Source organism: Tarenaya hassleriana, unplaced genomic scaffold (assembly GCF_000463585.1).
Source record: "Tarenaya hassleriana unplaced genomic scaffold, ASM46358v1 Cleome9, whole genome shotgun sequence".
NCBI lineage: Eukaryota > Viridiplantae > Streptophyta > Magnoliopsida > Brassicales > Cleomaceae > Tarenaya > Tarenaya hassleriana.
In genome coordinates, this window is record NW_010971389.1 from 1,093,697 (window position 1) to 1,164,303 (window position 70,607).

At 33.8% G+C, this 70,607-nt stretch overlaps 6 protein-coding genes across 10 annotated transcripts in view; 3 read left to right on the forward strand and 3 right to left on the reverse strand.

Annotated features, from left to right (window-relative positions):
• The first annotated feature begins 4,382 nt into the window (after positions 1-4,382).
• LOC104803705 (F-box/LRR-repeat protein 15) lies at positions 4,383-11,609 on the forward strand. Its single transcript, XM_010527724.1, has 18 exons — positions 4,383-4,603; positions 4,743-5,192; positions 5,567-5,810; positions 5,902-6,034; positions 7,206-7,305; positions 7,401-7,598; positions 7,694-7,964; positions 8,079-8,177; positions 8,272-8,360; positions 8,491-8,590; positions 8,691-8,861; positions 9,075-9,227; positions 9,344-9,504; positions 9,590-9,788; positions 9,963-10,429; positions 10,515-10,578; positions 10,981-11,067; positions 11,151-11,609. Exons 2-18 carry the CDS (start codon positions 4,777-4,779, stop codon positions 11,235-11,237), a joined length of 3,039 nt encoding a protein of 1,012 aa, XP_010526026.1. The 5' UTR covers positions 4,383-4,603; positions 4,743-4,776; the 3' UTR covers positions 11,238-11,609.
• A 14,798-nt stretch (positions 11,610-26,407) lies between these two features.
• LOC104803706 (LRR receptor-like serine/threonine-protein kinase ERECTA) lies at positions 26,408-33,617 on the forward strand. Its single transcript, XM_010527725.2, has 27 exons — positions 26,408-27,015; positions 27,427-27,565; positions 27,687-27,758; positions 27,897-27,968; positions 28,064-28,135; positions 28,223-28,294; positions 28,381-28,452; positions 28,548-28,619; positions 28,725-28,796; positions 28,886-28,954; positions 29,051-29,122; positions 29,219-29,290; positions 29,463-29,534; positions 29,610-29,681; positions 29,768-29,839; positions 29,956-30,027; positions 30,156-30,227; positions 30,310-30,381; positions 30,468-30,539; positions 30,633-30,704; positions 31,093-31,161; positions 31,245-31,316; positions 31,422-31,495; positions 31,603-31,731; positions 31,814-32,161; positions 32,291-32,661; positions 33,069-33,617. The coding sequence occupies exons 1-27, from the start codon at positions 26,913-26,915 to the stop codon at positions 33,417-33,419; spliced, it is 2,949 nt and encodes a 982-aa protein (XP_010526027.1). The 5' UTR covers positions 26,408-26,912; the 3' UTR covers positions 33,420-33,617.
• Positions 33,618-38,612: 4,995 nt separating this feature from the next.
• LOC104803707 (myosin-15) lies at positions 38,613-52,127 on the forward strand. The gene is made up of 38 exons (XM_010527727.2): positions 38,613-38,936; positions 39,022-39,168; positions 40,685-40,830; positions 40,925-41,081; positions 41,309-41,367; positions 41,796-41,952; positions 42,098-42,247; positions 42,342-42,478; positions 42,584-42,730; positions 42,821-42,922; positions 43,083-43,140; positions 43,224-43,325; positions 44,015-44,052; positions 44,137-44,263; positions 44,345-44,518; positions 44,692-44,823; positions 45,082-45,191; positions 45,496-45,556; positions 45,670-45,847; positions 46,219-46,424; positions 46,594-46,713; positions 46,807-46,905; positions 46,982-47,203; positions 47,317-47,456; positions 47,545-47,656; positions 47,920-47,970; positions 48,074-48,163; positions 48,344-48,514; positions 48,758-48,910; positions 49,095-49,271; positions 49,713-49,850; positions 50,243-50,313; positions 50,386-50,485; positions 50,568-50,624; positions 50,711-50,767; positions 50,867-50,947; positions 51,051-51,133; positions 51,609-52,127. The coding sequence occupies exons 1-38, from the start codon at positions 38,793-38,795 to the stop codon at positions 51,733-51,735; spliced, it is 4,581 nt and encodes a 1,526-aa protein (XP_010526029.1). The 5' UTR covers positions 38,613-38,792; the 3' UTR covers positions 51,736-52,127.
• A 684-nt stretch (positions 52,128-52,811) lies between these two features.
• Positions 52,812-56,332, reverse strand: LOC104803709 (fatty-acid-binding protein 2). Of its 4 annotated transcripts, none has more exons than XM_010527732.2 (11): positions 56,120-56,332; positions 55,149-55,592; positions 54,713-54,794; positions 54,475-54,550; positions 54,277-54,379; positions 54,021-54,089; positions 53,885-53,921; positions 53,723-53,797; positions 53,547-53,598; positions 53,322-53,366; positions 52,812-53,196 (listed from the first exon to the last, which is right to left on the reverse strand). In XM_010527732.2, the coding sequence occupies exons 2-11, from the start codon at positions 55,505-55,507 to the stop codon at positions 53,099-53,101; spliced, it is 996 nt and encodes a 331-aa protein (XP_010526034.1). In that variant the 5' UTR covers positions 55,508-55,592; positions 56,120-56,332; the 3' UTR covers positions 52,812-53,098. The 4 variants fall into 4 exon arrangements, with proteins under 4 accessions (XP_010526034.1, XP_010526033.1, XP_010526032.1 ...); XM_010527731.2 differs by having other exon boundaries at positions 55,053-55,592; XM_010527730.2 differs by having other exon boundaries at positions 54,713-54,920; positions 55,053-55,592.
• A 1,379-nt stretch (positions 56,333-57,711) lies between these two features.
• LOC104803708 (guanine nucleotide-binding protein alpha-1 subunit) lies at positions 57,712-61,781 on the reverse strand. 2 transcript variants are annotated; one of them, XM_010527729.2, is made up of 14 exons: positions 61,427-61,781; positions 60,318-60,488; positions 60,160-60,232; positions 60,032-60,069; positions 59,846-59,935; positions 59,604-59,681; positions 59,425-59,529; positions 59,206-59,307; positions 59,037-59,092; positions 58,660-58,794; positions 58,488-58,581; positions 58,342-58,401; positions 58,172-58,251; positions 57,712-58,086 (listed from the first exon to the last, which is right to left on the reverse strand). In XM_010527729.2, exons 2-14 carry the CDS (start codon positions 60,375-60,377, stop codon positions 57,909-57,911), a joined length of 1,149 nt encoding a protein of 382 aa, XP_010526031.1. In that variant the 5' UTR covers positions 60,378-60,488; positions 61,427-61,781; the 3' UTR covers positions 57,712-57,908. The 2 variants fall into 2 exon arrangements, with proteins under 2 accessions (XP_010526031.1, XP_010526030.1); XM_010527728.2 differs by having other exon boundaries at positions 59,425-59,532.
• A 2,195-nt stretch (positions 61,782-63,976) lies between these two features.
• The window catches only part of LOC104803710 (2-hydroxy-6-oxononadienedioate/2-hydroxy-6-oxononatrienedioate hydrolase), an 8,629-nt gene continuing 1,998 nt past the window's right edge, over positions 63,977-70,607 (reverse strand). The window contains exons 2-5 of the mRNA XM_010527733.2: positions 66,281-66,598; positions 65,908-66,003; positions 65,268-65,335; positions 63,977-64,275 (exon numbers count right to left, since the gene is read on the reverse strand). Coding sequence (XP_010526035.1) covers positions 64,158-64,275; positions 65,268-65,335; positions 65,908-66,003; positions 66,281-66,598 — 600 coding nt within the window. The 3' untranslated portion in view covers positions 63,977-64,157. The remainder of the gene's footprint in view (positions 64,276-65,267; positions 65,336-65,907; positions 66,004-66,280; positions 66,599-70,607) is intronic.

Consider the following 70,607-nt stretch of genomic DNA (forward strand, 5'->3'; position numbering starts at 1 on the left):
ATATAATGCCCAGTAATGGTGATTTTAATGCTAAATTCCTCTTTATATATTCTTAATTTCATCTTTATCTAAACTATCTTTATTTTTAATCTTTCATCAATATATATTTTTTAATCTTTTTATCTATTCGGTTACAATAATCATAATTATAAACTCTAACACGGAGAGAATTCAATAAATATTATACCCCTAATGTGTAATTTACATCTCCTAATGTGTAACTTACATCTTGAAGTATTCATTAAAAATACATATAGGACAAAAAAAAGGTTAAATATTAAAAACTTTGTAATAAGTAATGGTTGTTTTATACTAGATTCCTCTTTATCTTTATTAATTTCATCTTTATCTCGTTCTATCCTTATTTTAATATTTTGTCTATATATTTTTGTATTTTAGCTATTTTTAATATATTTTAATCTTTACCTCTAAGGCCACAACAACAATAATATACCATAAACTCTAACATTAATAATGATTAATAACACATTATACCATATATGTAACTTACATTTTGTAATAATTTAAAAATGTATATGGAACAAAAAAGGTAAAAATAAATAAAACCTTGTAATAGAAAATAGTATATTAGATTCGTCTTTATCTACTCTTATTTTCATATTTATCTCGATATATCTTGATATTTTATTTAATATCTTTTACTCTTTTAGATCAAATCAGTATATTTTTATGTTTATCTACAAAACTAAAATAACCATAATATTTATAAAACTATAATACTAATATAAAAATTATATTCCTAATGTGTAATTTACTCTTATAGTACTCAAATGAATAAATATATATAGACCAAAAAGGTAAATTAATATCTTTTACTCTTTTAGATCAAATCAGTATATTTTTATGTTTATCTACAAAACTAAAATAACCATAATATTTATAATTTTATAAAAAAAACCATAATATTTATAAAACTATAATACTAATATAAATATTATATTCCTAATGTGTAATTTACTCTTATAATACTCAAATGAATAAATATATATAGTCAAAAAAGGTAAATAAAAATTAAAAGGTTTTTATACTAGATTCATTGTTTCAATTTAGTCCATCTAAATCTATATAGGTATAATTGAATCTTATATATCGAAAATCCATGAAATAAGTATTTGTTATTCAATATCTTCAAATATAATATTTATTAAGTTATAAGGTATAATTGAATCTTATGTATCGATATAAAGAACACAAATATTCAAATTTAATTTCACCAAACACAAATCAAATTGTCTCTCACATCATAAAACCAAAACCTTTTTAAGCACCGACTGAATCACAAAAGGGTCAACGAGGAGTCTGAAGAGTAATGACGTGGGCCATTTTGGTCTTTCACACAGCCCAACAAACGGACCATGTTTTTGCCATGGGACATTCTGGACCGTTAAGATCCTCTCATCACTTCATTTGTGACCGTAGGATTAATCTTTTGGACCCCACACTGTTTCCTCATTTAGGCCACAGAACAAATGGTTTCCTTAATGGGGAAATTCTTTGTCATGCTTAATTAATTAGTGCTAAAGACAAAGATTAACTAAGACATGACAAACATTTATTAACATGTTTCGTGAATGCTTGTATGTAACGTATATAGACCGTATTTGTTTACATTTTAGCTCAAAAACATTCCCATATAGTAATTAAAAGAAGAAAGAAAAACATAAAGATTGCGTTACAATGCATTCCGAGGACCATCTTGTCTTTGCATGGCTGGGTCCCATCGAGATCGATGCTCATTGCTCATTTGTTCATAACTTGTGACATCATCATCACCCATCTGATCAAATTTTATTTTTCCAATCGTATATTTTCTAAAAATATATAAACCGTTATTTAGTGCTATTATATTCTCTTATATATATAATATACTTCAAAATCCATGGATTGCAAGTACTAGAATCCGTTTTTTTATATAGAAAAATAAAGGATACTTTCATAATATTTAATAAATACTACATGTATGATGTATTTTTGTATTTTTTTTTATAAATATCAAGAATAATTTCGTAAATTTTTTTGGTGAAGAATAATCCAAAACAGGGCTCAAGTTTGAATGAGAGAGCACTTTGTTCTTTAACTTTACCGTTTTGACACCACAATTGCTAATTTCATAATTTTTAAAAGTATCAATAATAATTTCATAATTTTAATAAATATTAAAGTTTTTTTTGTCGAAGATTCGACATTTGGGAATGGAAAATCTGACCTCGTATCAAAACTCATGAATATTGCATGTGGATTATTGATGTAGAATGATAAAATACACAAATAAGAAAGAAATAACTAAAGAAAAAAATGGAATTATTTTATTAGTACATATATTTTTTTTCTTATATTACAATGAAAATGACTCACATACTTATAGAAAAATTAACAAATAAAATAAAAAATAAGATATAACGAAAATAAATATCACACACAATATTTAACATAATATTCTTTTCATTATTATTTTCAATAATATCTTAATATCTATATTTTCCTCCAATCATATATATTTATTTTTTCATTTTAACATTTTCTCTCAATATTAACTTAAAAATAATAGAAAAGTTGATCTTGAAAAGATAATGCAATAAAAAATCCGTAGATATTTTTATCGTCTTTAGAAAAATATATAAACACCAAATTTGTTTTTTAGAGAATATTATCCATTTTCAAATCATTTTGTTTGACTTTGAAATTCTATCTTTTAACTATTTTTTTTATCATAACACATCGTTTGATCTTAGAATTTTTAGATTTGATTTCTTTTTGTCACAACACACTCGCTTGATTTTGGATTTTTACTTCTCTTTAAATGATTTGAATATATAAACATCCAAAAAAAATGAAAAATAAAAAATGTAGAGTAGATCGAACCAAACTTTGATACTATATAGAAAAATAAAATAAGAAAATAAATAAGAAAGAAAGAACAAATGAGAAAAAGAACAGAATTATTTTATTACTACATCTCTTCTTCTTCTTGCATTACAATAAAAATGACTGACATATTTATAGAAAAATAACAAATAAAATAAAAATATAAATATAATGGAAACAAATATTATACACAATAACATGATATTGTGTTCATCATTATTTTTTAAAATATCTCAAAATCTATATTTTTCTCCAATCACATATTTATTTTACTATTTCAGCAGTTGATACTCAATTTGTCTTACTGGAATTTTTAATTTTAGATAAATTTTCTATCAGAACATGAATCTTTCACCGTGCATAATAATATAACATATCTCATACGATATGACGTACGAAAGTTCGTGTATATTAACACAAGTTTCGTTAGAACGATCAAAACCCAATTACAAAAGTCGAAAATATAATCTTACTATCTAGATGTTCTCTCATAAATAAATACGATCCAAGTGTTCTCTCGTATACGTCTATTTCAATCTATTTTTTTATTTTATTTTTTTAAACTTATCTTTATTTATAACACCTGCGTTCATGTTTTCGATCCATATGTTGTCTTTATTTCAGTACATACATTCACTAGGCTTTGTGTCAACGTTTTATTTCACAATTCGTATTCCTATCTTTAGGACCATGCATGGTCAGGTACGTACGAGATTCAAACATGCTAAAATCCATGATTATGTTTTCGTTTTATTATGAGTAATTATAAGATGTCTTGTACAATATATAATGAGATATCAAAACCATGAATGACAATGAAGATTCTACAATATTATAATAATCAGCTTTCACGGAAAGTTGTTGTGATACTATATAATATTTATGATGAAAATATTAGTTATCCTTTTTTTTTTGTCTCGAAGGAAATCATTCATCTTTACGCTATAATTATTGGTAAAGGAGAAAATCCGTTTTGATTTCGAACTTAATTAATACGAAAGCCAAAACCATAAATAAATAAAATAAGTTTATACTTATAATTAATTGAGTAATTTTAATACGGAGAGTCTATCGAGAAAAAACTAAATTATATTATATCTTTATAAAAAAAACTAAATTGTATATTTAAACTCATTCAATTCTACTAGAAAACTATTAACCTAAAGTATATCTATAAGATATGATCAAAATATAACCATGTATTTTCTTAATAAAATTCTTTCCCAAAAAATAATAATAATCTTTTAAATTTGGAAATTTATTGATTGTATTATTAGCGAATGTGTGTGTATACGCGCGTGTGTATATATATATATATATGTATGTGCCTATAAATGTGTGTGTGTTTGGTGGCCCATTCATGTTGACACCGTACTTCATTGGTTCTAGCGACATGGGAAACGACATCGTTTTGGTGTCATTCCACGAAGAACCAACGAAACGTATGACATGAAAAAAAAAAAGATTTTTTTCCCCAAAACCTATTATTTACTTCAAAATTTTTGGTCGCTTTCTTTTTATTTTCCCTCAAAATTTTCCTCTTCGTTTCCCATTCCCAAGTAGGAGTCGCCGGATTATATCGTCATCGATCTTGTCTCAGAACTTCATCTCAACAGGAAATCCATATCAAAAACTCATCTTTCACTTCCTGTTTCGCGAGATTTGATCCGATGACTGTATCTTTTTCTCGCTGTTCAAGAACCCTAATCTGATCCAGGTTAGCTGTGTATCCCCTTGTCTCAGCCCAATTTCGTTTATCTTGCTGTAATTTTTCGAATTTATTTCTGGGTTTCTCCGATTTGGGATTTTCCGAACCGAATTCTTGTTTTTTCATCCGAGTTTCATAAATGTGCTAGATCGAGGCTTGGGATTTCGTTGCCGGGGCGTTGCATGAAGATTTGGTGTTTTCTCTGCTTCACCGAGGACGAGGGAGACGACGGAGACGGCGTGAAACTGGCACAATCGTCAGCGACGTTCATGGAGAACGACAACAACCACAACAACGAGGGTAACGATTTCGTAAATGACGGTGACAACAAAGGCGACGCAGGACAGGCCGCTGAGGGTTTGAATTCGATCGAAGACGACGAGGACGCACGTCTGTGGTTGAGCGGGGAGTTGATGGCGATGGAGGGCGGTGAGACCATAGCGGCGGAGATGGAGCGTCGGTGGACTTCTGGGGTTCGCTTGTTTCCATTGTTGGAGGGAGAGAGCAGCAGCTCCGCCGTCGCGAACGGTGCGGCAGAGATGGAGGATATCGACCATGATTCGTACCATAAGCGTGCCAGAGTGTATTCTGGGTTTGCGTGAGTTCGCTATCCCCTTTGTCTGGTTAGGGCTTCTTGTGAAATTGCATGGGTAGGTAGTGGATCTTGATGGGAAACGGGTGGAATTTGGGTTCTTTACTGTGATCTGGTCGTAAGTTCAACAGTTTCAGGATTTTGAACCAAGTTCAGCTTTTTTTAGTGGATTCTCTGGGTTCTTATGTGTTAAACATGGGTCGTGGAGTTTTTTTTGGGGATTTCTAGCATTCGGGCTGATAATTGCTCAGAGCAATTACGTAAAATTCCAGTGAGATATTGTGTTATTAACATTAGGGTTTATTGTGTTTCTTTCATATCGGTGTGAAATATTTTTAGGTATGTTTTCATGCGTTTCTTACGCTAAAGTTTCCTTGCAGCGAGGGTCAATTTACTTCGAGGATGCCTTCAGATGTTGGAAATTCTGGTCCACCAGTGGAGACAGGCTTTAGTTTTGGTAATTCGTCTTCTGCTCGTTCTGACAGTGAGATGTTCTGCCAGAACTTTATCATAAATAATGGTAGGAATGAGGCGAAGAAAGACCATGGAGATGGTGACGACGATTCTTCAGAAACAGATGACTTTGAAGTTCATATTGACTTGACAGATGACCTTTTGCATATGGTGTGTATAGCTTTCGAGATCTGTACTGTATGTTTAAACAAGATTATAGATTTTTGTATTTTATGTTTTGATTTCTTTTGTCCCTTTTCAGGTTTTCTCTTTCTTGAACCATGCTGACCTCTGTCGAGCTGCTAGGGTTTGTCGGCAGTGGAGAGCATCTAGTGCTCATGAAGATTTCTGGAGGCACTTGAATTTTGAAAATACGAGAATATCTCTAGAACAATGTAAGTTATACATGATTCCTTTCTATTTCTTTGTTTTGCAAAGATATAAACAGTAGTTAAGTTGTCGTAGAAACCATTGTAAAAATCAATTAGGAAACTATCTGTTGACTTTGTCATCTGGAAATATATCTGAAACCTCCGAGAAATTAGAGGTATGACAACGGAGTCATTGATTCTTGCATGTACGCTGCATGTTCTCTCGAGTATCACACAATTGTCAAATTGATAATTTGTGTGTGCATTCGTTCTACATTTATGATGATCGGAGATTTTCCATGTAAAACAAGTTCCAGAAATTAGAGGGTTGTTTTATTTTCATTTTAAGGGGCAATACCCTCGACTCCTTATGGTATCGAGGCATTACTGTGAGCCGTGAAAGGGAAAATCCCTCGACTCCTTATGGTATCGAGGCATTACTGTGAGCCGTGAAAGGGAAAATCGGGCGATGGGACCAACGTTTAAATTAGGCATTATTTATGATTTGTCCATCTTACCCTTCTTTTTTTGGTAGTGGTGTATTTCTTTTAGCCGTAAAAGGGAAAATCTTGCTTTAGGACCAAAATTCACAATAGGGCATAAGTTCAAATTAGGCATTTTGGATTATGATTTGACCCTAACCTTCATATTTTCCCCAAATTCACAAAATCTTTGGTTGAAAATGAGAAGGAAAAAATGGAAACATGGAATCGAGAGATATTAGTTATCTGATTTTCACCCATGTGTCATGTTTGAAAATATGTAATGGTGGTAACTACCACTATTTTCTACCTATGATATGGCAACATTATGATTATAAGCACAATCAATGACATCCATAGTAATCAACGTCACGTTGCATGTGGAGAAAAACGATAAAACCAACATGTTGATGTTGATGATGTTCCCTTAAATAAGTTGATTATAGATTATTATGGATTGTAGAAACAAATCATATAACATTTTTTAGCGATATCATTTTTCATGCATTCATAAACAAACATGTAATGCATTAAAACTAATATTTCTATAGTAAGTTTGCCTTTAATTTGATGAACAGCCCTATGTATTATAATCGATTAATTGCTTTGTTATGGGTTGTTTTTGTTATACTAATCCACATTCCTAGAGAGATTAGTATTATGCCGGTGAATAAGATAGAAAATAAACTTCGTGTTGATTGTTTTTTGTGTAGTTGAGAACATGTGCCGTCGCTATCCAAACGCCATTGAAGTAAATATTTATGGTGTTCCTGCAGTCAACACCCTGGCCATGAAAGCCGTTACTACCTTGAGGTATCTAGCTTCTCTTCTTACCTTAAGTAAGTTTCCTTCCCAGGAAATCTGGTTTGAAGCTATTCGTGCTAATGCATTTCTCATGTTGGTTTCAGGAATCTCGAGGTCTTAACTGTGGGAAAAGGTCATATAGGAGATACTTTTTTCCATGCATTGGAAGATTGTACTATGTTAAGAAGTGTGACTCTTAGTGATGCTATTCTGGGCAATGGTGCTCAGGAAATACACCTGAGCCATGATCGGTTGCATGATCTTAAGATTACAAAATGCCGTGTAATGCGTTTGTCTATCAGGTGAAATGATTTTTCCTCTAATTTATGTCCATTCTCATGTCTCGTTCATCTTGAGAAGTAATTCTCTAAAATTTATCATGCTTCCACCTTTTCAGGTGTCCACAGTTAAGGACATTGTCCTTAAAGAGGAGTAATATGTCACAAGCTCAGCTTAATTGTCCACTCCTCAATCTTCTCGATATAGCCTCATGTCACAAGCTTCTGGATGCTGCAATCCGCTCAGCGGCAACTTCATGTCCTCAATTAGAATCTCTGGATGTCTCGAACTGTTCCTGCGTCAGTGATGAAACACTGCGTGAAATAGCCCAGACTTGTGCTAACCTTCATGCCCTTAATGCTTCATACTGCCCCAATATCTCTCTCGAAGTGAGTTGGTCCGATTATTATAGTTAAATTTTGATGTTTCTTCCTTTTTTGCCCCATTATCATTGTCTCATTCTGGTTTTTTTTGGGACATGTGTACCCTTTTCCTCTTGGAAGTCGGTACGCCTTCCGATGTTAACAGTTCTCAAGCTTCATAGCTGTGAGGGTATAACATCAGCTTCAATGAATGCCATTGGTGATAGTCCTATGCTAGAGGTCTGTGACCACTTGCTTCGACATTCTTGTTCTATTATTTTGTGCCTTTTAAGTCTGACCAATATTCCATTTGAATATACCATATCTGTTGCAGGTTTTGGAACTGGATAATTGCAATCTATTGACATCTGTATCATTGCATCTTCCCCGTTTGCAGAGCATAAGTCTAGTCCATTGCCGCAAGTATGTTTCTCATTTTTTGGTTTCTTTACATCTAAGATAACGTTGCACTTATGATATTCGTGACTTCCCTTTTTTATCTGTTTTTTCTTTCACATGTTCTCTCGAAAATACCTTTTTCTTTCTACTGCAGATTTGTAGATTTGAACTTGCAAAGCACCATGCTCTCATCGGTAGCTGTGTCAAACTGTCCATCACTTCGTCGCATTACCATTGCTTCAAGTTCCCTTCAGGTATGTATCTAAGTTTCTTGATATCTCTTTTGTAATTGTCTTGCTTGGAGTGATGCATCTGAATTCCCTGTGATTTTTTTCCTCCCTGGTTGAATTGCAGAGATTGGCACTGCAAAAACAAGAGAATTTGACAACATTAGTTCTGCAATGCCAATCATTGCAGGAAGTGGACCTCTCTGATTGTGAATCATTATCTAATTCCGTTTGTGAAATATTCAATGATGACGGTGGATGCCCGATGCTGAAATCTTTAGTCCTCGACAATTGTGAGGTTTGTGATACAAGTTCAGTTCCTCAGTTTTCAACCTGCAAGTGTTGGACTTGCGTACAGCTAAATTGTACTGAGGAAGGATGTTCAAATGAATTTTGCTCGCATATAATTTGTTGCAATGCTAATCTTTTGTGTTCTTTTTTCCTCTGCTACTTTTGGATTTCGAGTCATTGATATTTTAACTGACTATTTGTTTTCCTTTAATTTTGTCAGAGCTTAACGGCTGTGCGATTCTGCAATTCCTCTTTAGTAAGCCTTTCCCTTGTTGGCTGTCGCACTGTTACTTCCCTTGAGCTGAATTGCCCTCGCCTTGAGCAAATTTGTTTGGAAGGTTGTGATCATCTTGAAAGTGCTTTCTTCCAGCCTGTGAGTGTTGGATCTTCCTTTTGTTACTATTAATATGATTTCCTATCATATAACTGAAAGTATCTTAACTCGTGAATGATTGGTATTAATATGCTTTTTTTTATGGTTATGAATAGGTTGCTCTTCGGTCTTTAAATCTGGGAATATGTCCGAAATTGAGCGTGCTTAATATTGAAGCTCCTTATATGGCGTCTCTTGAGTTGAAAGGTTGTGGTGTATTATCTGAAGCATCTATTATTTGTCCTCTCTTGACATCTTTGGATGCTTCCTTCTGCGGGTAAATTTTCCTTCTTGTTGGTTTCTATTTCTGGTGACAATGTTCATTGTGTTGATGCTAATTGACTTGGCCACGTTATCCACAGCCAACTCAAGGATGACTGTCTGTCTGCCACCGCTTCTTCCTGCCCGCTAATCGAGTCCTTGGTGTTGATGTCATGTCAATCTATTGGCTCTGATGGTCTGTACTCCTTGTGGGGGCTCCCGAATTTGACAGTTCTTGATTTATCGTACACTTTCTTGATGAATCTGGAGCCGGTTTTCAAATCCTGTTTTCGACTAAAGGTAATTAAGAAATTATAATCATACGCTGCTGGATATTTTCCGGTCTGTCATTGTTACAGCACTTTTTACTGCATGTGTAGTCTGGTTATTCCCGTAATCCTCTGTGATAAGCTTTTCTCTGTGGATCGTCATTTATGGTTTTGGGGCTTGATTTGGGATACTTTCATTGATTAGGTACTCAAATTACTAGCCTGCAAATATCTCACTGACTCATCATTGGAGCCATTATACAAACAAGGCGCTTTACCGGCACTTCAGGACCTGGACCTATCCTATGGAACTCTCTGTCAGACCGCAATAGAGGATCTACTCGCACGCTGTACACACTTGACCCATCTGAGCTTGAATGGTTGCGTTAACATGCACGACCTCGATTGGGATTCAGCCGATGTCCAGCTCGTTGATTACTTTGCCGTCTCCAGTTCTATTGGGCAGCTTCCCGATGAGAATGCTCGAGACCCGACTGGACCAGCCAACCGGTTACTGCAAACACTAAACTGTGTTGGTTGCTCTAATATTAGAAAAGTGTTGATCCCACCAGCAGCTCGGTTTTACCATTTGTCTTCGCTGAACCTTTCGCTGTCGGTCAATCTGAAGGAGGTCGATCTCGCCTGTTTGAACTTGGTTGTTCTTAATTTGAGGTATGAAGACTTGATATCAGTAATTTCCTTACCGGGCAACAATATCTGGTTGTTTAATTGTTGCCTTTCTAAACCTCTTGCCCAGCAATTGTTCCTCTCTGGAGATTCTGAAGCTTCGTTGTCCAAGATTAACTAGTCTCTTTCTGCAGGTATTCCTTTGACCTACATCTATATCAGTTCGACCCTTTTTTTATTTTTAACGGTTTGAGTTCATGCAAGATTTTCAAGAAATGAACCTGCAAATTTTTAGCCTTCTTTCTTTGAGGGAAGCCATTAAGGGAAGGGTATTAATGATAAATACAAATATCATTTTGTTGTTTGTCCTTGTGGAATCACTAGCTAATAAAGTGGTTGGCTTTGTGAAATAAGCTCAGTAGTATAAGCTGTGACCGCCATTAACTACCTTCTGGCAGATGAACTATTTCTGTTGTTGAAAGACACCCCTCTTTCCATATTTTCCTGTTGTTTCTAGTTATGAAATAAAAGCGGCATCTTTTACGATACTACTGTTAAACTGATCAATCTTGTGCTCTGTCCTTTTTTTTTGGTAGTCTTGTTACATAGACGAAGCAGGAGTTGAGTCGGCTATTTCACAGTGCAGCGCACTGGAGACACTGGACGTCCGTTTCTGTCCAAAGGTGAGAGTTTCTTCATGTGTTTGCTTTCGCGGACTTTTTCGCTGATCTGAATCTAAGACATGGATTTTCGGGTGGATAAACAGATATCCTCTGCGAGTATGGGGAAGTTCCGAGCAGCCTGCCCTAGTTTGAAGCGTATTTTTAGCAGCCCGACCCCTTTGCATGATTAGGTCAGAGCTTTTCTTGGTCCGGCGGCGAGACTGAAGCCGTTATTACTGGTGTCGGATTTGGCTGGCTTTTACTGTCTGTTGGGTTATACTTTGAACTACCACCCTCCTCCATTTGCCTTCATCTGCTCTGTTACGAAAGGCAAGAAAGAATCAAGGGATGGATTCTATGGCTCTTTGAATACAGGCTATGGCTATGTATGATATACTTCATATATATGTGTATATATATATATACATATATGTGTGAAAGATGGGTTCTTAGGGTTTTTTCCGGTTGTGGGTCAAACTCAAGTTGAAACCTTAAGGTAAGGATTAATGGGATTTTTGCGAACTTAAATGAGATATGAACTTCTCTGCTTTGTTTTGAGATCAGCAACTGTGTTGGTTTTACAAAAAAGGTCATTCAGGGATGGAACAATATATAAATATATTTAAAATTAACTAATTAGATATATTTTTTTTAAAAAAAATGATAGTTGAATTCCAGTTAAATTTATAAATTCTGTTTTTTAATGAAGATTTTTTTAAAAATTCAAAAATGACAATTCCTTGTGGCCGCACCCAAATGCGGGATTGATGCCTCAATCAACCCTATCACCAATCACGGCTCGGATGCCAAACGAAATACCTTCAAACCAGTGAGATATTGTACCATACCATACTTACGGTTTGGGTACCCGGACTTTTTTTTTCTCAAGACAAGTCACAGTCTCGGTGTTGCGATACCCGAACCCGTGGTACATAAGATAGAAATAGATGTCACCATACTAAACTAGTAGGAAAAATCCGAACCCGTGGTCCGAGTCCTAAACCATGCCGCACCCATCATCAATTTCGTTAGTGGTTGGATACGCGAAAACCCACGGGTTTCGAGTACCCACTCTTTATTAATGGCCGGACGGCGTGGGTCAGGTAACTAGGCCCGAGGTGTCTAAACGGTGCCAGGGACCGATGCTCTCTCCCTCCGTGGCTCGTGGGCTTTTGTTTTCTGTTTGGTGTTTGGTTGAATTTGTTGTGTGATTTTATGCCAACAGATTTATACATAGAAGCTCATGAATGAACCTGTTTGATTTATTTTATGCATAATATATATCAAATTAAATAATAGATTACTAACTATTAATTTTACAATAATCTTTTCAGAATTCAGAAGAGATGCGTTTCGAAAATACACACAGCAATTGGAAAATGCGTGTTTGGATTCGATTGGGCTTTGGTTCGAATTTCGATCAGGTTCGATTTTGTTTTTAAAAAAAAAACAAATAAGCATTTTTTCCAAACAAACTGAGTTTATATTAAATAATTTTTGTTATTTTTATATTCAGATTTAGAATTTGATATCATCGTAATAATATACAATTAGGATTATTCAGTTTAATTTAATCGCTTTTATAGCTATGAACCGAAATGACCATCGCTATAAGCAGTCATAATAAAAACTCTCTCAAAATAATATAATATGATTCTATTCATAACATATTTTAAAATCTGATTTTTTTATTTTTCTTTTACGTAATACGTAACATTACCAAACGCAATTGTTAAACAAAAAATGGGATAAACTAAGCAGATTAGTCATTTCATTTGTACTAATATTTAACTTATCCAACTGTTTTGAAATCGGTGGGGCTAGGACTGAATATTATCCATATGTTTTTGGAACGTTACTGTATATTATATTACGTAGTATCATGTTAAAGGAAATAAATTTATAACATAATGTTAAAATAACTTGGAAAACGTTAATATTACCGGTTGGATTATATTTGGGCTCATGAAAAATATTTATAAACTAAAAATATGAAATCAAATATTAAATTATTATAAATGGGATATCAAAGTATAGATGATGTTTTTGGATTCATTATGTAACCGAATTCGAATTAAATAATATATAATACACCTGAATCGAATCATTGTGAATTGGGTGATTGTAATTTTTAAAAATGGAAAATTTGAAATTTGAATCTAATATAAAGATAACCGAAAAAATAACAAAATGATTTTTTAAAAAATAAATAGCTTTATGAATAAAATCGAATTTAAAAATCTAAAATGAAACCAGATGAAAACACAACTCAATAAAACCTACCACAAGATTCGAATGTCATCATTTTTCTAAATACCCAAATAATGTATGTACGAATCTCTACACAAGGCCAAAATGGCTTCCGTAGAGGAAACTGTGCCTTGGGCGTTTCTTGAAACGCCAACTCCCAATTATTTCTGACAATTATTATTATTATTATTATTATTTATTTCCATATGGTTATTTCTCCCGTATGACCAATTATCTTCGGCCACGTCATCAATTATATTTGACATTGACCGCATTCATGTTTCATCTTTCGCCTTTACCCCCATTTTGATGTGTGCGTGAGTGTATATATATATGTATATATAATTCTCTAACATATTTCTTTTTTAATAAATCTGAAATAATATTACGAAAAAGTTTTTGAACAGTATTGTAAAACTATCTATTTTTTTTAAAATATCTATTTTTCGTTTGAAACAATACAAGACAGTTTGATAATGTTTACTTTATCCCTAACTTTCAAACAAATCATTCATTTTTAAGATATGTATAATTCGTTTTCAATATCTATATATATATATATATATATATATCATAAGTTCACATCAAGCACTTTGAGATGTAAAATAAATAAACAAAAAAACAAAAGGGGGTCCCACCATTGGGAAGAGGAGGGACACATATGTCGTTAACTTATTCATTTACTTTGGTACAAATTTGTGTTGCAAAATGAACGAACCACATATTCCTCTCCTCATAAATTTTTCTTGTTGAGATTTCCCCTTTTACATAAACATTTAGCTTTCATTATTGGAATCTCATTTAATATATAGATAAATGTGAGCAAGAAATGCTGATGCAATCTGAGATGCATGTTCACTTACTCGCACAAAAACGCATCAGCTTCATCAATGAAGAGCAATAAGCCTCTCTTAGACTTTTTGGCCCAATCGAAAAGTTGGTGTATCTTTGTTACTGCCTGAGGTCCAAGCGGCGCAACATCCCCACCAGTCATCAGTGCATAGTCCAAACCCTGCATATGGTATAAATACATACGTTAGAATGAAATGAAAAAGGAAAACAAAACCATATGTTTATGCAATTCATAAACCGAGATTTTACATTTTCACGTGCTCTTTTAAAGGTATTTGTCTTGTATCTCTCTGAATTGTTACCCTCTCTCTCTCTCTCTGTTCTTTATTGTGTTGGGGCCACGGTGGGGAATGAGTGGAGTTCATGATTTATTTTGTTACCCAATTTAATCAGTTTGATTGGTACGACGAAAAATGATTATAAGTTTGATTCTTCGATGTTATTATATTATTCACCAACTTAGGCACGAGGTTAAACTTTATTTCAAATAATTTTCCAAACATGGGGATATTTAATTCATTTCCGTTTTTTTTTTTGTTGTAATATCATTTACTACCCATCGTTATATTAGAACAAGACATTGTGAAGCTAGTGATACAGAATATGGATAATAATAAACGGAGAAATAAGAATATTTCTTTACAATAAAGTATACTGTTACATATAATTTATATTAAAAACCCTAATAGTGCTTTACTATATTAAAAAATTGTAAATTGGAATTCTATTTATGTTCAAAATGACGTAAAAATCATTTTATAATATCGGATAAAAAAGAGTAGTATAAAATCCAATGAAAAATGTAAAATATAATTTTATCAATATTTTGAACATACAGCGTGAATCATATACAAGATATCACAACAAAAATAAAATAAGCTAATCATTTTTATTTTTTTTATGTAACATTTTTTATGATGTGTCGTTGATATGGATTTGACAAAACGTTGATCGATTTTCAATATATTAACAAAAAATAAAAAATCTTATAATTCCTTGTATTATATATATTAACCCAAAAATGGTGTTTTCTATTGAAATATCAAAAGTTCATGTGTTTTTTTTTAAATAATTTATAAATTAATATGGATTTTCCTTTTGTGTTTTGGCATGGATGGATTCTCTAATATACATATATTATATATTTCTTTTTTTTATATATATATGCAAACATAAAAAAAATTATCTATGGAATGAGAAGATGGGCCTCACGAAACTAACCGCACGCATTAAATGGTGCTCGTGATTTCGAACAAATATCATCAACCTCTAACGCTTCACACGTGATTTCTGGGTCCACCAAAAATATTGCACATATATTTTATAATATATACATTTTTAAATAAAAAAATCAGCAAATGATTATCATTGTGGACCCTCTTCCACGTCGACCTTTGTACTTTTTTGTTGTTATTCGATGTGAAAATATTCCACTGCCATTTATATGTTGGATATGTTGAAAGTGGAAAAGAGAGGGAAAAACGAACTTATTAATTAGCAGATCAAAATCCCCTTTTCCACCATCTCTAACAATTCGGCATCTATTATAATTGCTCACTTTTTTTGTCTTATATATATATATATATACACACACTTCCAAGGTTCCATAATAGAATCACTAAATGAAATGAACCGACCGCATGCTGAAAACATCTTACGTCTGATTATTTTAGGTAGGGTTATCATTTCGTTCGAATCCATAATAAAAATCAAATAGATATACTGTTTCTTAATATAAAAAAATGTAACTCAAACTCTAATTGAGTATGGAAATAATCCAACAAACTGGATAATACCAAAAAAATTTGAACATTTTATTCAATAAAACTCGAATAGAGTTTGAAAACCGAACCATTCCAACATTAAAAAAATAGGTATGATTTTCTAAAATAGAAAATCTCAAACCGAATCCATCCCTAGTTTTAGATCCATGTTTTTCTCGTTTCATTCCTTAGCTTTTCCTTTCTTTATTTTTTTTTGGTGAGATGAGATGCGTGCTTTTGAACATAAAACCCTAATACGAAGAATCAATGATCTCCTCTAGGGCATCATAGAGGAAATCAAACTTGGTTTCTCAAGATCCGACGAGGTAATTGGATATATATATATATATATATATATAGCTTATTTTCTATTAGGTTATTGAAGTACACTTCTTTTTTTGTTAACTGTTATTGAAGTACACTGACCTAATAATGAAGCGTGGATGGCTATATATATATAGCTTATTTTCGCTGGCTTTCACTACGTTGGGTTTTTGTGGTTCGGCAAAATTAGGGCTTGACCTTTACATATGCATGCTGCATGCATTGTTCCATAAAACCCTAATTTGTTAGTTAGGGTTTGACCCTTTATTTATACATTGTTTTTTTTTTTATAACCAGGATGGTTCTTCGGACCTTCGGCCCAACTACATCCACCCTAGACCCGGGATCAACCTTTGTATATGGACCATTTTAGTCCAGAAATTACATCACTCCCCACCAGTGGAATCGAACCCAGGACCTTGAGGATGACTTTGTCACCTCTCCGCCACTAGGCCACTAACTGTTGGGTTTTATTTATACATTGTTGCATAAGAAGTATCTTTAATATTTTATTATCTTACTTATTTCAAATGCAACTAATATTTTACTTTATACCCACCATAACGTGTAAATACAATCAGTCGATTTCGATAATTTTTATATTTGCATCGATCATTCGATAATTTAAGAATTTGATCGAATAAAAGGAAATTTTAAATAAAAAACAAAGAAATATCTTTTAGCCAGAGAAAAAAAAAATAGCGAAGGAGAATTATCACAATCAAAAGTGGCTCCGACTAAAATATTGATGGGTATTTTTTTCTAAAAAGTAAAAATATTTTGGATTATATTAAACAATATATTTCTATTTACTAACCAATTAAACTCAAGTTTTAGTGGTTTAATGATAAGAAAACATGTACAATTATGCTTTTATCTTGAGTTCAAATCCAAACATTGGGAGGGATATTCTTTAAGATTTAATTGAGGCAAAGATCGGATTAACTTTTAGATTATAAAAAAACCTAACCAATTAATGAGAAGTCAGAAAAAAAAATGTGCGAAAACAAAAGCTTCTAAATACTTTTAGTGGTTTATTTGGTTAATAACAGAATAAAACCGATTCATCGTTGGAGAACGAACATTTTAGAAGAAGATCATATCAAAATCAATATCCCGTACATTATGCAGCACAAGACCATGAAGAATATCAACATCTTTCCTTTTATAAAAACTGCATATTGTGATTACCGATTCTTTAACACTCTCTAACGTCCATTGCACATAATTTCCTTATATCTCTTATCTAATTGTTCCTATTCGTTTTTTTTTTAACTTTCTGAAAAATATATATGCAGAGTAGCTTTTTATTGTGTTTTTCTTTCAGATAATCTTGATTCCTTTAATAAATATCGTTATATACACACAACGATACAATATTTTGTCATGAAGATTGTTCAGTGAAACGTTTTATTCAAATATGTAGATCTGATTCGTATATATGGTTATAATGTGTGATTTTAAATATAATAATAACTTAAATCGGTAGATATAATAAAAAGGATTGTTTTTTGGAAGGTGAGTGTTACAATTTATCCCAAAAAAAAAAGGCATTCTGACCACATGCAAACACGTACGTACATGCATGTACACGTCGATGTGCATTGCGTGATGAAGAGATGTGCGCACATAATTGCAGCATGGGAACTCCATACAACACAGTAAGCTTTCTTTGTTTTTTTTTTGTCTTTTTTAAATTTAAAGGGAAAAAAAGGTTAGCCATATGGTATAATGAAAGTATGTAATAGAATAATACATCCCTCTTTTCTCTAACCAGTTGGACCCACGAGCCAAGTAATCAAAATAATACATATTTAAAGACATCACCAATGATTGTTAAAGACTCAAAGCCGACACAAAACCACATTTAAAAAAAATATCCGACTACTTTGATCTTTAGAAATCCAAATAGTTTATTTTTTTTTATATTATTAATCGAAAAACTAATTTAATAAATATTATATTAGAAATTGATTATAAATATAATACGAATAGAAAGAAAATCTGAAACAATGATTAAATAAATATCTTGTTTAAAATCCAAGAATTTCAAAATAAACAGTATAATTAAAATATACATCGCTAAGTTGTAATTATGCGTATTTTGATATTATATTGTATTTATTATTTTATGATTCTAACCATAGTTTTCATAGATTCCTAAAACATATGAATACTTATAAACTTGGTAAAAATATGTTGAGTAAAATTACTATTTCTAATTAAACTTACCATCTATAGATTAATTAGTTATCATTAAAATTTAGATGTAATGTTTTGTTTTTATTTACTATTTAATTATGTACGGTCTGATCGTTATTTTAATCCTGCTGTATCTACCTTATTATTATTTTTTCAATATTGGTTGTTGTGCAATCCACTATATAAATCACGGTGATTATTTGATGTTCTTTTATTAAAATAAATATAAGGATAATAAAATGTGAAATTGTGGCACCCAAGAAGTAGGTGGGCCCAATGAAGCAGGGCATATGTTGGGTTCAAAGGGACATTCTGTAATCCAGGAAACACTTAACGATTCTTAAACAAAATAAAAATAATTTAAAAGTTAGTTTAATGGCAAAGTCAAGATAAATAATCACATGTTTTTTTTGCTAATGATAACAGATAATTTAATGAAGTTGGGTGAGACAGCCAATGACAAAAACAACATATTTGACAAATAATAAGGTTGTATTTTTTTTTCATAAAATAAAAAAATTTATTTCCGATTAGAAGTAGATATAAACTATAACGTTCGGTTCCACAAACGTTACAAATATTGAATCTGTTTTCACCGACTTTTAAAATGTTTTGTCTCCATCTTAGAAAGTACTTCCCAAGAGATCATCAAGATTACTTCAGAGTTCAGAGCAAACACATTTAATTTTGGAATTCTCTCGAGATAGATAACCGAAAAGGTAGATACATTTTGTTAGTATGAATAAACAACTAATTTCTTTAAATTATATTTGACTGTGTAGTCTCATATTTACATAACGCTCAAATATCTCTTATTCCGATACGTTCGATTCATTTATGTACCCTTATGGTCTAGTGGTATTTGGAAATCGTTCATTATCCGTGTCTACTGTACCACTTGATCATTCTCACCCTTATCCTAGTAGTAGTTGTCACAATATTTTATTTTACTAAATAGATATCATTTTAGATTTTCTATATATATTTTTAAAATATTTATCTTTCACCCTTAATTAAAATTGATCAATTCTAATGAATATTAATTATTTTCATCTATTAAATAGTGGTATATATAACTTTTTACTTTAATTTCTTAAAAAATGAAAAAAAGGTAAAATACCAATTATTATGAAAATGAGGGAGGAATATTAAACTCTTGTAGATAAATTCAATAAATATTTAAGAGATAAAAAATCACGGAGGACAAAATATGTCCTGTCCAAGGAAGAGTTATGGTATACTTAAATGAAGTTCCACGAACCAACACGTGTTAATGATGAATTTGTACCAAAATTACTTGGAAATATATTAGAGCATATAAAGTAATGGAGTGACCACTTAATAATAAATCTAATTTTCATAAAACTAAATTAATCCTTTTTATATTAATATATTTCTATGGTCCAAATGATGGAAAACAAAAATAAACAATCTAAACATAAACTATACCGATTTATCTATCCTTAATTTTCATCCGACAACAAAATAAAATATCGAGAAATTTCATCTTTCCTAAAACATAATGGCAAGAAATTCAATGGGATTTTTTTTATTTAAAATTTAATGGGATTTTTCATCTTCACAAAAATGAAAATACAAATGAGGGGAGAGAAAGCGCTTTGTCCAAAAAAAAAAAGAGGAGAGAGAGAGTCGAGGGTACGATTACTTTCCCGAGGAGAAAGGAAAAAAAAGAACGTCTTTTTTTTTTGCACCCTTTGGGCAATCTGCTACTGCCATTTGGACACTGGGTCCCGCAACCCCCAAGATACTCCTCACCATTTCTTTTACTCCTTTTTTTTATTTGTATAATCCTTTTTTATTTTTTTCCAGCAATTTTTACTCTTTATATCATTTTCAACAATAGCGTATATCCATATATATATATATATATATATAGAGAGAGAGAGAGACTCATTTAGGAATATTGTGTGAAAATAATTTTTTGGACATTTTAAACCAAAAATGACAGTATTTAGTTCGTTCTTTTCGGGGATAATCCGGTAAAAATATACAGAATTTTGTAAATAAATAAAATTTTTAATTTGAAAAATATCAAATACTGAAATAAACAAAAAAATTCTACAACTCTTACAATTTGAATTTTTTTTACACAAAACAATATTTCAATTCGCGGAAAAAAATATTTTCTATTAAGAATTAAATTATTATTTTGCCACATTTAAACAATTTACGTATTCATTTTTTTAATGAAAAAAATTGTATATTTTTGTACCATATTTTGGAACCTTTATGTATTTTCATGGAATTTCTTTATATATATATATATTTAACATTTAACTAACTTTACTATTAAATAATTTACACTAAATTTTATAAAATAAAAATTTTAAATTTAATTTTTATAAACTATTTTATTTCATAAAATATCTTTCAAATCAAATGGATTACCAATATTTATTCAAAGTACTATTTGTTAAATAAATAAATTTATGTGTGTATATTTTTTTTAATTTTTGTATTTTAATGTTTTAATGTTTTATTTTTTATTTTTTATCTTTTATTTATTTTTTGATATGGTAAAAGATTATCATAATATTAATGTAGAAAATCAAAGACCCATGTCAATAACGCTGATATGAAAATGTTATTTAACTAATAATTTTTGTGTAGAAATTTGTAAAAAATTGACTAGTATCAGAATTGGAAAATGATCTTATTTAATTTATTATTTGGACGTTATAGTTTTCATTTCTGTAATAATTGATATATAATAATCGTTATTACAAATAAATGAGTTGATTTACTATTTTTTTCCTACTTGCAAATATACTTTTATTGGTTTATGGAGGCTAATGTCTTTAAATACAAGTAATTATATCTTAATTAATATTTTAGAAATGTGTCTTACATATAAAATTGGGAATTCAATTGAAAAGCTGGTTGAATATTTTAGAAATAAAATTAAAGTGATTTATATTAAATAAAAAATCTAAAAATAGAAAAATAAATATATTTAAATTTATATATTTATTATAAAACCGAAAGTCAACAAAATCAAAATAAAAATGGGATGAAAGTTTAATAATTGTAATAAGTATAAAATCAAAAAAATATTCTAAAAATAATGGATCAAAATATAAACAAAATCATGTCCAAACACGGCACTTGCACCCAAAAGTAGGGATGTTAAACGGGCTGGCCCGGCTCGGACCAGCCCGGCTCGTCACGAATCCATTTTTTATTGGCTCGGACCAAACCGAACCGTTTATAAATGGGCTGAAACTTAGTGGCCCGAACCAGCTCGTCAAATTCATACGCTTAAACGAGCCAGCTCGCGAGCCAACAAAAAATACAAAGTGAAATAACAAACATACCAAAATAATACGTTGGTCCGAAAAAAAGCCATACAAACCATTGCAAACAATGTCTAAAACCATTACGATCAATGTCTAAAACCATAAAAATACGAAAAAATCATGCAAACCACTACGAAAGACGAACAATGTCTAAAGCCATTACGAACAATGTCTAAAACCAATCAATCATAGATTTATGAGCTTCAAATCGTTTCTTTTATAGTTAAAGTCTCGAGTCCATCAATTGCATCTTGAATAGCATTTGCATCATCCTCCAAACCTACACGATAAAAAATTAAACATATGAGGAAAATAATAATATGTAATAAAAATAGAAAGATAAAACTTACTTGTTGTATCGAGTTCGAATCCTTTTAGCCATGAACGGGCGCAAATCAAAGCTTGCACATTTGAAGAGAGAAGTCGACTTCTATATTTGTTTAAGACACGAGAACCGATGCTAAATGATGATTCCGAAGCCACCGTTGTTATAGGAATACTTAATATGTCACAAGCCATGTATGCTAAGTCACGTAGTCGATACCGATTATCCTTCCAATAGTTTAAGACATCAATGCTAGGATAATTCGCCAATTTGAACTTCGGTTCCTCTAAGTAGATGTCCAAATGTGATCTCTTGCACTCTTCTTCTTCAACTTCTGGATTATCATCGTATCCATAAAAATACTGTAACATGAAATTTGAAAATATTAAAGACAAAATAACAATTATATAAATTTATACATCACACATGAATTAAAATACTCACCTCAAGATCACTGTCTTTTCCCTCATTCGTAACAAGATGACACGAACTTCCACTTCTTTCCAAGTGAGCTCTAGCGGAAGAAGATGCATATTTGTTTTGATATTCTTTGAAGAGTGCATACATCTTCTTTTTCACAAAATTCACCTTCTCATGAAAAGTATCACGATCTAGTTCACCCAAACATTTCTTTAAGAATTGCACCTTAAACCTCGGATCAAATATAGCACCCATGGCAAGAATAACACTATAATGCTCCCAATATTTAATGAATTTGGCATGCATACTCGTCGCCATTTCCTTGACATGCTCATCACTACTATCCAAATAATTCTTCAACAGAATCTCAATTCGGAAAATATGTCCGAAATATAGATTGGAAGTAGGATAATTGGAACCAGATATTGTGTTCGTAATCTTGTGAAACGGCCTCAATAGCTCACATATTTGTTCCGCCCTAGTCCATTCTTCATCGGAAGGACAATGCTTGTAACTTTTATCGACCACTTTAAACCTAGTGAAAGTGCGTTTATACTTGAGAGCCTTTTCAAGCATAAGAAATGTGGAGTTCCATCTTGTAGCAACGTCGATAGACAACACAACTCCATTAACATTACCACCTTCAAGACATCTCTCAAAAGCATTCATCCTTCCCTTCGAAGCTTTCACATACTTCACGCTATCTCTAATTTTAGAAAGAGCATCACCAAGGGCTTTTAAACCATCTTGCACGATTAGATTGAGGATATGTGCACAACATCTTATGTGAAAGAATTCACCCTCGCACAACAAATTATTATCCAAGCAAAGCCTTTCTCTCAAAATCTCTTGCATAGAGTCGTTAGCCGAAGCATTATCCAAAGTAATTGTGAAGACTTTCTTCTCTATCCCCCACTCTTTCAAAAAATCATGCACTTTACTAGCTAAAGCTTCTCCGGTGTGCGGATGGGGCATATCGATAAAAGACAAGATTTTACTATTCAGCTTCCAGTTTTCATCAACATAATGCGCCGTCAAACAAATATACCCTTCACCAGTGATACCCGTCCAACAATCTGAAGTCAACGATATCCTACTAGGAATTCTTTCCAAATCAGATTTCACCATCGCTTTAAGCCTCGAATAGTACTCGTAAACACGAGTAGTGCAGGTATTTCTTCCAAAAAACTTGAACTCTGGAACCATAGAATTAACCCAATCTCTTATACCCACATATTCAACAAAAGCGAATGGAAGATCATGTAATATCATCGCTTTTATTAACTTCTCCTCGGAAGCCTTTTGATCAAATTTTTTGACTATTCTCAGATTTCCTTCGGCATCCTTAAACATGCTCTTCATACTTTTAATCAATGGCTTCTTACGACATATCTTTGTCAAATGCCTTCTTAAAGTTGTAGTTCCGTGTGAATCCAGCTTTTGAGCATACGGCCTCTGGCAGTGATTACATTCAACATGGGTTTTGCTTATTCTAGTAAAATGATCCCACACATCAGATGTAAGTTTTCTTTTTCCTTTCAAAGGTTGACTTACAGGAGAATTGATTTCGATTCCTCCACTAGAATTCTGTAGTTGTGTGTCTTCGTCTTGTGTGTATTCGTCTGGATCCATTTGCTCATATTCTGTATCAATGATATGATCCATCGAATCTGATACAAATCAACAGAGAACAGAACCCAAAGTAAGACAGATACCAACCGAATCTGATACAAATATGAACCTAAGGAAGAATAAAAAAAAATTCAAATAAAGATACCAAACAAAGAAAGATGGGTGATGGTCTCATTAATTGTTAAAGGATTCACCGCATCCAAAGAAAAGCAATGTGTGTATATATATATTATACATATATCCAATTGAAAAACGCATTTACTAGACAATTACAAAATCCACAAATATATTACCTTTGTTTCTCTAAGAAAAATATCCAAATATAAAAGAATAATATTTAATCATATGTTCGGATCTGACTTCCTTGTGTCCAACGATAAAACTCCTTATACAGAGTATTTTTTTATTAAAAATTATGCCCTTTAGTTAATAATCTATATTTGTAGTTTATTCAGAGCATGTTATCGTTTTGTAGAAACCAAAAAATCTTTCTGGAAATAACTAATAACAAATAGAAAAGACGAAGAAGAACCGAAAATCCAAAAAATCCAGAAACCCAACGAAAATAGATGCACTGAGCAAAAACCCAGAAACCCAAAAAACCCAAATCGACTCATCGACGCAAAAGTCGAAGAAGAACCAGAGTAACTACTTCCGATGATTCGATGAATACTAACTTGGTACAGTCGACGATGATGACAACGGAGATGACGACAGTGACGACGACGACGATGACGACGGCAACGACGATGATGATGACGGCGACGACGATGATGATGACGACGGCGACGATGATAGATGATGACGACGGTGAACAGAGAAGAGAAGTTTCGGGCTTGTTTGGAAGAAGAGAGTAACAAAGTGAGAAAGTGGAGAAATAAAATTAGGGTTACGTTACAAAATTTCAAATTAGGAAAATAATAAATAAAATTACAGAAAAAATAAAAAAAAAAAGGTTTGGGCTCGCGGGCTGGCCCGTAGCTCGTTAGGGCTGGCTCGCGGTTCGGCTGGCTCGTGACGGGCCAGCTCGTTAGGCCCGTTTATAAACGGGCTCTAGAATAGCTGACCCAGCTCGGTGTTAAATGGTTTGGTTTAGGGCTGGCTCGTGGGCTGACGGCCCATTTAACATCCCTACCCAAAAGTAGGGTGTAGGGATAACGGTTTTGGTTTTCGGTTCTGATTTGGATTGAGAATGGTTCGGTTCACTTCATTCGGTTTTATAAAAATAGGTATCAATAAGATATTATATTATATTCGGTTCGATTACGATTTTTATTAAAAAAATTAGATATTTTTTTTTTAAATTTAACTTTTTAGATTTTTAAAATTGAGTTTGACTCGCTTTGATTCTGGAAAATTCGATTCTTTTTAAAATTAATATGGGTGAGGACCGAACCTAACTGCCCTCCCCTATCCAAAAGTCCCTCGTGAGCTCCTCGGCCCCTTAATGTCTCGTAGAAGCTTTGTCAGAAATTAATTAAACGAGTTATATAATATCGACTCAAATTTGGTTAATACATTGATAATTTTAGCAGAGTTTAAATTTATACGATTCCATTGAATTTAAGAAGAAGAGAAAGCTTTTTTTTTAACAGTAAATTATCAAAGTCTACCGACAACAGTGGTGCATAAACTTCAAATTTCTTTTTAAAATTTATTCTAAAAAATCTCCAAAACTATGAAAAGTAAAGAAATTTGAAATCGTAGTTGTTTTGAACAACATTAGATTATTTATTTTAATTTATATTTAAAATCTGTTAACATCACTGATACTATAAAACATCTTTTTAAATTTCTTGAACATCTTTTTTATATAATTTTGTCCCACAACAATGACAATGTCAGTCCTTTAGAAAACAAATTCCTAAACTAGCCAAAGCAAATATCGTAAACCATAAATGTTACCCAAAAGAAGTTAATATTTGGAAAATAGGAATCACTAGTAAATCGTACATGGGATGGGAATTCTCTAGTGGCAAAGTGGTAATAAAAGGGTTTTACGAGGGGGGAGATATTTACGAAACTACCAAGGAAATGTGTAGTATTGATATGATATGGGTCTTCTGTCAAACGGCCTTTTCCCTCTGCGCAGAAAAATTTCAGAGGCTTCGCAATTTGCAAGGAAAGCGACTCTTATTTCACTGCCATGGCAAATTTCCTCACTTTGACCGTTTTACCCTTTTAGAGAGAGAGAGAGCTGTCCTCTTAAAAGAGAGAGAGAGAGAGAGGAGAGAGAATCTGAAACAACAACGCTGCACTACTACGTCTCTCTCTTTCTCTCTCTACTGCAAAGTTTCAGAAACTCTGCCAGAGAGAAAAAAAGATGATGGGTTTTTAACTTTATCCTCCAAATAATTCTTCTTCATCACTCTCTCTCTCTCTCTTCCTCGCTTCGTGAACCGTCCCTACAGTTGTACATTTTCTCTCTACACATTTATGTGTTTCTCTCTCTTTCCATCTCTATCTCAGCCTCTGAGGCTTCTGTCTTCTGGGCACTCAAGAAACACTGTTTATATCGCCAGAGAGATGTGATGGAACGATAAAAATCCCTGAAAATTGAGACTTTTCGGGTGAAAGTAAAAATGCAAAAGAAGAGAAAATAATGGATGGTCTCTGTCTGAACCATAGAATTCAATGTCGGTATTACATACCCTTCTCTTAAGTAAAACCTCCTTTTCTTCCTCCTCCTCCTCCTCCTCCTCGGTTGCTTCTTCTTCATGAGGATTTAGCTCCGTATTGGCTGGCAAAACGCTGTCGTTTTGTTTGCGGTGTTTCTGGGGAATGGTTGTGCTTGGGAAGGCCTCGTCTATGGCGCTCTGTGGAGAAGTTGTTCTTCTGGGTTTTCTCGTCTGTTTGAGCTTTGGGACCGTCAGTTCAGACGACGGTGAGTGATGTTGGTGGTGCATGGTTTCTGGTTTTTCTGTTTGTTTCCCGGGAAACTTTGAAAGAGATCAAGGAAAACAGAAGCTGAAATTCTGAGAAACTGGGAAATTTTCGTCTCTTAAAGATATCAGATATAAAGCCATTTGACTGCTGCGAATGCCTGTCTTGGGTTATTGGTAAAGCTTTGGTCTTTGTTCATGATCTTGAAATTTTCAACCGTTCCCGGTGAAAATTCGATCTGGGTACTTTTCATTTCCCCAATGTCAGGATTTTCTCTCTTTTCCGGCCCAAAAAAGCCCTTCAACGTTAGGGTTTAAGTTTTTCTGTTTGGAGTTGAATGGTTTTTTTTTCTCCTAGAACTGACGATTCTGTTTCCATTCCTGTTGCATGTATGTACAATATGTAATAAAAGGAGCAACGTTGTTGGAGATCAAGAAGTCATTCAAAGATGTGAACAATGTTCTGTATGATTGGACAGATTCATCTTCTTCAGACTGTTGTGTTTGGAGAGGTGTGACTTGTGACAATGTCACCTTCAATGTGGTTGCCCTGTAAGTTCACTTCCTGTCTCTGAGTGATTTTTTTTGTTCTTCAGACGATTTCGTTGGAAAAGTTTTGATTTGTAGTTTTCTTTCCAAGTTTTGCGTGTTGAGTCTTCTTTTTATGTTGTAGTAATTTGTCAGGTTTGAGCCTTGATGGAGAAATTTCTCCCGCCATTGGAGATCTCAAGAGCTTGGTTTCCATGTACGGTTTCTCCTATCACTGTAGCAGATTTTCCCAGAAAAAGTCTCTTTTTCGCATCGTTTTTTGAAGAGTTTGGATAAGATCCTTGTGTCAACCATGACTCAATGCTGATTATAGTTTTTCGGTTCTCTAACGCAGTGATCTTCGAGGAAATCGCTTGTCAGGTCAAATCCCTGATGAGATTGGTGACTGTTCTTCTCTGCAGATGTTGTAAGGCTTGAACTTTGCCCAAATCTGCTACATTTCTGGAGAAATGCATTTGCCTGTTTCGTCTTTTTAGATGATTGATTATGTCGAGGTTTCAGGGACTTGTCGTTTAACGAATTAAGCGGAGACATTCCGTTTTCTATATCGAAGTTGAAACAGCTGGAGGCACTGTGAGTTTGTAATTTTCATCGGAGTTTAAGTTTTTTGCTTGTGTATATTGAAACTTAAAGTTTTGAAGGGCTTGAATATGTTGCCAGATATTTGAAGAACAACCAATTGATAGGACCGATCCCTTCTACATTGTCTCAGATCCCTAACTTGAAGAATTTGTATGTTATTCTTCCCTACAGCTCTTCTATTATCCGATTCAGATGCTCTCTAAGAGTAAAACTATGGTTGGCTGTGACAATTCCAGGGACCTTGCGCAGAATAAACTCAGTGGTGAGATACCCAGACTCATATACTGGAATGAAGTTCTGCAGTTTCTGTAAGTTCGAGTGATTTATCCGAAGATCCAGCTCTTTTCTCTTCCATATGATGCCTTTGTCGGGTGATAATTCCGTCCTTTCTTCCAATCGGCAGTGGCTTGCGGGGAAATAACTTGGTTGGCAGTCTCTCTCCGGATATGTGTCAACTGACTGGTTTATGGTTCTTGTAAGTAGCTGCAACTGTATGCTTCTATCAGGAAAGTATGATTTGAAAAAGTTAAAATCTTATTTGAGCTCTATGGCTTTTTTTTTCTTTTCTGAATTTGATCAGTGATGTGAAAAACAACAGCTTGACCGGCAGTATACCTGATAATATTGGCAATTGCACTTCCTTTCAGGTCTTGTAAGTACCTCTCTTGCTTTCTTTTCTTGGAATTTCTCTCGAGTTTTACGGTTTTTATCCCGTGGGTTTACTCGTTTCTGGAATTATAGGGACTTGTCCTATAACCAGCTAACTGGTGAGATCCCTTTCAATATCGGATTCCTGCAAGTAGCCACATTGTTAGTCCTTCCTGTCTCGATCTTTTATAGATCTTTTGCTTCGTCGAATAGAAAGTCGTTTTTTATTTCATAAGGAATTTTTCGATCATCTTTCAGATCATTGCAAGGCAATCAGCTCTCTGGGAAGATTCCTTATGTGTTTGGCCTCATGCAAGCTCTTGCTGTGCTGTAAGAGCATTTTAGTCAACAAAACTTAAAGAATCTGAAAAATTTTGACATTTCCATGAATTTAAATGATTGTTTTTTTAAAAAAAATTGATTCAGAGATTTAAGCAGCAACTTGTTGAGTGGACCTATCCCTCCAATTCTTGGAAATCTAACTTACACCGAGAAACTGTAAGTATTTTCCTTCGTAGTATTGCCAATGGTTTTGCTGCTACATTTGCTGCTTCACTATGTGGAAGTATCATAACTGTAACGTTGATTCCTCGGTTTTAAATAGTCTGTGATATTGATGGACCGGCCACCTTGTAAAATATTAGTGGTTATGTTATACTTTTGTCTGCAGATACTTGCACAGCAACAAGCTGACAGGTTCAATTCCACCCGAGCTTGGGAACATGACGAAGCTTCATTACCTGTATGCTGGCCCGATCACTCATTTCCACTGTATATTCTTTCCCATATTGTTTCATTCTCCCCAAAATGTTTGCAGGGAGCTGAATGATAATCATCTTTCCGGACGTATTCCTCCAGAGCTCGGGCAGCTGACAGATTTGTTCGATCTGTATGTGTCTCCCCACTTGCCTTGCACTGAGTTTTCCATCGTTTTATGATTTAAAAGAGATGCTGACATGGTAGTTTTTATTGTAGGAATCTAGCCAATAATGATTTAGAAGGACCTATACCCGACAATCTTAGCTCATGCACCAATCTAATCAGCTTGTAAGTATATTCTCTTTTTCGTTTTCTCCATTCTTGTACTTTGAACTCTATAGTGTAAAGTCTTACGATGGTTATTACGCCATTGTGGTTTGCGAATTCCATTAACGGAACTGTAGAAACGTTCACGGGAACAAGTTGAATGGAACTATTCCCCGAGGATTTCAGAAACTGGAGAGCATGACTTACCTGTAAGTAAAAGATGTCTCTTTCTATAGAATTACTTCCAAACGGTTCTATGTAGTCTTTGTTATCATTCTTTATACTTTGCCCTCTTTTGCTTTTGTTCTGCCTTGACTCTTCTATTGTGAATGTCCAGGAATCTATCTAACAACAATATCAGAGGACCAATACCGGTTGATTTATCTCATATCGGCAACTTGGACAAATTGTAAGTACTTCTTATTCAGTGATGCATGTATCTTTATATATGTATCTGTGTTATGGTTAAATGATTTCGCCGATATTCAAAGGGATTTATCCAACAACAAGATAAGCGGCATCATACCCTCTTCCCTCGGTGATTTGGAGCATCTTCTAAAGATGTAAGCTTTCATGAAACTCGAGTTTGCTTGTGCTTTCTTCAATAAAGATTTGAAATTTGTTGAATAAATTTACTATACTGTTATAGGAACTTGAGCAGAAACCATATAACAGGTGTTGTTCCCCCCGAGTTTGGGAATCTAAGAAGTATTATGGAGATGTAAGTAGTCTCTTCCGTTGCTTTGTAAGAATTAACAAAAATTTCTTGTCGCCGGTCTGAGTTTGTGATCTGTCTTTTTTGTTTTGCTTGTAGAGATCTCTCGAATAATGATCTCTCGGGTACGATTCCTGAAGAACTGAGCCAACTGCAGAACATGTTCTTGCTGTAAGTTTCCTTTTTACAGCATTGGAAACACTGATAATTGCTCGGGTTTTTTAGACAGAACTTGTCTTTCCAGTTGTGTTTCTTGAAAGATGGACTCTGTCTTATAGCTCATGTGATTCTCTGAAAGTCATTATATAACTTCTGTTGCATCAATGATGAATTGAGTATGCCATCTTTTTCGAAAAGACTGAACTGAAAAATTGGGTCCAAATCCGAATTATACAAATATGAACGCTTCTGTTCATCGTTTTACCAAGAATGCCTGTACAATATCTGCTATTGGGTCCAAATCCAAATTATACAAATATGAACGCTTCTGTTCATCGTTTACCAAGAATGCCTGTACAATATCTGCTATCTTATGAATAACGGTTCTTCAAAAATGCAGGAGACTCGAACATAATAATTTGACGGGTAATATCGATCCGTTAATCAATTGCCTCAGTTTAACTGTTCTGTAAGTCCCGGAATCCTTTATTGTTTTGGTTAAAGATTCTCGGGCTCAGAATCTGACCCTGCATCATTGCCTGATAAATGTAGGGATGTATCTTACAACCACCTAGTTGGCAATATTCCGAAGAGCAATAACTTCTCGAGATTTTCTCCCGACAGGTTAGAGCAAACCTTACGAGGATTTTCATTTCCTGGTTTTTCCCTGAGAGGATCTTTTACGAGGTTTTGATGTCTTATCCTTGAATCATTTTCTCTTTTAAAAAGCTTCATAGGCAACCCGGGCCTTTGCGGTAACTGGTTAAACTCGCCTTGCCGTGTGTCTCGGCCGACAGTTCGAGGTTATTATCGCTCTTCTATGACTGAAACCTAAATTGTCATAGACAATCCACTTCGTTTCTTTCTTTTTCTTTTCCCTGTGGAATCTAAATGATATATTTGCATGCAGTTCCGATCTCGAAAGCAGCGATTCTCGGGATTGCTGTTGCGGTACTCGTGATCCTTCTCATGGTTCTTGTGGTGACTTGTCGACCACAAAATCCTCCTCCTTTCCTCGAGGGATCGTTCAGCAAACCAGGTTTACTTTCTGTATTCCCTTCAAACATTCCTTGTTCCGATAGAATCTCGTAAACTGATACTGAATGCTGTTTTTCCGTCAGTTACTTACTCGAACCCAAAGCTGGTGATCCTTAACATGAATCTGGCGCTTCATGTTTACGAGGACATTATGAGAATGACGGAAAATCTCAGCGAGAAATATATTATCGGGTATGGAGCCTCGAGCACAGTTTACAAGTGTGTTCTGAAGAACTGCAAACCGGTTGCCATCAAAAGACTTTACTCTCACTACCCACAATCGCTGAAAGAGTTTGAGACAGAGCTCGGTACCCTCGGAAGCATCAAGCACAGGAATCTTGTGAGCTTACAAGGCTTTTCGCTTTCTCCCTCAGGCAATCTTCTCTTTTATGACTACATGGAGAATGGCAGCCTATGGGATCTCCTTCACGGTAAGTCTCCATCGTTCTTGAAATTTTACGGTTCTTTGCACATAAATTTGCAGAACGTTCAGATCTTTACGTGGTAAATAAACGTTTCTTCCATATGATAAGATCTGGTTTTCTGCATTTTTTGAAAAGGATCGACGAAGAAGAAGAGGCTTGACTGGGAAACCCGGCTGAAGATAGCTTATGGTGCAGCGCAAGGGCTGGCGTATCTGCACCACGATTGTAGTCCTCGGATTATCCATAGGGACGTGAAGTCATCCAACATTCTTCTCGACAAAGATTTCGAGGCTCATTTGACAGATTTTGGGATTGCGAAAAGCCTATGCATTTCCAAGTCACACACCTCGACTTACATAATGGGAACGATCGGGTATATTGACCCAGAGTATGCTCGAACTTCTCGTCTCACCGAGAAGTCTGACGTATACAGCTATGGCATTGTGCTGCTCGAGCTGTTAACCGGAAGGAAAGCCGTCGAAAACGAGTCTAATCTCCATCATCTGGTATGTCGTTCTGTCTCTGTAAACTGTCTGAATTAGGGATGGGGATAGGCTGGGTACCTGAGTTTTCTGACATACCCGACCTCAGTCTTGCTCCATTGAGTTTCGGACTCGTGGAGGTCGGGTACCGACGAGGTATGACGAGTGCTTGGGTAATCAAAACCGGGTCAGGTTAGGTTTCGCCAAATCGCGAAAAGAAAACCTAAAATCTTGCCCATCGGGCCTCGTTCTCCCCCACTCCTTCGGATAGGCCCTGCACTATTTATTGGCTGATGAAACCTGTACTCGGCATCATGGCTCGAGTTCCCGAATATCGGGTACCCGTGGATTCGGGAAACCCCATGCCCACCTAACTTTTGGACCTTGTTTTCAGTATGCATTCTTGAAACTGTATTTGATCACATGATCAGATAATGTCGAAGACGGGGAACAATGCGGTGATGGAAATGGCGGATCCCGAGATCACGACGACATGCAAGGACCTCGGGGAGGTGAAGAAAGTGTTCCAGCTCGCTCTTCTTTGCACGAAAAGGCAACCGGGAGAGCGGCCAACCATGCACCAGGTGACTCGGGTCCTCGGGAGCCTTGCGCCCACCTCGGTCCCAGTCGCCGTGGCCTCGACCACGCAACCTGGTTCATGCTACGTCGATGAGTATGCTAACCTCAAGGCTCCTCACTCTCTCAACTGCCCTTCCATGAGTGCTTCTGATGCCCAGCTCTTCTTGAGGTTTGGTGAAGTGATCTCTCAAAACAGCGAGTGAAAGCGTTTGTTTGGGGAGGGTAGAAACGATGTCGTTTTTTGTTAGGTAGGGATATTTGTGTAATTTCATGTTATGCTGGTTGGTTGTTTAGAAATTTGTGGATATGTGTATGTATTTATTAAATTAGTATTTTCAGTAGTTTGTTGTGTCGAGTAAATTCCTCTGAAATTAGAAACATAAAGGGATCAGTATTTCTTATTCGACCATTTTAAAAATATACTCGACAAATTTTCATTATCAAATAGTTTCTTTTAAATGTTGAGATAAAGGCTATATTGACATTGCATATGTGTAATAATTTTATTTAAAAATCTGATTATTAATAAGCTTAGGTGAGCAGACTATGGAAAAACAATTTCACAACTACATAGGTTTTTTAATATTAAGATTTAATCCCTTATCTACTTAAAAAACTTCATTATATTCTATGAAACTCTGTCCACCATCTCTTATCTACTTTAAAAACTTTATTTTATCCATTAAATACTCAAATTAAAATTTAATTTATTATAAATAATATAGAATAATAATTTAATCTATTCTTAATATTTTTTCAAATATCTATTACAAATTTGAGAATCATTTATTTTATTTGTCTCCGGATCTAATGTTCTCCTGTATCATAAAAATTTAAGAGGAATAAAGAAAAAAAAAGCGTGTACAAAGACTCAACCAAGTTATATTTGATATATTTTTTTTGTTAGTCATTTGAGTGAATGAATATATAGTTTTAATTTGTAGAGATATGACACTATAATTTGAAACTAATTCTGTAAATAAATTAATTATCGCATCGAGAGATGAATAATTATTTAGAAATGTTGATAACGTTTATATTTAATATTAAACTATTGAATCGAGAGATTGATAGCTTCGTTCATATAAATTATATAACTGAAAAAATAGTGTATTTATATAAAGGAATCAATATCAATTACAAACGTCATATTTTTGGCTTATCCTACGACATCAAAACCAGCACCAATCTCTAGAATTATAGATCTATTTTCACCTGATACGAAAATGAATGAAAACTATGCAAAATGGTGGTCATGAGTTTTTGTGTGGATCATCGGATTGAAAAAAAAGTGTAAAAATTGTCGCATCTTCTATTTATATGCGTTCCCGTGACTTATATTCTTTTTTTTTTTCGTCCAGCAATCGGTCAAATTATAGACACTCAGATGAGTAATTGACCGATTTTTTGATAGTCGGTTGATTGTTGGGCAGATCCAACCGAGTTTTGAACATTCGGTTTGAACTTGGTCGAGTTCCGGACACTTGAACTCAGCCTGGTCGATTTCTGAGCACTCGGACCGAATCTTGGCAGATCGATTTCTGGTCAGTTGAATCGTGGTTCGTCCAAAATTCTTTCTGGACGATCGTGAAACACTTCAAGTCGTCTGTCCGGCTCAGTTCAGCTCCACACCCTTTGTTTCGTCCATTTGGTGCCAAAATATTTATTTATACCTAAAAATCATTAAAGAACAAAACGAAACAATATACGAGCCAAATATGAGCGAGCTATAACGTCTAAAATTGCACAAAAACTATGGGATGAACTATATGAAAATATAGTAAAAATGTAATTGTATCATATATCTGAATTATTTTATCACGGGAGAGTAATATATATATATATATATATACATGGGCGGATCTACTTGCACATAAGTGGGGGCACATGCCCCCATTCACATTTTAAAAAAAAGAAATATTACTTATAGTTTTAATTAAATTATAACAATGCCCCCATTAAAAATGAAATGGTGCCCCCTCATTTTTTTAACCCTAAATCTTTTTTTTTTCAATTTTTTTTTCTACCAATTTTACATTCTCCTTCATTTTTTTATATTCTTTACCAACTCCAAATTAATTCTGTTTAATTTTTTATCAAATAAAAAAATAAAAATCCAATAATAATTAAATCCAAAAAACTAAAACCAACAAAAATATATAAGTATTCTGGATTTTATTTTAAATATTTTTTTTATCTTTTATTCATTTATTTCTAAATATCTATCATATTAATAAATTTGTTTTTATACAAATCTCATAATTGATTTAACAGAGAAATCTATTGAGAAATTTCTCAAAAAAATTTACAGTGTCCAAAATTTAATGATCTATTTAACGGAATAAATTCAAAATTGCTCATTTATATGACAGTTTTTAGTCATGTTAAAATAACTTTGCGTAATCGGATTGGTGATCAGCCTTTGAGTGATTTTCTAATTTGTTTTATTGAAAAAAATATGTTTGAGATAATTATAAATGAAGTTGTTAGGGATAGATTTAAAAAAATGAAAGATCGGAGAATTTAGCTATATAATGAAAAATATTTTTCTGATAATATATTTTTATTAGTTTTTTATATTTTATATCATATTTATATTTGTTGCCCCCGTTGAAAAAAATTTCTGGATCCGCCACTGGTCTACAGTTCAAATTTAAAATCCGGCAGAGATGAAACGAAAAAAATATGTTTGAGATAATTATAAATGAAGTTGTTAGGAATAGATTTAAAAAAATGAAAGATCGGAGAATTTAGCTATATAATGAAAAATATTTTTCTGATAATATATTTTTATTAGTTTTTTATATTTTATATCATATTTATATTTGTTGCCCCCGTTGAAAAAAATTTCTGGATCCGCCACTGTATATATATATAATATGAGAAGTTCGTAATTATAAAGGTAGTGGATGAAGTAGATAGTTTTTATTAGGTAAAGATATAGGTTGTAGTATTTTGAACAAAATGTATTTTTGATAATAAACTTGTAGAATGTCCTCACGTATTTCATAGTTTTTTTTTTGTCTAGCAAGATATAAGTACGAAACAAGAAGATAAATTTGTTAAATGTATGCATTTATTTTCACGAAAATATTTAAACATTTTATTAAAAAAAATCAAAATATATCCATATATATGTTTGTTAAGTATTACTTTTTTTGTGTTCTAACGAAATAACAATAGCGATATAGTATTTAGAAAAACAATAATTTTATTTGTCAAAATATGGTTTACATTTCCGTGATGCTCATCGAAGACGCCGTCAACAAATTTCTTCTCACGTCATTTTTAATTTAACGAAATAACAATCGTAATAAAATATTTTAAAAAGATTTAAAAAAATTAACACAAATGTTGAAAAAAAAATTAATTACATTAAATCTCCGGTAACGAGGTTTCTTCTCCGCCGTTCTTGTCGCCGTCACGGCCACTCCGGAGGCCGCTCAACCTCGCCGGTAAGTTTATTTCTCCTCGCTGATTACGTCGGAAAATATGATTTGGTGGATGATTTCTGTATGAAACGACGATTCAAGAATTATTTTACCACCTTTTTTTATTAATATACCCAAATTAAACAAAAAAAAAAAGAATTATTGTACTGCATAAATGATAATACTTTTAAAATTTCGTGACGCCTGTGAAATGAGATATTATTACGTGTGGTATTTTTAAATACAAAATTATAACTTGGAAAGAAAAATTAAATGCCTTTTTTTTCAGTTTTTACCCAATTGCCTAAATTATACATATCACGCTAAAAAATACGTTATCGTGTGGATAGTTCAAGAAGTGTGACATAAATCACATGCGAAAGAAATATGAAAAAACTAATTTAAGATTAAAATTTTGTTTAGCAGATTAGATATTAATACAACGGTGTTTGAAAATTTGAACATAACAATAAAAAAATTAATACTAAATTTCATAAAGAACAATAATTTATGGTTCATAAATACTATTATCCCTTATAAACACTAATATTACAATATTTGGAAGTTCACTGAATTTTTGATCCAATTATATCTCTTAGAGAATCGAAAAAATCTATGTGATTCCCTCTCCATACTTAGATTTGAAATCGGGATAAGAGTATATTTTCCATGTTCTTCTAACACTAGACCATTCAAACTTAGATCTATATTAAAATTGTGTTTCTAATAGGTATGAGTTGTTTCGTTTAGTTTTTTATTTATTTTCTTATATTTATAATATTTTTAAATAATTTTTTCATATTTAAATTTTATTTTTAGTCATTTATTTAATTTGCAAACCATATCGTTTGGTTTATGATCTAAAGTGAGTCGAGTTGAACGAAATAATTTTGGACTCGTCAAAAAAAGAAAACTCACTCGAAATGAGCGCATGCTACGGCTATGATTACCTCAGTGGAGAATTTTCCGCAATGGTCGAATTGGGTTGAATTAAAAAATTGTGAGTTCGAGACGGGGTAGATTGGACTAGACCGAACTAACCCGTTTGAGTTAGGAAAAAATATATATATATTTTTTTTAAAAAATTTTAAATATATTTATTTTTTAAAATAATTTTTTAATTTTCTTTTTTTTTAATTGGTTCACCATCGTCGACCAGTGATTTAGATTGATTTGAGATGAATAAAAAGTTTTATTGACTCATAAAAATAGACCGAGGCGATTTAAATTTAAAACGAATCAATTCAAATCGATATAGGTTGAATTGGGCCGAACCAATCCGTTTTGGATTAGTGATTTGAACATGAGATATTGAAGTTGTATTGTGTGTATGCTACTCGAAGTAAGATGACTATTTTGACAATTACACCAACATATTCTACCAATGCCAATAAATAAAATAAATACATAATTTTTATTTTTTATTTTTATAATCAAAGTAGTCGCTTACAAGAAACGACAATTATAATAACTGTAGAAATATCTTATCCAAAAGAATTAGAGAGTCAACATCCAAAAAATTATAAAACTTTAAAATAGGATAATTATGGAAGTAGTAATCAGGTAGCGTAATCGTGTTACAAAAAAAACATTGAAAAAATAAAATAAGAAATTACCAAAAAAAAAAGAAATATTTTCTTTGGTAATTTTTAAAATTAATTAGAAAATCTGAGAAAAAAAAAAAGAAAATCTAAAGAGGAAGAAAGAGACGACTGCGAGAGTCGCGCGTGGCACTTGGGGGACGGGTGATGACGTGGCCATCACGGAATCAGCTCGACGCCATTTGTGTCTTCCATTTCGCCTGAGAAAAAAGTTTATTTTAAATTGATAAATTTTTTTATTAACCATTTATTTAAAATTGTTTTTTTCTCTGTGCTCAGTTCACGGACTTGAGGGCGGGAAGTGAATGGTTTTTTTTTTTGGGATTTTATTGAAACGAATTTATTTTTTATTCTTTCTTGCAGTGTCACTATTTGGCCCCTTTTTCTCTCTCTAGGGTTTTCATTTCGTTTGAAATTTGAAAATTTCGCAGGCGCATAGCTGACGGTCCGACGGAGTCTCTCGCTCTCTCTGTCGTTATCTATGTCTCTTGCTCCTCGGAATCGGAATTTCTAGGGCTTTTGTTGTTGAACTCATCCCGAGTTCATGAAGGATTCACAGCGAATAGCCATGAATATGCGCCGAGGCTCGAAGGTTTGGGTGGAGGATAAGGATTTGGCTTGGGTCGCTGCTGAGATTGTTGGTTCTTCCGACAAGAAAGTCCAAGTTGAAATTGCTTCAGGGAAGAAGGTGAGAGACTGTAACTGTCTTTTCTCCGGATTGAATTTATGTTCTCTGTTTCATGCCCTGTTGTGATTCTTCGTTCGGTGTTTAGGTTTCGGTGTCTCCGGAAAAGCTGTTCCCGAGGGATGCCGATGATGAAGAGCATAATGGAGTCGATGATATGACCAAGCTGACGTACTTGCACGAGCCTGGTGTGCTTTATACTCTTCAGAAGAGATATGCTCTTAATGATATATATGTGAGTTAAGTCATTGTTCTTTTGCGTGCGGAATATGGGCTGGTTTTAATCTTTTTATCGTGCTGTAGCTGGTAATCATCACGTCCATTGCATTTCTGTGTTGGCGATTATGCTGTTCGTGACTACATTGTGCTTTGTGCTCGAAGCTTGGGGTTTCCTGGGTATACCTTGCTTTTCGTTTAAGAAGAGTTGTCATTAAACTAGTTAAGTGTTTTTTGTATGTTTTACATTTTGGTCTTTGACATTGTAGATACTGTTAGACTCTTATTTACTTGTATTATTGGCAGTTTCGTTACCATTTTATGGGAATTTTAGATACCAGAACGGCTGAACTGAATGCTTAATTCCAGTTCTTGAACTGATCCAAGTAATGGATTCTGTTGATTATTTAAGAAAGCTATTTGATTCACTTATATTTTTCATCTGATCGACTAAAATAGTATGCTGGCATCATTATTTCCAGTTTCTGTTTCTGGTGCTATGATCAAGTTATCAATCTAATGCCACTTTTATTGATGCAAACTGCACATTTTGTGTAATTGCAATTTATTGTTGTTGGTTTGTCTTGCTAAGTATGTGTACATTTAGGCATTGATCTACAATTGTAATGCATTATGGTTGACTTAACTGAACAAATTACCGTTAGGGTTCAACTACCAGGATGTCTGGTGTGCTGTTGGAGACCAATTAATCATTTTTTTTTTACTTTTCTGATTGTAATGACAATGGAACTTTTTCTCTAGAAGTTTTTCCTAATCGATTTATTTCTAGATATACTGATCTGGTACATTTTTGCTGTATAAATCTTTATTTCATAAGTGTGAGAAATAATGGCAATATTTCACTCATTTTGACATTGGTGATGGATTTACGCACTTTTTCTATTGTACAAGTGATGTGGATTTGTTTGTAATTCTCAATTTTTGATGGAATATTCAATTTATGGCATGTTGAACAGAGTTGTTAAGTTACACTCGCTTTTAGTCTGCATTCTTGTGTGACTCAAGTATCAATGTTTTTAATTGTTATTTGCACCAAAATTGCTACCTGACGACCTGCATTCGGCCAGTGGTTGGTCTTTCACACCAACACCTTGATTGATCACCATGGGATCTTTTTTTTTTTGTTGCATTTTCGCTGTAATATGATCAGCAATATTACTTAAAGTTATTGGAAGTCTCTTCTCTAGGTACAGTTGGTCAAAATAATGTTCTTCCTGCTAGCTTTCCTATACGGGTTGCTGTTGTTCCCCTTTTGTCCTAGTGGTGGTTTCATACTTGCATGCTTAATTTAGAAGATGGAACTAGTGATCTTCAATTATTTATGTTGAAACTAGGTGTAAGTAACTTTAGTCACTTCTCGTTGCACTCAAATTTTGCAACTGTTAGTATGTATCTTTTCTCCACCAGTTTGTTTTTTTCCCTTTGGATTTATCATTTTTGGTCTTTCCATTATTGTGTCACTCCTTACTTTTGAATCATCTCAACATATTTTTCCCTTTGTATCTCCTTTGTAGACATATACTGGAAGCATTTTGATAGCTGTTAATCCATTTAAGAAGCTCCCGCATCTTTACAATGTACACATGATGGAGCAGTATAAGGGAGCGCCATTCGGGGAGCTTAGTCCTCATGTTTTTGCAGTTGCTGATGTTGCATACAGGTGGGACCCGTTTTCCTGTTATCTTCCCCATACATAATTCCTGTTGCTGCCTGTGTTGTTAATCTATTGACGTTACTCCTGGTTTATAATCTAGAGCGATGATTGATGATGGTAGAAGCCAGTCTATACTCGTTAGTGGAGAAAGTGGTGCTGGGAAAACTGAGACAACGAAACTAATCATGCAGTATCTTACATTTGTTGGGGGACGTGCTGCGGAAGATGACCAGACAGTTGAGCAGCAAGTTCTTGAAGTAAGAATTTTGCTTAAACAAATTGTAGTTTTATTCTTTTATATACACGGAAACTGAGATTTAATTACCGCTGATTTGAGTTCACCTGTTGCCATCAGTCTCCGGGAAATTTATTGGCTTGTCATTTTAGATGTAGTAAACTAGGAAGGTTGATCTTCCGGCTACCTATTTAGAATTCCATTTTCAGTGAGTTGTGTTTATCTAATTTAAGAACTTTTATACTACAGTCGAATCCTCTCTTGGAAGCATTTGGCAACGCAAAAACAGTTAGAAATGATAATTCAAGGTGCGTATAGCATTTGTCTTTTCCTTCCAAGCAGTGTGTTATTTTCCTTGGAAACTTGGCAGTGCTTTTATTATAGTTTCTAGCCGATATCTTTTCGGCAAATCTTTCATGGAGAGAAATTAGTAACCATTTTCAACGCTTAGGAATCTTCTCAGATGTCATTATGTGTGTGCATAAAAAGCGTTTGTGCTGGCCTGTTTGTAGCCCACGGTAAACAGGTTTTGAGGGTGTAGGAAGTTCCTTTTGCAAATTTCAGTGCATTGTGGGTTCTATTTCTTTTGTTCAATCCTGTGTCAGCAAGTATGGTTATAATTTATCTCACATATCTGTTGCATTGACCAAGTCTTTTCCGTATAGACTTTGATATTCCCAGTATATAATTGTAAAACAATGGATTTACTTACCAAAGTATTGTTTTGTTTATTCAGCCGTTTTGGAAAGTTTGTTGAGATTCAGTTCGATGCAAATGGTAGAATATCTGGTGCTGCAATCAGAACTTATCTTCTGGAGAGATCACGTGTAGTCCAGATAACAGACCCTGAAAGAAACTATCATTGTTTCTATCAGTTGTGCGCTTCTGGGAATGTAATCCTCTTGCCTTAATATTATTCTTTAGATATGGTTGTTAATGGTTTTTCCTTTTTGCCTGTTTGTACTCTGGACATCATTACTAGTTTTATCAATTACTTACGGCTACCACTGTTTTTATAAATATTATTCTTTCATACAGGATGCAGAAAAATATAACTTACAAAATCCTCGTCAGTTTCATTATCTAAATCAAAGCAAGACTTTTGAACTAGAGGGAGTAAGTAATGCAGAGGAGTACGTGAAGACAAGGAGGGCCATGGATATTGTAGGCATGAGCGACGAAGAGCAGGTTTAGACCTTTAGTAGATTTAACATGTTTGCTTCCTTTTTCCTGTCATTATATTGAATGTTCTCGCTCGTTATGTGCTTGAATCGTTTCTCAGGAAGCTATATTTCGCACTTTGGCTGCGATTCTGCATCTTGGAAATGTTAAGTTCTCCCCTGGAAAGGAGCATGACTCTTCAGCCATAAAGGATCAGGAATCTAGCTTTCATCTCCAGATGGCTGCAGATCTTTTCAAGTACTTTGTGTTTTTCTGATAATAATAATGTCGTCAAATTTCCTGATACTAGAATGACTAAGAAATTATTTGTTTATTTTGTGGTTTGACTGTCAAATTCGTCAGGTGTGATGTGAATCTTCTACTGGCTTCTCTCTGCACTCGTACGATTCTGACCCGTGAAGGCATCATTGTGAAAGCTCTTGACTGTAATGCTGCTGTTGCCAGCCGGGATGTTCTTGCGAAGACTGTTTATGCTCGTCTATTCGACTGGTTTGTCTTTTTCTTTTTTTTTAAAAAAAATTTGCACATTTATTGTTGTCTTTTGTTAGCATTTTACCTTTCAGTTTTCTGCTTTTTCAGGCTGGTGGATAAAATTAATAGATCTGTGGGTCAAGATCCGGATTCTCGTATTCGAATAGGAGTTTTGGATATTTATGGCTTTGAATGCTTTAAGAATAACAGGTGAGCCGTATTGTCTGCTTAACTGTGAACTAAGTATAAACATTATCTACCTCATTAACCCATCTCTTTTGTCAGCCTCTGTTTTGGTTCAATTCTTATAATTTGATTTCTGTCTGCCAAAGCAAAAAACAAAAATTTATTATTCATCGTCATTCTGCAGTTTTGAACAATTTTGCATCAATTTCGCGAATGAAAAGCTTCAACAGCATTTCAATGAGGTATGTCATGTTTCTCTGTGATGATATATCATCAGATCCTAGTACTTGGTTTCCTCGTCTTACATTTCCTTTCCTATTATCAGCATGTGTTCAAGATGGAGCAGGATGAGTACAGAAAAGAAGAAATTAATTGGAGTTATATCGAGTTTATTGACAACCAAGATGTTCTGGACCTCATCGAGAAGGTTGTTGTTCTCTCATTTTGTCAATTAGTTGTAGGCTTATTATAAGTTGGTGTATAGGTATAGCCCTGCTGAGTGCCTGTTCTAATTTTTGGTTCCGCCTCAACCTTTCCTAAACTCTGAAATTTAACCACAAGGGGGATGTTAATAATTTTCAAACGTTTGCTGGAATATAACTATAAGGGGAATGTGGAAGAATGCGGCAAAGGGGCATTAAACTCTAATGAGAAAAAGTTTGAAAATTGGAAGCTTGCTTCAGCTAGGGATTACTGCCTTCAAAGCTATATGCCTATATGTACCTTTTTTTATGTTTGTCTGTGTGTGCATAATGCATCTCATTTTCAAATGTTTGGTTTACAGAAAGTGAACGCTAGGGTGATATTAAAGTTCTGTTCGCATTAGGTTTACTGATATTGCCATTCTTTAACACGAGGATGGAAAGTGGAAATAAAGGACAATAACACATTCCCTTTCAGTTGCAATAGTGCTGCTTGCATATGTAAGCGGTTTGCTAAGTGTGTAGCCTGGTGATACAGTAAATTTAATTATTGAAATTAAGGAAGAAGGGGCAGTTTTCAAACTAAAGTTTCTACAGTGGTTGAAGTCTGTTTTCTGAACTCTCTTGTTTCTGCCATTTAATGTTCTATGAATGTTTTTTCATACACCTGATTCTATTGGTCCCTTATCTGCAGAAACCTATTGGGGTAATTGCACTCTTGGATGAAGCTTGGTACAGCATTGCTATGTTTTCATTTTGTCTCACCTCTATATATTTATTTTGTGCACTGCCTTATCCTGGTTTGCTACTATGCAGCATGTTCCCGAGGTCGACTCATGAATCATTTTCGATGAAGCTGTTCCAGAACTTTAGATCTCATACAAGGTTGGAGAAAACAAAATTCTCGGAGACAGATTTTACTCTCTCTCACTATGCTGGCAAGGCAAGTCTTGCTTTTATAAGGAGCAGAATATTATAGTCTCCTCCAAAATCCTAATGACTTCTTGTTCTACCATTTCTTCAGGTTACTTATCAAACGGATACATTTTTGGATAAAAACCGTGATTATGCAATTGTAGAGCATTGTAATCTGCTGTCTTCCTCCAAATGTCCTTTTGTTTCTGGGCTTTTCACTTCACCTTCAGAGGAGTCTGCCAGATCCTCGTACAAATTTTCTTCTGTGGCTTCGAGATTTAAGGTCTGGAATTTCTCCACTTGTGTTCTTTTTTCTTATTGCAAGGTCCTCCTTATGGAAAGTTGTGTATCTCGAAAGCTACAGAGTTTTTTCCCTACCAAAAGCTTGGGAGTTTTGCAACCGATATGATTCAATAATATCTAGATCATGACTCTAATTGTTAACTTTCCTTTTAGCAACAACTCCAAGCCCTCATGGAAACTCTCAGCTCAACGGAACCTCATTACGTTAGGTGTGTGAAGCCAAACTCACTCAACAGACCTCAAAAGTTCGAGAATCTCAGTGTTTTGCATCAACTGCGTTGTGGGGTTAGTGGCTTAATTGAACTTGATTAAATGCTCCTTTAACCTTAGTAGTTCAACTCTGCATTACTCATTACAAAATACAAACCTCCAGTTTCCCTTATATGCTTTGTGTTCATATGATTCACTGACAGAGATACATAACTTGACTTTTAGTCGTTTGTTGGGCTGGCCTTAAATTGTCATGCTTCCTTTCTCTGTATCTTTTTCTCTGCTGTCTATCCTATGAACTTTTGTGACATGTTATATGTTGTATCCGGATAGGGTGTTTTGGAAGCTGTTCGAATAAGTCTTGCAGGGTATCCTACACGGAGGAGCTATTCAGAATTTGTGGATCGCTTTGGGCTACTAGCTTCAGAATTCATGGATGGAAGGTATTGGCCTTACAACGTGGACTAAGTTAATTCTTGGAGGTTTTTCACCCTTGAATTGGTGTTTTTTGATTTTTAATAACTGATGAATATCATAGTTGGTTTGTTTCTACAACTGCTTGGTCCAAGTCTTCCTAATTGATTCGTAAGTACAAAAAAGATGGCATGTGTATGGATGCTGCAGCTTTCTGTTTGACAAAAACAGTACTCTTGGTTTTATTTGGTTACTCTTCGGTTGTATAATGCGTTGATAATCTTTTTCCTCAAGGAAAAACTCCATTGTGTGCTTCTTTTTCTGTTTTTGTAGTTATGATGAGAAGGCTTTGACTGAAAAAATCCTGAGGAAATTAAATCTTGGGAATTTTCAGGTATTGCTCCTGATTGGACAACCAAGCAGTTTTTCTCTCGTTGCATGGATCTTGAATTGGATTCTTTAATTGTTTGTTGATTTTATTCTTCATATTCCCGTTGTCTTTCACAGTTAGGTAGGACAAAAGTGTTCCTCAGAGCAGGTCAAATTGGGATTTTAGACTCTAGGCGGGCTGAGGTTCTTGACAACTCTGCAAGACTCATTCAGCGTAGACTGAGAACATTTGTCACACATCAGAACTTCATATCTGTGCGGGCTTCTGCAGTTGCACTTCAAGCACGCTGTAGAGGTTCCATCTTCACTTACCATGATTTTTTTACCTCTTCCCATGTTCAATTTTCTAGTAGTGTTATACTTGATGTCTTATGCACAAACCTTTGTGTTTTCATTCAAATTTGGAGAGCTATTCCGACCTCCAACTCTCTTGGAAAAACATGTTTTATTTTCCTTTTCCAAATATGACCTTGTGGCGCTAAATTGATGTCATGTTGTTTCTGCATGGATATTCTTTTGGACACTGGCTGATTTGCGATACAAGTCAAATTCGTAGCATGCACCCACGTCAACTTTTAGTCATGTGCATGTCTCAATATTTTGGTTGCTGATAATCCTTTTTATATATTTATCTTTCTAAACGTAATGGTGTTACATTTTGGCTAGGATGCCTTGCTCGAAATGTTTATGTTGCAAAAAGGAATGCAGCGGCTGCTGTCTTGATACAGAAGCATGTCCGTATGTGGCTATCAAGATGTGCATTTATGAAACTTGTTTCTGCTGCTATTGTCATACAATCTGGTGTCCGTGGTGACTCGGCTCGGTTGAAATTTTTCAATCGGAAGGAGCACAGAGCTGCTACAATAATTCAGGTAAACTTTGAATCTTCATATGTTGAATGGTACATACATATTTTTTTCTGTTTGATTTACTCATATCGTGTGATATGATTTCTTTTAATTTTTTGGTGTGTCTCCGTATGCGATGATCTCGAATTCAGTACCTTCCGTGTGTGTATGATTTTCAATGTAAAACTTTTAGGCTTGCTGGAGAATGTATAAGTTCCGCTCAGCATTTCGGCACCGCCAGTCTTTCATTATTGCTATTCAGTGTCGTTGGCGACAGAAGCTTGCGAAAAGAGAGTTTCGAAGGCTTAAACAGGTCAGAGGCTTTTATAGTTTGATGCAAAGAAAATTTTGTTTCCCCTCCAATCTTGTTACTCATTGCATGACCATCCACATCCATGCCATGCAGTCTGCTAATGAAGCTGGAGCTTTGCGCTTAGCAAAAACTAAGCTCGAGAAGCAGTTAGAAGATCTTGAATGGCGATTACAACTCGAGAAACGACTAAGAGTATGCTGTCAATTGTTGTCATTTTGTATTGTATAGACCTTCTGAAATTTGATAACCATAAATTCCCTAAATGCAGATGAGTAGTGACGAGTCTAAGTCAGTTGAAATATCCAAACTCCAGAAAATGTTGGAATCCTTGAACCTTGAATTAGATGCATCTAAGTTGGCTACCATTAATGAGTGCAACAAGAATGCTATGCTGCAAAAGCAATTAGAGTTATCCATGAAGGAGAAGTCTGCTGTTGAAAGAGAGCTTAAAGGAATGACTGAGCTCCGAAAGGAAAATATCTTGCTGAAGGTGAATATTCTTCTTATGTTCTTGTTATCAGGTTCGAGAACTTGGGTTTAGAGAACAAAATTATGTCTTCTTGGTTTCTCATAGATTCTTGTGACAATGTTTTTTAATCATAGAATTCAATGAGCTTATTGGAAAAGAAGAATCTGACGCTGGAGATGGAGCTTGTCAAAGCTCAAAAAGATTGCAACAACACATTACAGAAGTTGAAGGAAGTTGAAGAAAAGTGCTCTGAACTCCAGACAAGTGTCCAGAGGTCTGTGGCAGCTCCTTTGCTGCTTCCTTTAGGTTCTCGACTGATCAATTTCTTATTTGCTTCTTCTTTGTGTTTTGTTTTCAATCAGTCTTGAGGAGAAGCTCTCTCACTTGGAGAATGAGAACCATGTTTTGCGGCAAAAGACACTGAGTCCATCCCCAACAACCAATCGCCCTGTTGTAGGAAAAACATTTGATGAAGTATGTCATTATTGATCCTATTTCTCGTGCTTTATAATATTGCATTCACAAACTACTGCATTAGAAGAAAGAGCAAGATAACCATGTCAGTTTGGGTTTTCTTGGTTTATTTTTTAAATTGCTTTGTGTCTCCTGCAAAACAGGCAGAATTTCTGAAACATATGCTTCTGTGTTGCCATATCACATATTCATTGATCCTGTTCTTTTAGACCATAATATTTTGTAGCAACCGCACCTTATTAGATGTCTTAAACTTTTAACAGAAACACTCTAGTGCCCTTGTTCCAACCCAGAATGACAAGAAATCACTGTTTGTAAGTAATTATTCTTTTCATTTCCTTTGTTTCATTCCCTTTGATTTCTAGCTCATTTCAGATGTTTCAAATGGTATATTAAACGTGTTTATTATATTTGTAGGAGTCTCCGACACCTTCGAAACTCATTATACCATTTTCACGTAGCATGTCAGAGTCACGTCGATCTAAATTAACCGCAGAAAGAAACCAGGTACATTTGTAATCTCTTGAATTTGGCACGCTATGAAGGCAACAACCTGTGTTTTAATCTGTGATGTCCAATGAGCATTATTTGTCATGTTTTGAGTTCATCACAAGTTTGTGTCATCTCTTATTCTACTTTACTTAATCCTACGTGGACGTTTGATTCTGAGATAAATTATTATTGCAGGAGAATTATGAAGTGCTCTCCAGATGTATAAAAGAGAAACTGGGATTTGTTAATGATAAGCCACTTGCTGCTTGTATAATATACAAATGTCTTCTTCACTGGCATGCCTTTGAATCTGAGAGGACGGCCATATTTGACTTTATCATTGAGGGGATCAATGAAGCTCTCAAGGTGGTTCTTGCTTCAATCTCGAAATCTTTCTCTCCATCTTACTCTTGTTGAGGGAGCTAATTATTAAACTTTAGACAGTAAAGTTACTAACCTATCCACCTAAAGCTGAATCATAATTGTGTCACTGTAACATCTATGCATTATTATGTTCTAAAATTTGAGTACGTTGCTTGATACCTAGAACAAATTGATCGGACTAACATGTAAAGTATCTGATTTGTTCTTTATATATGTTTATTTCAGGGTAGTGATGAGAACAGCATATTACCATATTGGCTGTCAAATGCTTCAGCACTTCTATGCCTCTTGCAGAGAAATCTTCGATCAAATGGTTTTCTACATGCAGGTGCTCAGAATTCTACACGATCTGCCAGTTTACCTGGGAGGGTTGGCTATGTGAGTTTAATCGAAATCTTTCATGTTGGATCATTTCTTGGGGCACTATCCAATTGTTTTCATGTTCCTTTCTGGAAATTGATTTGCTAACTTCACATTTGAATGGTTTGTTAAGAACCATGGGGGATTGACAAACATGTAACTGCACCATATCTTAACTGATTCTTTGTTCCTTGCACACCAGGGAATAAAGTCGCCTTTTAAATACTTTGGCCTTGATGGTGGTGTGCCGCATGTTGAAGCAAGATATCCAGCAATACTCTTTAAACAGCAACTGACTGCTTGTGTGGAGAAGATTTATGGTTTAATTCGTGACAATTTGAAGAAAGAATTAGCACCACTTCTGGCTTTGTGCATTCAGGTGGGTACCGTGAAGTAGGAAAAGATGGAGCATGTTTAATTTTTCTTTTCTGGATATATCTGTTTTTTGGATAACTCAATATTAACTCTATAATTATTGTCATCATTAATGAAATTGCCAAGTTACTGACAATTAGCATGATATTGGTTATTACTGATATTGTAAATTTAAAGTCATTTTGATCAATACTTTAATGTACTTTGGAGGTAAAACTGACTGAGTTATTAGTATAGTACACTCATCTTATAGCATCTGATTGTGGCACATTTTTCTTCTCCTTTAGATTAATAGTTCTTTACGTAGAGTTTTTAAGTAAGAACTCCATGAAGATTTTAGTATTTTATGTGAATTATTACCTCGCATTGTGTTGTTGAGAAATATGTTTTCTTAGGTTCGAAAAACTGGCAAGTTAAGTATCTCGCTTTTCTGTGATTTCTGAAGGCACCAAAAGCTGCACGAGGAATTGCTGGAAAAACTTCTAGATCACCAGGTGGTGTGACACCGCAATCGCCAAGTAGTCAATGGGACAGCATACTGAAATTCTTGGATTCTCTTATGGCCCGCTTACGTGAAAATCATGTATGTTCATCTCCTTGTCTTGGTTATTGTATCTGCTTGAAAGTATTTAAGTTCATCCACAGCTGGTGCAACATATTTGCCATGCTTAATATTTTTTGTGAAATGCAACTCACGTGTTCCTATAGGTAATATACTCCTCAAATTTAATATCTCGGACATAGTAATTACTTGTTTAATGACCTGTTTTTGGTAGACCGGTATAATGAAGTGATATGTTACTGTACCTTGTTTCTCGTGTGTAGGGCACTACCTGATTTTATCTATTTATTGACTCCTGCCTTGCCCCTTAGTTTTCGTGGGTTGGTGGAAGCAAGAAGAATTGCATATTTGCATGTGCTTTCTCTTTCAATTGCCTTGTTTATTGTTTTCTAACCGGAAAATTGTATTTTTAGGTACCCTCGTTTTTTATCCGGAAGCTTGTGACTCAGGTTTTCTCTTTTATCAACCTGTCGCTTTTCAACAGGTAGGTGATAATAGTTTTAGATCTTAGTTGTTACTTTGTTCTCCTCATAGTCAGTCTAAATTTCTTCTCCAGTCTTCTCCTTCGACGTGAATGTTGCACCTTTTCGAATGGGGAATATGTAAAATCTGGGCTTGCTGAGTTGGAGAAATGGATAGCCAATGCAAAGGAGGAGGTATATATACCATCTTATGTAGCCAGTGATTGCTTTATGCACGTGTGTGTATTGGTTAAGTTCTAAAATGTGTAAAATGCAGTTTGCAGGAACATCGTGGCACGAGCTAAAATATATCAGACAAGCTGTTGGATTTTTGGTAGAACCCTCCGTCATTTGTGATGGCAATTTCATAGTTCCTTTTATCTGTAGCTTGTATAATGGAACTCTTATCATTTATCTTAGGTTATACACCAGAAAAGAAAAAAATCGTTGGACGAGATCAGGCATGATCTGTGCCCGGTAATCATTCAGTTGGCCTCTCACTTTTTATTTTATCTACTCACTGAAAACCGATTTGAAGTGTCATTAAAACTATCTGAGGGTTTTACTCTTTTACAGGCATTGACAATAAGGCAAATATATCGCATAAGTACAATGTACTGGGATGATAAGTACGGAACACAGAGCGTCTCAAACGAGGTGAATTATTTTATTGTCTACATCTCTCTGTCCAATGGTTTCACTTAGAGTTGGAAGTTTGACTAGAACACATCATCATGTCTCGTGTCTGTATGCGACGAAGGTGGTTGCTGAAATGAGGGTACTTCTGGACAAGGATAGCCAGAATCTGACATCAAACTCGTTCTTATTGGACGACGATATGAGGTATTATTTCATTTCTCTTCCGCCTGTTCTTCCCCATTATCAGTGAGATTTACCACCATATTTTACCTATAGTTGAAATCTAGATCCCCACGGTTTTGAAGGCAACTGAATTTCATACCTAGCTTGGCCAGGCTCGAGGAAAAATTCCGGGTTATGCATGAAATGTTACAATGAATCATAAGTGATGGAGAACCATGGACGTTTTTGCCTTGGGGAAATTTTTGCTTGGAAGAATTTTGCTTTTGTAGCCAATTTAAGAACCCTGTACTAGAAATTGCATTTACATAACCTGGACCTTAGAGGTTGTTCATCTTTCAGTAGTTGTACCTTGTTAAATGACCTTATAAATCCCCGATTTTCTCGCAACTTCCCCTTTAGAGGATGGTGAAAGTTTCTTTGTTCCATTACTTTTTAACTTACCCCTTGGTTTAATTTCATTTGTAACATCGATTGCCATGCCTTTCTGTTCTTGCAGCATCCCGTTCTCAGTTGAAGACGTAGACCAGGCCATCCCCGTGATCGATCCATCAGGCGTAGAACTCCCTAAATTTGTATCAGAATACGCTTGCTCGCAATTCTTGATGACCCCATTACACAAGTAAAAACTGCCCCCGGTCGGTCCGTAAATCAAATCAACTAAACAGAAGTAAACTCTTCCTTATCATTTCATCATATCATATCATATGAAGAGAGAAAAAAATAATGAAACCGAGTGTGTGCAGAATTGGAGTGTAGAATGATAGATACTACGCATAGCCCTCTAAAAGGCCTCGAGTGTTTTGTTTATGGGAGCCATTAAAGGGCACTTACGTTAGCTGGGAGCTTTAGTTACTTTGGTACAGCTTTTTTTTTTTTAAGTCTCACCTCTCTCTTTTTTCTTTTTCTTCTGCGAGTTCCCAAACTGTAAAATTGTAGCCTCAGATTTCCAGCTTGTAGCTTCTGTGTATATAAATGAATTTCTACTCATCCTCTGAAAGTTTTTGCTTATGAATTATGTGCTTATGTAGTCTTCATATTTCATTTCCTGTTTTCTTTTCACCTTGTTTTTTGTTTCTTTGGTTTAAAGCAAATGACAAGATAGTAGAATGAGGTTAAAAAAATCCCATTCTTTCTCATTTTACTATTTGAAAGGATATTTTATTCACAACAATTATATTGAAAAGTTGCTCCAATTGTATTAGATTTTTTGTTATTGGTGTCCTCAACCATCTTTAATGATACTTTTTTTTTCTTTCCCCTTGATATTTGGTTTCTTAAACAAAATCACCTTTTCCAAATGAAAAAAATCTAGAAGGAAAATCGTATAGAAATATTTAACTTTTGCAAAAAATTTAGATAGATACTTGAAATATAAAATTTTCATATAAATATCTAAATTTTTCAAAAATATTAAATAAATACCTCAATTTTTGAAATTTTTTAAATAAATTCAAAGTTGAGAAATTTTTTAAATAAATTCAAAGTTGAAGTACTTCTCAAATGAAAATAGTCAACATGTCAATAGATTTTCGGTTTATTTGAAAAAAATTTAAAAGTTCAAATATTTATATAGGATTTTTGAAAAATTCTATTTATATAAAAATTTTATATTTAGATATTTGTCTGAAATTTTTGTAAAAATTAAGATATTTATATGCAATTTTCCTAAAAAAATACAAATAAATTGTAGGATAAAAGATACACAATTACTTAATTTGTAATATCCTGAAATGATTATATCATAAAACTTCCTTTTTTTAAAACTTTCGGCCTTTCTCTTTTATGATGCTCCTAAAGCTAAACACCAGAGAATTACAATCCCTATTACATATATCTGTATATTCAGACAACATAAGTCCCTCCCTTCTTGAGAACCGCCTGTTTCACATCATCCCTTTCCAGACACCGTTCCTCCGATCTCCTTCTGCTCCAAAAAAAAAAGGAAAACCCGAGGCCAATGGATGCCGAAAATGTTATCCATTTGTTTCAGCATCTTCGTATTATTCCCGCAACGTTTCTACCGATATCCTCTTTTGTCTGCTCGGACACAGGAAAATCTCCTATGTACATATCAAAGAATGCCCCTACAAAAACGAGAATGAAAAACCTTCACTCTCAGCCCTCTATGGTTATACCGATTTCGAAAATCAAGATTCAAAACTAAGTTTACGCGGTAATAGATGTCGTGAAACAAAAAGAGTTAACTCACTGCACAGATCCTTGCTTCGGACAGCCCCGATCTGGTTACCCCCAACTGCACATATTTATACAGTACACATCATATAGATAGTAACGCCATCGCGTATTCATTCACATGTACATGCCCTTGTTCACCATCGACATGATGGGTTCTTATTTTCCTTCTACGTATCTGAGTATGTAGATAACAATAATAACAATAATGGATTGACAAAGGACATGTAACTGTACTCACTCTCTGTAATGAATTGCCCATCAGCTGTACGTCGAAAGTCTATTATTGTTCCCTGCAGCGAAAAACTAAAACATAAGTACTCTTTGGATGATCCTGGAAATTTTCTGTGTATATATACATATATATATGTGTGTGTATATGTATGTATCCATAAACACAAGCTGTGTGTGTAGTACCGCTGGTATCGGGATGTCTTTGGTGAAGAATGAGCCAAACGCCCTCAAGCAGTGGAAATCGGTATTTGGGTTCGTCTATAAGAAGCCGATAAGATAATATAAACCAAATGCAGTATACAAAGTGACATCGGGCTATAATATACGGCTCAAAGTATCAGTTACCTTTACCAGACGAGCTCGGAGAGATTTCTCAAAAGCACTGAAATATATACTAACATCGTTAACATCCTGATCGTAGAATTATGAGGTCAAAACTACAATACATTCAAGTACCCAGGAACATAGAATTTCGACTTACTCCCTAACAGTGTTGATCTTCAAGCCATTGCAGTTAACCACAAGCCTTACACTCATACCGATATCCTCCCTGCCATTCTCAAACCAAAAGATTTTAGAAAAAGAAGAGTCCAAATCCGGGACGGTAAAAAAGGTGCAGCATAGAAACTTAAAGCTACTTTGATCAAAACAGAGTTTCCAGCACACACGTTACTGAAAAATCACAAATGCTTAAATAGATATCAACTTATGCAATATTTTCACGGATGGGTGACTACCTGAGAAGATCCCGGTAAAAGTCATCATATTTGTCGAGTTTGCATGGCGGAAAAGAGGCATATTTAGGGCCAAGCTTCTTGCACACCGACGAAGGATGGATATCTAGAGCAAAGATATCACAGTTATGACCAAAAGAAGACGGATGATTCTTGCAAAGATACCAAGATAAAGAAGCTCCAAAGCTAGAAAGCACTTACAAAAACCGAATGCATATACTTTTAGAGATTTAATTCTGATAATTTTCATGGTCCGGGATCCAGTTCCAACAAGCACCTTAAATGAGAGAGAATGCATTAACTTTTTTTTTCATACCAAACAAAGAGAGTACACAATGGACAAAACTTAATGGGAGTTGTTGATACACTTAACACAAGATGTAATAATATAACATCCTCTAGCTGATAATAGATGACAGATTCCTTAGTGCTTGCTTACCTCAGAAGTTAATCCATAGGTATTTTTGTCCAACAGCATTGGGAATTCAATCCCTGTTCGGGGTTCCACAGCTTGTCTTGCCCTGTCAAAGTCGTGAAAGGACAAACCGTTATAGTCTTCACGAACAACTTGACAAGGACTTTGTTCAATGTTCTCGTGAATTTGAACATCGGTATTCTCTAGTGGCAGGGCAAGGACATTGGAAGACCTAACAATCACCAAAGTTGAAAATGTTGTACTGTCAGAAGATATCCCCAGAGCGGGTTTCTGAAATGAGGAACCCGAAATGGGAAAAAATTCCGTGAAAAAAGTTCATATCCCGGTCTATTCTCCAACTTACATGTTATTAAACGGTGGTACCAAAGCAGCAGCTAAAGAGAGCACGGAAAATGAATGTAGCCTTTCAGATTCATTGAAAAGATGCTGAATACTCGACCTTGAGATCTTGCCAAAAACACCATGGATGTCTTTTGATCCCATGTTAAAGTGAAACCCATTAAAGTCCGGCTGTCTAAACGTGAAGCGCTTCGCCTGTGTAGAAGAATTACAGCTCTTACTTGCCGAGTCCCATTGGCTGCTAGCTATTTCCCTTCTCAAATTTGCATGCGAAATCCAACAAAGCAAAGCTCCCGCAAACTTGGAGACGCAGCTAAAAGCCTCCAAGGCTAAGCTTCCGGGGATGTGTAAATGAGAAAACAACTGACTGCTAATCCCATGTGGTAAAAAGGTGTCCATAGGCAAAATGTATGATGAACCTCCATCAGGACCCATGAAGAACATCCAATTATTTCGCATCTACTTTCAGAGTGTTATCACAACAGCAACCACAATTCAGTCTGTCACAAGATTTTGTCAACTTGTCGTCCCCAAAGGCAAGGTCCTGCAAGAAAAATTGGAAACCAACGAACCGAAATTTGGCTGTTATCAACAAGAGAAGGAGTAATCTTAGTGCTGTGAAAATGCTCAAAATCTAAAATTATATGGCCCCATTTTTTCAGAATCGAGAAGGGTTTGATCCAAAATCCTTATATTGATTCAAGAAAACGTTGAGCCAAATGAACACAGTATAGCTCAAGAACCCAAATTTACCCGACCATTTAGTAATCAAAACCCAGCAAACAAAAGCAAAACAGCAACAAAAAGCCCCAAATTCTGAAAATCAACGAACTCAAACCCCGTGATCGTAGTGTTGTTCGAATCGATCGCATATCAAATCGCGATTATAACTCGATACAAGCGTGGAAAAGCAACCGACACGATCCATTATTCTCCGCGAGGAAAAATCGTTAAAGAAAAGAGACTACATTTCCATCAAATTCTCCGAAAGCATCATTCCGTTCCGGCTACAATTTATTTCGAGAGAAGAAGAAAAAAAAAGGATTTCAGGGCAAAACACGAAGAACGTACCGAAAAGCTTCGCGCTTTCTTCTTCCTTTCTGCTTTCGCTTTATTATTCTTCTGGGTTTCCTTTTCTGTTCTTTAAATTGGGTTTTCTTCGACGAAAGAGAGAGAGAAAGGAATATGCTTCGACTCAGAATTGGGAACGACAATAACGACAATGCTCGCCGGAGGATTCAAGGTTCTTCTTCTTCGGAGGACTTCTTTCTTATTGACAAATTAAAAGAAAAAACTCAAATAAAAACCTCCGAAGAATTTCACTTAATAAAAAGATTCTCCTATTTTAAATTTATTATAAAAACAATTTCAACAACTAAATTGAAACAAAAAACAATAACTTTAATTCATATAGCAAACAAATATATAATATTTTATTTATTTATAAAATTTTAAATCGGTAATTTTGAACAGAAAAATCACAAATAGATTAAAAATATTATAAAATATTCTTAATTTTAATTATCAATTAAATCAATAATTTTTAAAAAATTATATTTCGAAACTCTAAATAATATTAATGCTATATATCGCAATAAAAATTGAATACAAATAAAATGTAAAATTCTATTTATCATTCTAATAGATTAATAAATATTTATTTTTATGGCGATAAACAGAATTAAAATAATTATACATTTTTAAAATATAAAAATGTTAGTATATTTGATTAATTGAATTGATAGTTATTGATAAAAAATTTGGTAGTATTCCTGATTATTTCTCTTCGATTCAATTAAAAAATTATAAAAGATTTAGTTAATTAAATATGATAAAATATATAAATTTATATAAATCAATTATAAAAAAGAATATATATTTTTAAACTAAAATAAAATTTATGATCATATTTTTCAAAATTAATAGTCCATAGTTATTTTAGTAAATTTAAACTAGATTTTTTTTTAATATAAATGAAATAATTGAAGATTTGTTTTGGTTTGTCCATAAAACAAAATCACCCTTTATTCTACTTTGATGGAAAATATAGCCGCCCACTGAAAAAATACGGCCGACCAAAAGAAAAGTCTTTTCACTTTCTCTCTTTCAGAAATTACATGAATTCCTAATATTTTGTGGATCTTGTATTTTGAACCCATAATTAGAAAATGTTCAGTTAGACCCATATATTCATAAAACATGCCAAAATTTGTCGGTGAATTTATTGGTGGCATTTTCAAGATTTTTAATTTTTGTCTCTAGATCTTTAAATTTAATTTAAAGAGGATTTTATAACCAAAACTGGAAATTGATCAGAACCTGTTTCAAATTTCGAGCATTTGAATAATAAATGTGTTTCTCGCTATTTAGAATATAATAGATACTGTTCGGTACGAAAAGTAGAACTTAAAAAATTACCCTTTTTTAATTTTTTAAAAATTTTGATCCGGTTCGGTACGATCCCGAGAAATTCAATTTGTTCAAACTAATACCTGTTCGGATCAATAAAAATACCGGATTTTTTTTCGGTTCGGTACTGTTTGGTTTTTCGCCCACCCCTACCTTGTAGAAAGAAATACTAGGAATGCAAGACGGTTCTAACCCATCTTCATGAGAGCTAAATCAGTAACCTTTCTTCTCCGTCTTCGTGACAAAACTTACACTGATCAAGAGACGTGAGAAAATATCAAAAGGAGATGAATAACACTGAATATGAGAGTGACGACGAAAAATGTAACGGCAAACAATGGAGGATAGACATCAACACAAACGCAAAACCCGAATAAACGACATCGAATTCGGGTCTGCAGAAGCTTTCGTCCCGACTCGAAAACCCGAACAAAAAAAAACCACATTACCGTCACAACAATCCGGCCTCCAAAAGATTTCTGCGTCGAAGGGTCTCATCTACGAGCTTGAACGTCTTCTTCACGAGCTTCTGGTCAAGAGCCGTCGTCCTGTAGATCTTGAACACCCGATCCACCCGGTCCGGGGCCGTGTTCTGATAATACAGTTCCTCAAACTTCTTCTTCACGAACCTGTTTTTTTAATTTAAAACGCATAGAAAGTTTGAATCTTTAGCAAGAAACGGTCGACGGGTCGGGTTTGGAGGAAAGCTCTTACTCGTATGCATGCTCGATCTCTTGTTTCCCCGTCGAGACAGGATGGTAATCTCTGAACCATTCGCACACGTTCAACGGGACCTATCCAAGAACGAAACAAAACCGTTGTCATGACCGAAAACACTCGCTTGCGTGTCGAGAGAAAACGAGTGCGTGAATTTGCGTTCATACCTCGAGAACTTTCTTCTCGAATATGTCGAACTTGTTCAAAAACAGCATGAATGATGTTTTCTGCGTAAAATAAATAACCGAGATTTTGTAAGCATGACGCTTTCAAACCCGAATCCAACTATCGGAAGGTAAGAGGAATTATCGACCTCAAAACACGGCTGCTTCAGGACCCAGTCGAATAATTCCTTCGTCTCCATCATCCTATTCCTATGCTCGTCCTCGAATAGGGTTTGATCATACCTAAAACGAAGCGGGTAAATCTCGGTTTGAGATTCCGTGAAATGCAAATCCCGAAAAAGAAGTTTGAGCTTTACTTACTCGCTAATGGCAGCGCAAAATATTACAGCAGTAACGCCTTCGAACAGATGGATCCATTTCCTTCTCTCGTTTCTCTGTCCCCCGACGTCAAATAATCTGTATACTTCGCCGCTTCTCTTGTTCTCTCCCACGGGGCTGCATTAACCGAGAAACTGAACTTTTTACATTCAACGATCAAATCCAAGAAGCTTTGATCTCGAATATGACAGTTCCGTTAGAGAAAAAACCACAGAATTCACATCGATCAGAACTTGTACAAAGCACAATGACTGTAATCCAGTCGAAACGACACATTTCTCAGATGTTTCAGAAACTGTTGCCTATCTGAAACGGTGGAGAAATTACGGTTTAAACAGCCAAAAGATCGAAATCATCACCTGAACTGTATTTCCACAACACCAGTTGTACGAACTCTTGCGTATAGAACATCCTCCTAAAAAACATGCCCATGGAAGAATATTATAACGTAAACCTAAAAGTTCGGGCCAGTGCCGAGAGAAACCATGACAGGTTGAGTCCCGAGATCGGGATTTTTGAGATGGGTACCTTGGTCGGAATATAATTCACATCGGACAGTCGTCTCAAATTCTCCATGAAGTATTGAGTGCAGTCCGGAACTTGAAGTTCGTTACCGCGAGAGCACGTTTCCTACAAATTAGCGAACCGATAAATTCAAACTAAAGCAGCACAAATGGAAAAGTCGAACAATTCATGTCGTTTAGTTAAATACAGAGGTTATAACCATAACGAAAAGAAGAATTTCACCTGTATTGCAGCATCTTTCCACAGCGTTTCTATTTCCTCGGCAAGCTCTTCCGTGAGACGTGGATAGTCTAAACCGCCACAAATTTCCGAGAGTTTCTCGCCAATCTCCTAATACAGAGTAAAACTAAGTGATTAAGCTAAAATATCGAAAAAAGGTTGGAAAATGCCCGAAACCTCACCGTATTTTCGGAGGATAATGTATACTTAGCGGAATCTGCTTCGTTTTGAGCAAACTCCTTGGATGCATCATGCAACAGCTGTTCAAGCATATAGCAAATCAAATAATCTTGAATGAGACCAATAATAAAAATCTATTTTGATCGTAAGAATCTTATTTTAGCGTCCTCTTATGCGACCTAAGTTTAACATAATCCGAGAAACGGGTGAAACAACCAACACACCCTTTTGAGGTATTGCATACTTTTATAGTCTGATAGACATTGGCATGGATGACCGGAACATAGCTCTTCAGCTCGGTCTCATCAAATCCCGTCTGAAACAGAAGCTTTATCTGTATTGTTTTTATATATGTCGTCGGTCAGTAAGCACTAGTCCGAATATTACTTCCAAGGAAATACCGTAATTATATTTCTGTCTATACTCTTGCCTGCTTGAAAATGGTAGATTTTCCAGATTCTCCAGCACCTAGATAACGAAAAAGCTCATTCTGATTATTGCGAGGAATTGATACTGATGTGACAAGAACGAGGGTTCAAGTTTCGGTGTTCCACATACCAAGTAGAAGTAGCTTTCGGATATGCTTCTCGGCCTTAGTTTCTTGCTCTATCCGTCTTTCGATTTCAGCAGCCTGTAAATATGTATAACATAAGATAAAACTAAGAATACCTAAATCACAAGCAAATCGATCGGGTAAGAAGAGCTTTCGGATTCACCTGTGCATTCTCATCGGTATCTTCTGTTTGGCGATGACTTCTGCTGCAGAGTAAGCCCATTATTTATATTCCGATCGATAGCATGGAATACAAAAGATATCAAGCCACTCGATAAAAGATACGAGCCCTTAGCTTCCCGCTAGACCTCCACTGATACTGGGCAGATTTGACCTACGTATATAAAACCAGGAAATCTATCAAAGCCCCCCTCCTTTGTCAAAGAATACATTCATACATATAAACACCATAACCATCACTTCAAGAACCGTGAATGTTAGACTGTACCCAGTAAACTGCAGAAGGAAAGAAAACAGATTCTAGCAATGCAAGAATCTAAGAGCAAGTAACAAGCTATGCCTACAGACGTCATATCACCATAAACGCCGGCACTGAATCAGAACATCCGAGAAACAAGAATGATGTTCTGAAACATACCATCGTGTAGGAACAAACAGTATCAAGAAAATCAAAGGCTGCATTACACATGAATCGACCAAGCAACTCACACAAGCTTCCACTTTCAGCTAATAAAAAACCAGAATGCAGTTTCATTTGGATTGAGAAAGGATTTAAGAACACGTAGGAATCCAAGAAAAAATGCCCAGTTGTAAGAAACACCAGAATTATCATTTCCACTTCAAAATCCAACGATCTGAGACAATTTTTTCAGGACGAATTGTGAAGTGAAGCACTTGGGAACTTTTTTTTGGTTAACTCATCGATTCTCAGAGTCAGATTTCCGAGAAGGAAAAGACTTTCAATGTTACCTCAAAATTGTCACTCAATATTCACAATACCCACAACAGAAAAAGGTGAAAACTCTCTCCAATGGCATGACGAACCAGACCCAACAAAAAAAAATTGATAAAAACACACAAAAAAAAAAGACACCCACTTGAAACCCAACGACAGCCCGATCTACGAAACCCTAATCAGCAAATAAGCTCCATCACCTACCCAATCAAAACCCAAAACTCAGAATCAACAACATAGAGAGAAACAGAGACAAGATCCACGGGAAAAAGAAAGGAGCTTTGACGAAACCCAGAAACAAAAAAAAAACTTGCGAAATCGAAAGGAAAAAAAGAAAGAAAGACGAGGGAACTGACCTGATGATGAGGAGGAAGAAAACAAAACCAGGGGGTAAGCAATGGAGTCAAAAGGAGTAGCTGATGGCTTTGAAGGAGTTCCTCACAAGTACACAACACTTCTCAGAAGAGGGCAGAGAGGAGCAGAAGTGCTCTGCTTCTTCTATTTTTATTATTATTACCCTTTTTTCAGCTTTTGATGTTGGCTTGGATGTATACACTCATACCCACTCCCTTACATATATATCTCTATATATATATATATATGTGTGTGTGTGCAATGGCGATGAAATAAATGGAAAGAAAAAGGAAGAAAATTTGTGGTTTATAATTTGTAAAGGTCAAAAGAAAGAAATTTTAGAATTTAAGCAAAGGGAGGAAGAAGCAGCGCCGAAAGAGGGGGAAGAGAGAGAGAGAGAGATTGGTTCTTGCTTTGGTCAAAAACACATTAATAAAGACGATGGTTAAAAATTAATTACTGATTCGTTCTATATATTGGTGATGCATCTTATTAAATTATTATTTCATTATGTATATATACATTACAGAATACAGATAGATAATACGACAAAAACGTAATTAATGATTTGGAAAAGGACCCTCAATTCTATTAGAATTTTATTTAGTTTTTGACCGCAGAGATTTTTTTTGGGTTTCGTGCTTTTGGATTTTTGGTTTATAGCTTTCTGGTTTTTGGATTTTTGCATTTCGGCTTCTAACATAAAAACCATGCTTAAAATATTTTGGCTTCTTTTCATAGAATTAGCAGTTTATAGAAAATTTGTTTCCTGGGCTCTAGAAAATAAGAAAAAAAATGGTTAATTTATAGAGATATTAAATTTTTAAAAACTCCTAAACCAAAAGTATCATCATCTGTCATTTGGATGTCTTCTCTTGACCTTGAATTTAGAACGAGTTCCTCAAATCTGGATTTCCCTAGTACTCTAGCAAAAAAATATAATTGCTTTTTATATAAAAATTCATTTAAAAATTAATGGAAATTTAATAAAACAATCGGTATTTTGTGATGTCACGTATACCCTTAAAAAAAAGAAAGAGAAACACAACAAAATTCGAAATAATAACGAAAGGTAATAAAAACAATAAATATAAGGAAATCGAAAACAAAAACGTAAAACAAATGAAATGATATGGTTTTGTAGCAATAAATAGCAAAAAAAAAATAGAATGAAAAAAGGAAGAAAATAATAAAGAAAAAAATGAAAATGCTAAAGCGTAAACAATAAGTAAAAGAAAATTATACCAAAAAAAGTAAAAGAAAAGAATAAATCAAAGTTATAAAATCATGTTGTTATAAAGTTTATATCTTCCATTATTATATTACTAATTGTTACTTCTTCATGTAACTTTATTGACAAACTACTGTACAATTCGTGAATTAATAACATAAATATTTCAATTGATATGCTAATAGCTCATTGTACATTTTATGTATGTTTTTGTTCAAATCCATATTGATTTTAGGATATTCGCCAAAAACTCGGTTAATGGGGTATTTGAAAATCGGGAATTGGATATCCAAATAATGAGACCGGTTTTAAAACGGGATTGGATTTTTAATATACAGAAACGGGTACCGCGCTACCCATATATTTGACCTCAATACATTTAATTTAATTTATATTTACGATTTTTAATTTAATTTAAAACTCGTCAATATTTAGATTCTTGTTTAGATTCTATGAAAATGGATTGGATGCATCATATAAAAAAATTTATCAAGTCATACGCCATAAATATTTATGTGTATTTTATAGTTTTTTTTTTCAAATAAAAACCGTTCATTGTTGTGGAAAAAAAAAAGAGCGTTAAAAGAAAACCGGGTGGGCCTGTTGCTTTGTCATCGTATAAATTAAACAGATTAATGGGCCTAAAATCTAAGCCCATTAATAGTTATTTCTCTTGTCTCTGTTTTTTTTTTAAAACTATAAGAGTTAAATTAAAATAAATCGTTATTTAGAAATAAATATTTTTTTTAGGGCCTAAGGTCAATTTATTGGCATTCGTATATTCAGACAACATAAGTCCCTCCCTTCTTGAGAACCGCCTGTTTCACATCATCCCTTTCCAGACACCGTTCCTCCGATCTCCTTCTGCTCCAAAAAAAAAAGGAAAACCCGAGGCCAATGGATGCCGAAAATGTTATCCATTTGTTTCAGCATCTTCGTATTATTCCCGCAACGTTTCTACCGATATCCTCTTTTGTCTGCTCGGACACAGGAAAATCTCCTATGTACATATCAAAGAATGCCCCTACAAAAACGAGAATGAAAAACCTTCACTCTCAGCCCTCTATGGTTATACCGATAGAAAGACAAGACATTAACCAAGATTTTGTATAAATTTGCAGATAAATATGTCATAACAATAAATTTTCTGAATAAATTGAAAAAACAAATTAGGTTATAACAAAAAATGTTAACATTAGGTTAGGGTTCATTCATATTCATTCAGATTTTATTTTTAAAATTGAAGGTGTTATTTCGCACAATAAAATTAGTTAATTAGAACAAATATGAAATATATTAATGTCAATTATGGCACAATATGTGAAAAAGTGTCCATAGGTACCTAGTGGTTTAATTTTGAATTAAGGAAATAAATACTTGTTTTGGGAGGTGTCTCCACAACATATTGATTCTCGCAAGACCCTATTAACAAAATTGGAATCATAATTTAATAATAATACATGCTTTAAGTTTCATGACCAAATCAATGCATAAGGATAAGATCACTCCATTGAATTTAGGAATTCCAAAACGGCGTCGTTGAACTCCTGTGATCGTTCCAGTTGGGGGATATGCGATGTATCTTTAATAATTTCTAACCTCGTCTTCGGTCCAAGAATCCTACAAAACATAGTCACACAAACCCATTTATTTTTATATTGAAAATTATATTCCAAAATTTAGAATTCGACCCTAATATTGTGTTAATTCTTCAAATAAAAATCACATGCCGAGTAAAAATAAATAAATTCTACGAGAATCAATATCTGCATAACTTGTTTATGAATTTAAAAGTGAAGAAAAGCAAGTAAATAATAATTATATTAAAGATTATAAATTAAAGAAGAATGTACCATTTAGATCTAGATGTTGAATGGAAAGAGTTTTCGGAGTTTTTAGATTCTAAAAATTGAAAAAACTGACATTCAAAATTTTTTTAGATTTACAAATCTAAAAAATACAAAAACCAAAAACATCAAAAACTAAAACCATTAAAAATCCAAAATCTCAAAATAAAAACTCATTCATTCAACATAATGATATTCATATTTAAATATTTTCATAATATATTTAATATCTATTTTTTTATCTTAATATTTATAAAATATTCTAATATTCTAGTTTTATGTTTAAAATAATATGATATTTTTATGTCCAAAATGATATGGTATCGAAGATAATATAAAATAACAAATTAAAATATATAAAATTTGTAAAACATATTTTGGTATGTGGCGTCACTAATTCTCAAAAAAAAAAAATGGTGACAAAAAATTAGAATTTTAAAACGTGTTTTATAAACAAAGTTGATATATAACAAGACAAAATAGGTATTTAATATATAATAGAAAATAATGGTTATATTAAATGTATATATCCCCCATCATCTACTAAAAAAGAACTTGTATAAACTATTAACACGTAGAGGACAAAATATATTGTTCTTTTCTTGAATTTAGTGTATTAAAAATTGCCTTTTGGGTTTTATGCCTTCACGAATAAATCCTTAAGGCTAAAAACATCAAATTTTTTTATGCTTTATAATTTATAAACAAAGTATTATTTATGGTAAGAACAAAATAAAATAAAATATGCCAAAAAATTATACTTACTCTTTGAGCTCGTAAGCCATCTTTACAGGAAATATCTGATCTTGATCTCCCCAAATTACTAAAACCTCCTGCGAATTAATCCATATATACTTAGATTTTAAAACGAGATCATCGTTTAATTCCAAATATTAATCCGAGAAATAAGTTAAGGGGGGAAAATAGAAGTGAAATATAATAAGATAATTTTTCCAAAAGAGTCATTTATGAAATTATCAGTATTCCAAACATTAAAAAACTAATAGCATATGAGACGAAATTGAAATCCAATTTCGAAGTTTTCATATTTTTTCAGTTAGCACTAGGGATTTATAAAATAATATTTATTTTTTAAAAATATTTTCATTTTAAATTATTTTTATATTCAGTTGAAATTTTCTTTCGAATTTAATTAATTTGATTTTTAAAAATTATAAGCGATTGGCTTTTTTTTTATCAATTTAATGTGATATGATTATATTATTCGAGCCTAAATATTTATCATTATCGCTAATAAGTAAGTGCTGATTGTAAGCGTATCTATAAAATAACAATTGATAATAATTATGTTACTTATATGAATTTAATACCAAAAAAATAAACATAAAAATAAAAAATTATAATTAAAGAACTTAAAAACTGGCAGAAACCTAAAAGAGCGTACCTGAGAAAGAGAAGCCACATTCGATTTCTCATCTTTGCCCAGAGTTAAATTCTCCAATAGTTCTACTTTCTTCTCTCTATTCTCTCGATACAATTTCTAATTATACAAAAAAATATTAAATTAATTAAATCTTTGTAATCGTAGAATTCCACCAAGTTAAATTAAATGACCAACAAAAATTATTCATACTGATATATCATAATTTTGACTTATATACGTCAAGAGAATCATAGAAATTATATGATTGATCTAATATTATTTCCAAATCAATATTTTCAATTTTTTATCCAATAATATATATTTTTTCTTAAATCAGTGCCGGTGTGCTCAAAATGTAAAAAAAAGAAAGAATGTGGGTTAATAATTAACTCACATCGATGAAATCGTTCCATATGAAATCGGGTAACATATGGAGGGATTGGGAGGACGAGGCCAAGGCGAGGAGCCGGCGGAGATCGGCGGCGGAGGACGGCAGCATGAGCTCCTCGATGCGGCGGCAGCTGGCCCTTTTCAAGAGATCGGAGTTATCGCTCCGCCGCATGTTGATGCCGGAGCTGGCGATCACGACCTTATCCACTTTGTCCGGATACAGCCTCGCCATGTGGTACGCCACGATCCCACCGTAGCTCGTCCCCACTACGTGGAATTTCTCCACCCCTTCTTTCTCCATCACCTTCGCCATGCACTCCGCCTGACATCCAAATCTCGATTTCATTTATTTGTTTTTAAAATTCTATGTATGCATTAATTAACATTCTTTTATTGTATCTATACGTACGAGATTATATATGTCATGGAAAATAGTACCATAGGTTAGCTGTATTGCCAAAAATGATTTACAAATTATATGTAAGACAAGATATGTAATATAGTACTATTCGTTTATATTTTATTTTCCACGTTATTCTTTTTTAAATTATATCCAATTAATTTTTATATTATTTATTTCAAATACTATTATATTTTATTTAACGCGATCTGGATTGATCTATATTATATACCCGAGCGAGATGCTAACCCTAACCTGCCCCTACCAGTTACGAAATATCAATTTTCAAATCAAAATTCCATATTTTGAATTTGTAATCCAAATTAAGATTTTTGTTCTAGGTCGAAAACATTCCAAAACTTTTCTCCACATTTCTTTTAACAAAATAGACCGAGAATCCGAGCTATGGATTAAAAATTGTTCATTAAATGTGACAGAAAATTTTCATAATTAAATTTATGACAGCACTTATAAATTGTCATCATTAGTAGGTAAATGTACGTTGACTTAGCACAAATCTATATATATTAATAAAGGAGTTTAAAGAGTTGTGGTGAAACCACCTCATCCTCCACCTCATCATCTAGGTGTCATTTATTTTTATTTATTATTTATTATTTAAAATTTTATTTACATAAATATGATTAATGAGTGTGGAAAAAACGTCTACTATACAAATAAGCAATAATAGCTGTAATAAAATATGAGATAAATAATAACAGGAGTGGATGTTTATATTTTTTTTGGTGAAAAATATTTAATGCCCACTAATAATATGAAAAAACGCATATTATTGATTAACCCACTACACCATATTTATTATTAGAGTAAATGTATTTGCCCACTATATCGAATGATATAAGTTCGAACGCATTGAAAAATTTCGGTGAGATTGGTTTCTGTGCCTCGTCTCTTTCTTCATTGTTGTTGCTCCACAAAGATATTAGTTCGTGGACTTTGGAAGCGAGTGGGCGTGTGAAGTTTTATCTTCAATATTTCTGCACATGTATGTATATGCTTATGTAATGGTTTTTTTTTTATTATGAAATTTGGGTGTGTAATGGTTACATTTATATATGTTTAAACATGAACGTTGTAATTTTTCAAAATGGTTTGTTGCCTAAGGTTTTTGAAATGTGAACAGCATATAGTCAAATCTATATACTATATATTTTAGTTATTTAATATCTTTAAATATTTTTATATACAAAATAATATTTTTGTGTTGAAAACATCCGTCAATTGAAACATCCGCAGAAGTGACCAAGTTTTTTTAGCCATCGGACCCCATATTGATACATATACACATGTATGTATGTATATATGTATGTGTGTATTTTTTATATAATTTATATTTTATATTCGATTGTTAATTTGTGTGTACGTATGGATATATGTGTATATATGTATGTATGTATGTATACATATGTGTATGTGTTTTTATCATTTATATTTTATATTTGATTTTTAATTTGTGCATGTATGTATCTATATATTATTAAACTATCACTAATTTTTTCTCATGAAAAAAAATAGGTTTTAAAAAAATATATGACACGTTTAATAAAAAATATGCAAACATATGTATACAAGTGTTTATATTTGTGTATGTACGTATGTATGTATATATATGTTTGTATTTTTTTCTATTTTATATTTGTATTATAAGAAAAGAAACATCTTCAGTCGTTGGTATCATAAACTCAGATTTTGATGAGTTTTAAACACTTTTTTTGTCACTAAAAAATTGACATTCATGTTCATGTAACCCAAATCAAAGAATACATAGATATATATAGATGAATAGATGAATGTCAATTTCATTAAGTATACATAATATAGAAAAGATATATACAGAGTATAAAGATGAAAAAATGTTACAAAGGGGCAAATGTTTTAAGTTTGGTACAAATTTATGCCTTAAATAGGTGAGCTCGAAAATGGTTGCGGACTCAAGAAGGGGTAAATGTGTACTCAAAAAACTTAATTGAGAACTCGAGATAAGGCAGTTTTGCATTCGAGAAAAGTGGTTGTTATGAAGATAGAAAATTTGTAATCGAAAGTTAAAGATTGTAGCGTTATGAGTTTTTGAGTTAAGGGTGAGTGTTGCATTATACCTCAAAACTCAAAAGAGAAGTTGAAGTCAATTCTTAATGTTGCAGGTTTTTAATTTTAAATTTGTAACTGTTAAGTGTTGGTTTCTAAGTTTGTTCTATAAAAACAAGTGCAAGGTTTGTCGAAAATTATTCCAAACTTAACTTCTACAATCTTATTCGGTTTCGGATGAAATCAAGTAGTTTGTATGAGTGTTAATGTATAATAAAATGTTTTCATTATTGAGAATGAGAGAGAAATTTGTGGAAGCAACAAATATGAGGTGTTAGCAGATTCCAAATTTTCTCTAATTCGATTGTTCATTCATTCATATAAATATAGGGTTTCAGAAGATTGTCTGCTATAGTTTTGAGTTAATAGAAACATTTTACTTCTTAAGAGTGATTCTTATGGTAGCGATTACAATTCTACAATTCTCAAATTTGAAAAGTTATTCGATTTGGTGTTGTGTTGCATAAAAAATCGGGTTTCACTGACCGAGTTATGGATAAGATCTTTTTATGGCCAGGTCACTGGTCGGGCTTCACTGGTATGAGATTCTTAATAAAAGTATTTTTCTGTGTTTGCAGATAGTTGAAGTTATGTGGTTTTTGACTCCTAATTACTAAAAACATGAGGCATTGATATGTATTGGTTTGACTCTTGGAATTCGGTTCGATGTAAATTAGGAGTGTGATGGAATGAAACTATGTTGATTATATACACAAAATTCCATATTTTGAATTTGTAATCCAAATTAAGATTTTTGTTCTAGGTCGAAAACATTCCAAAACTTTTCTCCACATTTCTTTTAACAAAATAGACCGAGAATCCGAGCTATGGATTAAAAATTGTTCATTAAATGTGACAGAAAATTTTCATAATTAAATTTATGACAGCACTTATAAATTGTCATCATTAGTAGGTAAATGTACGTTGACTTAGCACAAATCTATATATATTAATAAAGGAGTTTAAAGAGTTGTGGTGAAACCACCTCATCCTCCACCTCATCATCTAGGTGTCATTTATTTTTATTTATTATTTATTATTTAAAATTTTATTTACATAAATATGATTAATGAGTGTGGAAAAAACGTCTACTATACAAATAAGCAATAATAGCTGTAATAAAATATGAGATAAATAATAACAGGAGTGGATGTTTATATTTTTTTTGGTGAAAAATATTTAATGCCCACTAATAATATGAAAAAACGCATATTATTGATTAACCCACTACACCATATTTATTATTAGAGTAAATGTATTTGCCCACTATATCGAATGATATAAGTTCGAACGCATTGAAAAATTTCGGTGAGATTGGTTTCTGTGCCTCGTCTCTTTCTTCATTGTTGTTGCTCCACAAAGATATTAGTTCGTGGACTTTGGAAGCGAGTGGGCGTGTGAAGTTTTATCTTCAATATTTCTGCACATGTATGTATATGCTTATGTAATGGTTTTTTTTTTATTATGAAATTTGGGTGTGTAATGGTTACATTTATATATGTTTAAACATGAACGTTGTAATTTTTCAAAATGGTTTGTTGCCTAAGGTTTTTGAAATGTGAACAGCATATAGTCAAATCTATATACTATATATTTTAGTTATTTAATATCTTTAAATATTTTTATATACAAAATAATATTTTTGTGTTGAAAACATCCGTCAATTGAAACATCCGCAGAAGTGACCAAGTTTTTTTAGCCATCGGACCCCATATTGATACATATACACATGTATGTATGTATATATGTATGTGTGTATTTTTTATATAATTTATATTTTATATTCGATTGTTAATTTGTGTGTACGTATGGATATATGTGTATA

Coding starts and splice junctions, on each gene's coding strand:
- LOC104803705 (XM_010527724.1), top strand. CDS start 4,777: ATGAAGATTTGGTGTTTTCTCTGCTTCACCGAGGACGAGGGAGACGAC. Junction 5,811..5,901: donor CAGATGACCTTTTGCATATG/GTGTGTATAGCT, acceptor GTCCCTTTTCAG/GTTTTCTCTTTCTTGAACCA. Junction 9,789..9,962: donor AATCCTGTTTTCGACTAAAG/GTAATTAAGAAA, acceptor TTCATTGATTAG/GTACTCAAATTACTAGCCTG.
- LOC104803706 (XM_010527725.2), top strand. CDS start 26,913: ATGGTTGTGCTTGGGAAGGCCTCGTCTATGGCGCTCTGTGGAGAAGTT. Junction 29,123..29,218: donor ATGCAAGCTCTTGCTGTGCT/GTAAGAGCATTT, acceptor AAATTGATTCAG/AGATTTAAGCAGCAACTTGT. Junction 29,291..29,462: donor CTAACTTACACCGAGAAACT/GTAAGTATTTTC, acceptor TTTTGTCTGCAG/ATACTTGCACAGCAACAAGC.
- LOC104803707 (XM_010527727.2), top strand. CDS start 38,793: ATGAAGGATTCACAGCGAATAGCCATGAATATGCGCCGAGGCTCGAAG. Junction 41,368..41,795: donor GTTAGAAATGATAATTCAAG/GTGCGTATAGCA, acceptor TTGTTTATTCAG/CCGTTTTGGAAAGTTTGTTG. Junction 47,457..47,544: donor CTCCAGACAAGTGTCCAGAG/GTCTGTGGCAGC, acceptor GTTTTCAATCAG/TCTTGAGGAGAAGCTCTCTC.
- LOC104803709 (XM_010527730.2), bottom strand. CDS start 55,507: ATGCGAAATAATTGGATGTTCTTCATGGGTCCTGATGGAGGTTCATCA. Junction 54,380..54,474: donor AGTATATGCATTCGGTTTTT/GTAAGTGCTTTC, acceptor TCTTTGCTCTAG/ATATCCATCCTTCGTCGGTG. Junction 53,367..53,546: donor TGGGCAATTCATTACAGAGA/GTGAGTACAGTT, acceptor AAATATGTGCAG/TTGGGGGTAACCAGATCGGG.
- LOC104803708 (XM_010527728.2), bottom strand. CDS start 60,377: ATGGGCTTACTCTGCAGCAGAAGTCATCGCCAAACAGAAGATACCGAT. Junction 59,936..60,031: donor AATCTACCATTTTCAAGCAG/GCAAGAGTATAG, acceptor AAAACAATACAG/ATAAAGCTTCTGTTTCAGAC. Junction 58,582..58,659: donor TTTTGCGCTGCCATTAGCGA/GTAAGTAAAGCT, acceptor GCTTCGTTTTAG/GTATGATCAAACCCTATTCG.